The sequence below is a fragment of the Neoarius graeffei genome, chromosome 3 (genome assembly GCF_027579695.1).
Source record: "Neoarius graeffei isolate fNeoGra1 chromosome 3, fNeoGra1.pri, whole genome shotgun sequence".
Taxonomy (NCBI): Eukaryota; Metazoa; Chordata; class Actinopteri; order Siluriformes; family Ariidae; genus Neoarius; species Neoarius graeffei.
In genome coordinates, this window is record NC_083571.1 from 23,025,506 (window position 1) to 23,097,594 (window position 72,089).

Genomic DNA, 72,089 nt, shown 5'->3' on the forward strand with positions numbered 1-72,089 from the left:
TTATGCCACAGATTCTCAATTGGATTAGAGGTCTGGGTTTTGACTAGGCCATTCCAAAGCATTTAAATGTTTCCCTTTAAACCACTCCAGTGTAGCTTTAGCAGTATATTTAGGGTCATTATCCTGCTGAAACCTGAACCCTCGTCCCAGTCTCAAACCTCTGGCTGACTCAAACAGGTTTTCCTCCAGAATTGCCCAGTGTTTAGTGCCATCCATCTTTCCTTCAATCCTGACCAGCTTTCCTGTCCCTGCAGATGAAAAATATCCCCACAGCATGATGCTGCCACCACCATGCTTCACTGTAGGAATGGTGTTCTCAGGGTGATGGGTTTGCGCCACACATGGCATTTCCCATGATGGCCAAAAAGATTAATTTTAGTCTCATTTGACCAGAGAATCATCTTCCATGTGTTTGGGGAGTCTGCCACATGCTGTTGGGCAAACTCCAAACGTGTTTTCTTAAGCAATGACTTTTTCTGGCCACTCTTCCATAAAGCCCCGCTCTGTGGAGTGTACGGCTTAAAGTGGTCCTATGGACAGATACTTCCATCTCTGCTGTGGATCTTTGCAGCTCCTTCAGTGTTTTCTTTGATGTCTTTGCTGCATCTCTGACTAATCCCCTCTTTGCCCGGTCTGAGAGTTTTGGTGGGCGGCCTTCTCTTGTCAGGTTTGTAGTGGTGCCATATTCTTTCCATTTTGCTATAATGGATTTGATGGTGCTCTGTGGGATATTCAAAGTTTGGGATATTTTTATAACCCAACCCTGATCCATACTTCTCCACAACTTTGTCTCTGACCTGCTTGGCCAAGTCAACACTTTTAACCCTTTATCATGTTCCTAAATAATTTTTGCAGTGTGGCAGGGAGCATTATCCTGCTGAAAGAGGTCACTGCCTTTAGGGAATACCATTGCCATGAAGTGGTGTACTGGGTCTGCAACAATGTTGATGTAGGTGGTACGTGTTAAAGTAAGATACACATGAATGCCAAGACCCAAGGTTACCCAGCAGAACATTGCCCAGTGCATCACACTGCCTCTGCTGGCTCTCCTCCTTCCCATAGTGCATTCTGGTGCCACTTCTTCCCCAGGTAAGTGATGTACATGCATCCAGCTGTCCACAACATATAAAAGAAAGTTTGAAATTTGTCAGACCAGGCCACCTTCTTCCATTGCTACATGGTCCAGTTCTGATGCTCACATGGGCATTGGAGTCATCTTCTGCCATAGACAAGGGTCAGCATGGGCATTCTGATCGGTCTGTGGATATGCAGCCCATATGTGGCCAGCTGTGAGGCAATGTGTTCTGACGCCTTTCTATCATAGCCAACTTTAACGTGTTCAGCAATTTGTGCTACAGTAGCTCATGTGGGATTGGACCAGATGAACTTGCCTTCGTTCCCCACACGCATTGTTGAGTCTTGGGCACCTATGACCTTGTTGCCGGTTCACTGGTTGCCCTTCCTTGGACCACTCTTTGTAGGTACTAACCACTGCATACTGGGAATACTCCACAAGACCTGCTGTTTTGGGGATTTTCTGACCAAGTTGCCAAACCATCACAGTTTGGCCCTTGTCAGAGTCACTCGGATCCTTACGCTTGCCCATTTTTCCTGCTTCCAACACATCAACTTCAAGAACTGACTGTTCTCTTCTGCCTAATATGTCCCACCCCTTGACAGGTGCCATGGTAGCAATATAATCAATGTAATTCACTTTACCTGTCACGTGTCACTTTTAATTTAAATGTGGCTTATTTGACGACTTGAAGAGGCATTTCCAAATGGTAGCACACAAACTCCATTTTCATAGTATTTCTGATGTTGTTTATTAAATGAATAAAGAAATAAATAGGAGTTTCACTCATGACACCATTTGTAAATCAAGCGACCCCACATGGGCTTGACACTCTAGTTCAGGAACCTCTGGACTACAGACCGTAATTGGCAATGAAACAACTTTTAAAAAGTGTGTGAGAGAGAGTGGGTGGTGGAACCCTAACCACTGAGCTAAGTTAATTTGAAGACCCTTTTGGACTCGAGCAATATCTCAGTTATTTGATTGTGTGAATGCTGTAATTGGAGTTACACAGCTGCAATGCAATTTCAAAAAAGTTGGGATGCTGTGTAAAACATAAATAAAAAAGAAATGATTTGCAAATAATAGAAACTCTATATTTCATTGAAAATAGTACAAAGACAACATCAAAGGTTGAAACTGAGAAATTTTGTTTGAAAATTACTAGTGCATCTCAAACAATTAGAATATCGTGAAAAAGTTCAAAATTCTCTAATTTAAATTATTTAAGAAAGTGAAAATTTAACATTCTAGACTTGTTACATGTAAAATAAAATGTTTAAAGTATTTTTCTATTTTAATTTTGGTAAAGACTTTAAACATGAGCTAATTTTATCCCTAATCTATTCCCAATGAGCAAGCCTGTGGTGACGGTGGAAGGAAAAACTCCCTCAGAGGACATGAGGAAGAAACCTCGAGAGGAACCAGACTCAAAAGGGAACCCATCTTCATTTGGGTGACAACAGATAGCGTGATTATAAATAACTCTCTTCTATTACTGTGAAACCAGGAAAGTCATTATAGTTTTGACATGAAGTTTGTTTTGTTAAAGTTATAAACTGTTCATTGATGGAGACTTGAGTGCAAAACTGTCCACGACAACTGCAGTCCTAAAGTTAGCAAGTCAACTGTAGTCCTCAGACATAAATGTATTACTGTAAGTGTCCAGAGCGTCTTCCAAGTGCTACTTTTGACTGTCCATATGGGGCCGTCCTCTACAGGAGCGATGTGATGAGACTCCAGCCAGACGTAGGGCTTCAGGATGGATCAGGCTGGTCCGAGGAGCAGAAGAGGTCAGCACCACTGGTGTCTCAGGATTGACATGTCAACTGCTGGTGTTGGTCCACTGTGTTTTATCAAGTCCAAAGTCAATGCAGCTATCTACCAGGCGATTTTAGAGCACTTCATGCTTCCATCTGTTGACAAGCTTCAGGGAGATGCTGATTTCCTTTTCCAACAGGACTTAGTACCTACCCATAGTGCCAAAACTACTACCAAATGGCTTGCTGACCATGATATTACTATACTTGATTGGCTAGCCAACTCGCCTGACCTGAACCCCATAGAGAATCTGTGGGCTATTGTTAAGAGGAAGATGAGAAACACCCGACCCAAAAATACAGATGGGCTGAAGGTTGCTATCAAAGCAACCTGGGCTTCAGTAACACCTCGGCAGTGCCACAGGCTGATCACCTCCATGCCACGCTCCAGTGATGCAGTAATTCATGCTAAAAGAGCACCAACCAAGTACTGAGTGTATAAATGAACATACTTTTCAAAAGTTGGACATTTCTGTACTGTGAATCCTTTTTTGATTTTAATATTCTAATACAACCCTGATTCCAAAAAGTTGGGACAAAGTATAAATTGTAAATAAAAACGGAATGCAATAATTTATAAATCTCAAAAACTGTTATTGTATTCACAATAGAACATAGACAACATATCAAATGTCGAAAGTGAGACATTTTGAAATTTCATGCCAAATATTGGCTCATTTGAAATTTCATGACAGCAACACATTTTAAAAAAGTTGGGACAGGGGCAATAAGAGGCTGGAAAAGTTAAAGGTACAAAAAAGGAACAGCTGGAGGACCAAATTGCAACTCATTAGGTCAATTGGCAATAGGTCATTAACATGACTGGGTATAAAAAGAGCATCTTGGAGTGGCAGCGGCTCTCAGAAGTAAAGATGGGAAGAGGATCACCAATCCCCCTAATTCTGCGCCGACAAATAGTGGAGCAATATCAGAAAGGAGTTCGACAGTGTAAAGTTGCAAAGCATTTGAACATGTCATCATCTACAGTGCATAATATAACACAATTCACCGTGCCATCCGCCGTTGCCAGCTAAAACTCTATAGTTCAAAGAAGAAACCGTATCTAAACATGATTCAGAAGCGCAGGCGTCCTCTCTTGGCCAAGGCTCATTTAAAATGGACTGTGGCAAAGTGGAAAACTGTTCTATGGTCAGACGAATCAAAATTTGAAGTTCTTTCTGGAAATCAGGGACACCGTGTCATTCAGACTAAAGAGGAGAAGGACGACCCGAGTTGTTATCAGCACTCATTTCAGAAGCCTGCATCTCTGATGGTATGGGGGTGCATAAGTGTGTGTGGCATGGGCAGCTTACACATCTGGAAAGACACCATCAATGCTGAAAGGTATATCCAGGTTCTAGAGCAACATATGCTCCCATCCAGACGACGTCTCTTTCAGGGAAGACCTTGCATTTTCCAACATGACAATGCCAAACCACATACTGCATCAATTACAGCATCATGGCTGCGTAGAAGAAGGGTCCGGGTACTGAACTGGCCAGCCTGCAGTCCAGATCTTTCACCCATAGAAAACATTTGGCGCATCATAAAACGGAAGATACGACAAAAAAGACCTAAGACAGTTGAGCAACTAGAATCCTACATTAGACAAGAATGGGTTAACATTCCTATCCCTAAACTTGAGCAACTTGTCTCCTCAGTCCCCAGACGTTTACAGACTGTTGTAAAGAGAAAAGGGGATGTCTCACAGTGGTAAACATGGCCTTGTCCCAACTTTTTTGAGATGTGTTGTTGTCATGAAATTTAAAATCACCTAATTTTTCACTTTAAATGATACATTTTCTCAGTTTAAAACATTTGATACGTCATCTATGTTCTATTCTGAATAAAATATGGAATTTTGAAACTTCCACATCATTGCATTCCGTTTTTATTTAAAATTTGTACTTTGTCCCAACTTTTTTGGAATCGGGGTTGTAATTTGAGATATAGGATTTCTGATTTTCATGAGCTATAAGCCCTAATCGTCAAAATTAAAACAAAAGGCTTGAAATATTTCACTTTACATGAAATATACAAAAGTTTACCTTTTCTAAATTATGAAAAAATGAAGTTTTTCATGATGTTTTAATTGTTTAAGATGCACTAGTATATGCTCATTTTGATTTTGATGCCAGCAACACATTTCAAAAAAGTTGGGACAGGGGCATGTTTACCACCGTGTTGCATCACCTCTACTTTTAACAGCACTGTAAATGTTTGGGAACTGAGTAGACCAATTGCTGTAGTTTTGAAAGTCAAATGCTGCCCTATTCTTACCTGATGCACAATTTCAGCTGCCCAACAGTTTGTAGTATTTTTCATTTCATAATGTGCCAGATGTTTTCACTGGGAGATAGGTTTGGACTGCAGGCAGGCCAGTTTAGCACCTGGATTCTTTTTTTTATTATTATTTATTTATTACAGAGCCATACAGTTGTAATACGTTCAGAATGCGGTTTGGCATTGTCTTACTGAAATAAGCAGGGCCTTCCCTGAAAAAGATGATTTGTTGTTGTTGTTATTATTATTATTATTATTATTATTACCTTTTCACACCCAAGGTCGCTTTATAGTTGCAGTAACGAACACAAAAGCAAGGGAAAAAAAGCTGTCAGGATATAATTCCAGTAGCATATAGCTGCTCACTGTCCCACCAAAAAAGAAAGAAAAGAACAAGCTCCAGTGAGAAGCGGCAGCCAAAATACACACCGTGTACTCTCAACCGGAAACGGAAAGGGGGTGATCTGATTTGATTGCTTTTCTTTTGTTGTTCCTGTCCCAACTTTTTTTTTAAATATATTGCTGGTACTAAATTCAAAATGAACACACATACATACATACATACACGTTTTTATGCCACTGTAAGGTGCAGGAGGCATTATGTTTTCGGGTTGTCCGTCTGTCCCGAAACCTTGTGAACGCGATATCTCAAAGGCCAATGAAAGGAATTTCACCAAACTTTCACCATTTGTGCGCTTTGGGACAAACATGAACTGATTTAGATTTTGAGATCAAAAGGTCTAAGGTCAAGGTCACTGTGAGGTTGAATGTTTGTCCGAAAACCTTGTGAACACAATATCTCCAAGGCAGATGAAAGGAATTTCACCAAACTTTCACCATTTGTGCATTTGGGGACAAAGATAAACTGATTAGATTTTGAGATCAAAAGGTCTAAGGTCAAGGTCACCGTGAGGTCAAATGTCTGTCCAAAAACCTTGTGAACACAATATCTCCAAGGCTAATACATGTAATTTCACCAGGTCAAGATTACTGTGAGGTCAAATGTCCATCCCCAAATCACAACTTAATAAGGCGTGTAGTCTACCGGGCGGAGGCATCCCTATCAACGCCGTTGGCATCGAGTTCTATCTAGTTATATATATAAAATTTATTTTCTTGTGGAAGGCAAGTCAGTTTTTCTGTAGCACTTTTAATAACAGATATTGTCGCAAAGCAGCTTTACAGAAAAGACTTTTAAACATATGAACTAATTTTATCCCTAATAAATTTATCCCTGATGAGCAAGCCTGTGGCGACAGTGGCAAAGAAAAACCCTCAGACGACATGAGGAAGAAATCTTGAGACGACAATAAGATTCCTCAGTTTCAATATTTGATATGTTGTCTTTGTACAACTCCTCCAAATCAGAAAAAGTTGGGACGGTATGGCAAATAAAATAAAAAAGCAGTGATTTCTAAATTGCCTTTGACTTGTATTTCATTCCAGACAGTATGAACCCAAGATATTTCATGCTTCGTTGATCAACTTCATTTCGTTTGTTAATTTACATCCATTCCTGCATTTCAGGCCTGCAACACATTCCAAAATAAGTTGGGACGAGGGCAATTTAGGGCTAGTAATGAGGTAAAACAATTAAATAATGATGTGATTTGAAACAGGTGATGCCAACAGGTGATTGTAATCACAATTTGGTACAAAAGCAGTATCCTAGTCCTAGGCCTAGTCCTTGAGGAGCAAAGGTGGGCCAAGGATCTCCAGTTTGTCAACAAATGTGTGAGAAAATTATTGAAGTGTTTAAAAATGTTGTTCCTCAAAGAAAGATGTGAAAGAATTTGGATATTTCACCTTCTATGGTGCATAATATTTAAACGATTCAAGGAATCTGGAGGAATTTCAGTATGTAAAGAGCAAGGGCTCAAGCCTAATCTGAACACCCGTGATCTCTGATCCCTCAGACGGCACTGCATCAAGTACCGTCTTTCATCTATCGCTGATAGAACCACATGGGCTTGGGATTACTTTGGTAAATGTTTGTCAAGCTCTACAATACGGAGCTATATCTACAAACACCAGTTAAAACTCATCTCATCTCATTATCTCTAGCCGCTTTATCCTTCTACAGGGTCGCAGGCAAGCTGGAGCCTATCCCAGCTGACTACGGGCGAAAGGCGGGGTACACCCTGGACAAGTCGCCAGGTCATCACAGGGCTGACACATAGACACAGACAACCATTCACACTCACATTCGCACCTACGGTCAATTTAGAGTCACCAGTTAACCTAACCTGCATGTCTTTGGACTGTGGGGGAAACCGGAGGAAACCCACGCGGACACAGGGAGAACATGCAAACTCCACACAGAAAGGCCCTCGCCGGCCACAGGGCTCGAACCCGGACCTTCTTGCTGTGAGGCAACAGCGCTAACCACTACACCACCGTGCCGCCCCAGTTAAAACTTTACTGTGCAAAAAGGAAGCCTTACGTTAACTGTGTCCGAAAGCACCATTGCTCTGTGCTCCAGACTGTTACCAGGAACAAGTCCAAAAGCCAAGGTGTGTCACAGTATGGGGTTGTCAGTGCCCTTGGCAAAGGTAACTTACACTTCTGTGATGGGGCATTAATAAAGAAAAGTCCACTGAGATTTTTGGAGCAACATATGCTGCCTTCAAGCTGACATCTTTTCCAGGGAGATTTCAACAAGACAATGTTGTACGCATTACAAAGGCATGGCTGTGGAAGAAGAGGGTGTGTCCCCTCTGTCCCCAGTCGAGAATGTGTGGTGAATTATGAAATGAAAAATCTGACAGAGACGACCCTGTACTGCTTCACACCTTAAAACTTCTTTGCAGGAAGAATGGGACAAAATAACATCTGAAACACTTCATCACTTGGTGTCTTTAGTCCCTAGACATTGTTTAAGTGTTGTGAGAAAGAATGGAAACATTACAAAGTGGTAAATGCCTTATTGTCCCAACTTTTTTTTAAATGGGTTGCAAGGATGAAAATTGAAATAAGTCTTTGTTTTCTTTTTCAAAATCATAAATTTCATGAGGGGTGGCACGGTGGTGTAGTGGTTAGCGCTGTCGCCTCACAGCAAGAAGGTCCGGGTTCGAGCCCCGTGGCCGGCGAGGGCCTTTCTGTGTGGAGTTTGCATGTTCTCCCCGTGTCCGCGTGGGTTTCCTCCGGGTGCTCCGGTTTCCCCCACAGTCCAAAGACATGCAGGTTAGGTTAACTGGTGACTCTAAATTGACCGTAGGTGTGAATGTGAGTGTGAATGATTGTCTGTGTCTATGTGTCAGCCCTGTGATGACCTGGCAACTTGTCCAGGGTGTACCCCGCCTTTCGCCCGTAGTCAGCTGGGATAGGCTCCAGCTTGCCTGCGACCCTGTAGAACAGGATAAAGCGGCTAGAGATGATGAGATGAGATAAATTTCATGAGGTAAAACATCAAATAATGTGCTGTTGTATTGTTTTGAGTGCAATACAGATCAATGATTATTTACCAATCACTGTTTTCAGGTTTAATTTCAATTTCAACGTTCCATGTCAACTTTTTCTAATGCGTGGTTGTACTATTTTTAGTGAAATACAGGGTTTCCGACTCCAACTGATTTTCAGTTCCGTAATTCCGTGATCATTGCATTGTTGTTATTTATGTTTTACACAGCATTCCAACTTTTTTGGAATTGGGGTTGTAAGTGAGTGATGGTGAACATGATCAAATAAATAAATGTAGATCTAAATTCAATTATCAAGGACTGTAGACAGAAGCCTTGTAAGAATATATATGAATACATATTTTTATTGTAGCAAGTCATGACAAATATATAGATTTTTCAAAATAGCACGCAGTACTTAAACTGTTCATAATGTGGAAAAACCAAGAGTGCTTCTGAGTTCTAAGGACTTAAAATATTGTCAATTTATGCTATCATAGATATGGCAAATGACAAAGAATAATGCACAGTGTCAGTCCAGCTGAAGTATGAAGGTTTAGGTTAAATATAAAATATAATTTACAAAAATAAATAAGTGTTGCCAGGCAAAACAAACCTTGCCTGGTAGCACTTATGATGAATATGAAGGAAGATATCACGAAAAAAATAGGTGCCCTATGGGTACATGTGGCTACTGTTTTATAAATAAAATTGTCTGATACCATGTCCATACAGTAAAATAGCACATAATTTACTCTATGAGGCAGTAGCCACAAAAATGAAGTGTAATCCAAAAATTTAAAAATCACAGAAGTAAAATATACCAAGTGTCTGTACTTTATATTATTCTACTCTTACATTTTTCGAAACTGAAACCTCAGAACCGAGGCTGACATACACACGCTGTCACCATGACCGAAACTCTTATTTCCCGGAAATGGCCCAGCGCTAGAGCTCAGTGGAACACACTTTCCCTCTGTAATAAGCATAAACATGTCTGAAAGCGATTTCTTTAGTCGAGTCCATTTATTTCGAATGGTGAACTGAATTGTATACACTCGCTGGCCATTTTAATTGGAACACATGTATACGCAGTATGTATGAGAGTGTATGTTACATTCTTACAGCATGATGACGTAGTGGCTAGCGCCTCTACATGAGGCAGTAACCACAACAAAAATGATTTTGATCTTTTTGGTGACCTTGACCGGATGACCCTCAAAATGTTGGAGGTTCTATTTGAGACCAATGCCCATCTATCCTGAATGTTTCATGAAGGTTGGTCCAGTCTCATCTCATCTCATTATCTCTAGCCGCTTTATCCTTCTACAGGGTCGCAGGCAAGCTGGAGCCTATCCCAGCTGACTACGGGCGAAAGGCGGGGTACACCCTGGACAAGTCGCCAGGTCATCACAGGGCTGACACATAGACACAGACAACCATTCACATTCACATCTACGGTCAATTTAGAGTCACCAGTTAACCTAACCTGCATGTCTTTGGACTGTGGGGGAAACCGGAGCACCCGGAGGAAACCCACGCGGACACGGGGAGAACATGCAAACTCCACACAGAAAGGCCCTCGCCGGCCCCGGGGCTCGAACCCAGGACCTTCTTGCTGTGAGGCGACAGCGCTAACCACTACACCACCGTGCCGCCCGGTTGGTCCAGTCGTTTTCCCATAATATGATAAATAAAGAAACCCCACCGAAAACACCCCTGGTGAACTCTGTCCCAGGTGAGGTAATGAATTTCAATCCTACTGTTTCATCTGAACACCAATAACGTTCCCTTGATTCAATCTAAACATTGTCCATGAGGTGTTTCACATCTAAAAAAGGAATATAAATTCTCAAGCGTTTGCTTCAGTAATAATCCTGTTGAACAGTATTGAGTGTTGTTAGTTGGTAAAGGACATCACATTCTTTTCTGCCTCAGGTGAAGTGAAGCGTAGATGTAAAATATAATGACAGAGTCAAGTTTAATGATTTCAGAAGAGTGCTCGGCTTCAGCACCACCATTCCCGGGCCTCTTCCACTGAACAACACCGAATGGAGCTGTAACTAGTCTGGAAGAGTGATTGGCTGATTATTGCAGATGATCAACAGTTAAATACCGTATGTGTTTAGAGTATTTCTTATCATTTCCACTCACTAATTACTAACTATGATGTACTTTATATGCTGTGTACTTTATATGCTGTGTAAAAAAAAAAAAGACAAGTGCCATTTTACAGCTAATAGACTGCAATTTTCAAGTTGTACTGCAGATAACGTGTAAAACTGATACAGGATGATGTTCTGGTTTTAATATGCAATCTCTTGTCCTTTGAGATAATTTCTAATTGTATCCGTTTACAGTTCATGCCATATTTCAGACTTTATTTCTACGAAATCACAAGTTACAGAATTTTCACAGACAAGCTACACTACATAGATGCTGTGATACAGATTTCATTTCTTGATTATAGAAGACAGAGTAGAGTCCTGGAATCCTTTGTTGGCTGCAAAGAACACGTACCTTTAGTTATTCATCTTAAACATTTTATTTCGCAACTTCTGTGAAGCGCATAAGTAAATGCGTATATGTGCAGGAATATATAAAACTCTGGGGAATCCATAAAACTGGATTTTTAATACATGCTTTCACTTTTTTTTTTTAAATTGTCCACTGCACTAAAACTAAAATTGCATTCTATGAAGATTTAAAATATGACACACTCCAATTTTTTTTTTCCAAGACAGTAGTCAATGATGGTGTTTATCCTCCCATCCATGTACGGTGTGTGTGAGACCATATGGACAGTGTGATGTGTGTGTGATGTCACTGGGACGTCTCAAATCCTCCAGTGCTCCTGAGTGTGTGATGCTCCTGAAGGTCTGTTCACTCCCTGGCACCAACCTTTCACCGCACACAGGCTCCAGATTTCTTTCCAAAGCTGTACATGTCAGTGATGATTGTTGATTAGTCAGTCATATTCATTTCAAAATGATTTTGCTAACTATAGATGTGGACTGTAATATGCAAGATGCACTTACCGTACTAACAAGGAGCATGAGGAATTCACATCACCAACATGGAAGATTATCCTGAGAGAGAGTTATGAGGTAAAATTAGTGCTGTATGACCTACTATTAGGACTCCAAAACTACTAAAAGGCTTGGTGTAAAAAAAAAAGTCTTTTCAGTTTCTGATATCTCATCTCATTATCTCTAGCTGCTTTATCCTGTTCTACAGGGTCGCAGGCAAGCTGGAGCCTATCCCAGCTGACTACGGGCGAAAGGCGGGGTACACCCTGGACAAGTCGCCAGGTCATCACAGGGCTGACAAATAGACACATACAACCATTCATACTCACATTCACACCTACGGTCAATTTAGAGTCACCAGTTAACCTAACCTGCATGTCTTTGGACTGTGGGGGAAACCGGAGCACCCGGAGGAAACCCGCGCGGACACGGGGAGAACATGCAAACTCCGCACGGAAAGGCCCTCGTCGGCCACGGGGCTCGAACCCGGACCTTCTTGCTGTGAGGCGACAGCGCTAACCACTACACCACTGTGCCGCCCAGTTTCTGATATATTTGATATTTTAAAGTTGACATATTATACCCCTTTCCCCACAAGTTGAGACAGTTCTCTGAGTTCTTAATAAAATGTCTGTGACATGCTTTGGTCAAAATACCACAAGGATAAAACACCACTGCTCCCTTCTCACCCTGTTTAAACAGCCCTGTTCAAAAATGACACATTTGAGTTGGAGGTCTGCGCTGGTCGGATTTTTCAGTGCCGCCCGCGCCCGCATTGTGCAGTCCCGCTCCCGCCTGCGCCCGCAAAGAATTATGATTTTCAGTCCCGCACCTGCCCGCAAATCCCGCATGATGCAGACGTTTGCGTTATTTCTCAGGAAAGTTCTTGTCTTGACACAGCGTGATGGTGCCCCGCCCCCTACTTTGAGTGGATTTGAGCATAAATACCTACAGCTCACGTTCACGTTTGTTATTATTTACCTTGTTTCTGAATTCGGAATATTGAAATGGCAGCATGTAGACCTAATAATAATTATTTAAGTAGGCTAGTCTGATTTCAGGACTCTTGACTTTTTAACGGTAAATGTACCTCTTTTTAAAGCAGCACTTACTTTTGAAGCACTGTGAGCTTCAGTAAAGGAGCTCTGCTCTTCTGCCATGATCGGAGATCTCAAACACGGAAGAGGAAAGGAATCGGAAACATACAAGAGTTATTTATCCTCTCCTGGATCAGAATCAGAATTCTGATGACCAGAATCTAAGGTGTCATTGAGGCATCATGTTAGTGTGGGTCACTGGAGGCTGGGTGTGAACGGCGAGTCATTAGAGTGATCAAAGGATTGCCCGTTAGGGTGATCAATGGCAAATTTAAGATGCCATTCCTCACTCAATCTGGCAATCTGACTCTCTCTGCAAAGTTAGGCATCTTAAAATGTTTTTATTAATGCCAAATAAAATATCCAGCACAAATTATATATGATAGACATAAATTAATAATTTATAAATTTTATTTTAAACACGTTTTTAGTTAGCGGGACTGCAGCTTATCATCGCTCCTGCCCGCACCCGCATATGTGCACTCCTGCTCCCGCCCATGCCCACATATGTGCACTCCTGCTCCCGCCCACGCCCGCAATGAGCTTTCAAAATTTGTCCCGCGCCGCACTGCTTTGCGGCGGGTCCTGCGAGTCCCATGGGACTCCCGCGGGAGTGCAGGGCTCTAATTTGAGTGCCTGTTCCTTTAAATGTTCATGAGCCAGTGCTCGCCCCATCTCCCTCTTCCGTTAGCTAATCAGGAAGCACTTTCCTCATGAATATTCATTTGCACAGGCAGTTCTCAAGCCATGAGCGGACATATTCCGATGAGGGGGCGGGATCATTCTAATGAGCTCCTCTTGTGACATGGAAAGGGAGCTGAATCTGAACGGCTTGTTTAAGGCCATGTTTTCTGAAATAGGTGGAACAAAAGAAACTGACTGGGTCGTCAGAGCTGTTTCAGAGTTTGTGGGTTGACAGGTTCCAGATACCCAAATGTATCTGCATAAGCCCTGAAAAAATGGGTTTTTCATAATATGTCCTGTGATTTTTAAGTGATGATTTTAAATATAAACATAAATATCAGCGTTGTAGTCGAGTCACTAAACCTCGGGTCTGGCTCCCGTCTCGAGTCCCCAGTGTTCAAGTCCAAGTCATAAAAGAAAATTTCAAGTCGAGTCTGAATTGAGTCCAAGAACAAGACTCCAACTGCACCATTTGACGGTGGTGGTTTCAGCGCCATTAACATTAGTTTGTTCCTGAACGTGACGTATGAACAGGTGAATGTGCTTTTCTTTGTCAGGGAGTGCGAAGTATTCTGTCAGAGATGGTTGGGAGACGGATGTAAGTGCAGAAGGTGTGTTTATTAATACAAGTGAAGACATAAACAATCCAGAACGGCAGGCAAAATTGTAAAACAGTGAAACAGGCAACAGGTCGAGCGAGGCACAAACATGCTACCATAGGCTAGGCCGAATCAAAGACAAGAAACCAAACAAAGAAATAAGGCTCGGTATCACCAACGCAACTTAATACTTCACAAAGTAAGTGTGTTTTCACAGTTTTTATATAGGCGCACTGATTGTGCCTTAATCTTGTGCAGGTGCGAGTCGTTTACGGCGCGCGTGCCCGAGAGTCCGCTTGGCACGTGCTGTCCAGAGCGCACCCGAGAGTCTATCTGACGCACGCGCCAAGGCGCACAGGTGTGACACTCTTGCATGAAATTTGTACAAAAATGATCTTATGCCAAATTATTATGGCATGTTGCAAAAAAGTTTGGGGAAGCCACAGCCTAATGGTTAGAGAAACAGCTTTGGGACCAAAAGGTTGCTGGTTCGATTCCCTGGACCAGCAGGACTGGCTTAAGTGCCCTTGAGCAAGGTGCCTAATCCCCAACTGCTCCGGCAAGAGTGGTGGTGTACCTTGTGTCTGATTAGCCAAAGAAAAACTGATGATGCAGATTATCAGTTCGGGCACTGAACCCGACCGACAGGACAAAAAATAAAGAAAAAATCTGAGTCCTTGTCTCCAATTTACAAGTCCTAATGCAGTGAATGCACCAGTCTGAGTCATCAGTGCTCAAGTCCAAGTCAAGTCATGAGTCCTTAAAATTGGGGCATGAGTCAGACTCGAGTCTGAGTCCTGGACTCAAGTACGACAAGCCTGATAAATATAAATACCATATCCTAGATTTAGTATTGCTATGATGATATTTTAAAAAATGAATTATAAAATTATAGAATTATTTTATAGATATTTGGATACTTAATTTTTATTTAATATATTTCCAGTGGAGGCGGCACAGTGGTGTAGTGGTTAGCGCTGTCGCCTCACAGCAAGAAGGTCCTGGGTTCGAGCCCCGGGGCCGGCGAGGGCCTTTCTATGTGGAGTTTGCATGTTCTCCCCGTGTCCGCGTGGGTTTCCTCCGGGTGCTCCGGTTTTCCCCACAGTCCAAAGACATGCAGGTTAGGTTAACTGGTGACTCTAAATTGACCGTAGGTGTGAATGTGAGTGTGAATGGTTGTCTGTGTCTATGTGTCAGCCCTGTGATGACCTGGCGACTTGTCCAGGGTGTACCCCGCCTTTCGCCCGTAGTCAGCTGGGATAGGCTCCAGCTTGCCTGCGACCCTGTAGAAGGATAAAGCGGCTAGAGATAATGAGATGAGATGAGATATTTCCAGTGTATATGTATATCCACTTCAGATTTGCACATTTTGTATTATAAAGATGAACCTAAAAACATTTGTAAGTATAAAAACGTTTAAAAAAATCAAAACTGAAAAACAAACAAAAATATTCAGACATAAATCACAAATTAAAGTTAGTACTTTGTTGCAAAAATATTTTTCGTAATTACAGTTTTAAGATGTCTACGATAAGATGTAATTAGCTTTTTTGCAACATTGTGTTTAATTTTGGCCCATTCCTTTTCATAAATCATTCTCGATTCTCCCAGGCTATGAGGGTTCCTCTGGTGGACTCTCAGTTTCAAAATCCTCCATAAATTTTCAATGGGATTAAGGTCAGGAAACTTGCCATGCAAGGTCCATCCATCCATTACCTTTAGCCACTTATCCTATACAGGATCGCAGGCAAGCTGGACCCTATCCCAGCTGACTATGGGCGAGAGGCGGGGTACACCCTGGACAAGTCGCCAGATCATCGCAGGGCTGACACATAGAAACAATCAACCATTCACACTCACATTCACACCTACGGTCAATTTAGAACCACCAATTAGCCTAACCTGCATGTCTTTGGACTGTGGGGAAAATCAGAGCACCCGGAGGAAACCCACGCAGACACGGGGAGAACATGCAAACTCCACCCAGAAAGGACGCCATCAGCTACTGGGCTCGAACCCAGAACCTTCTTCCTGTGAGGTGACAGTGCTAACCACTACACCACTGTGCCACCCCACATATGGTATATCCATTCATCCATCCATTATCTGTAGCCGCTTATCCTGTTCTACAGGGTCGTAGGCGAGCTGGAGCCTATCCCAGCTGACTATGGGAGAGAGGCGGGGTACACCCTGGACAAGTTGCCAGATTATCACAGGGCTGACACATAGACACAGACAACCATTCACACTCACATTCACAGCTACGGTCAATTTAGAGCCACCAGTTAGCCTAACCAGCATGTCTTTGGACTGTGGGGGAAACTGGAGCCCCCAGAGGAAACCCACACAGAAAGGCCCTCGCCGGCTGCTGGGCTCAAACCCAGGACCATCTTGCTGTGAGGCAACAGTGCTAACCACTATACCACCATGCCGCCGCCCCCCCCATATAGTATACGTTACATAAAAAAAGTGAATACTTATTATCCCTCACTGTAGACACATTCTACCTTTTATTTGAAAAAGACAGTAACTCCAGGCATTAAAGCAACCATTGCTAGATATTATAGAAGTTATTAATGTCCATCATAAAGTGAAGCATTTTGAAATTACAGTATCACATTCCATTCTTTACCTGGCACTCATATGGATAAGGTGGAGTAGCTCTAAAACGTGCTACCTCCAGCACCACTGATCCACTGCAGTTCTGAAACCCACACACACATCAGTGATGTAGCCTTTGGATTATAAATGTAATAAAACAAATATTATTAAATATTTGTCTGTTGGTTATCCTGTACGAAAATGATTGTGTGTGAGTGTAACACCTGTAGTAGTGTGTGGGCATAGTCTTGAGTCACAGCTCTGATGTCGTCTCCGTTTATTGACAGAATCTGATCACCAAGTGAGAGTCTCCCATCTGACTCAACCACCCCTCCCTGACTTATCTCGGACACAAATATCCCTGTGTCATGCCTGCAACACACACACACACACACACACACACAAAAAAAGATCATAACCATAGACATAACCAAATTATATTGAAATGTTCCACTTTTTTCTAATTTGTTATGATTTAAATTGGTGAATTGTAGGACTACTACTATTACTATTTGCTAAAATAATGTCACTCTTTATCTATGTACCGTAAATGTGGTTCAGGAGCAGTGAGAATAAACTGGACACCTTTTTGTACACATTCGCACTCATTCAACACCTTTAACGATGTAACAAAGTGACCATATGATGTAATATTTGATGTAAATACGTTTGTTAAGTTTTAATGGAATCTTCTCCCTGATTTTCCATCTAGGACTTCCTGGAGCAGCAGACTTCTAAATAATACCCAGGAGGAGGAAATGCTCCTCTGTCATGATAATGACCTGGTGACATCGACCACCCACTGGGCCAGTCTCTGTTTAGACACTGGAGCTCCCTGTGTCTTTTCCCAACAAGTTCTCATTCATGGAACGCTGTGAAATTAAAAAAATTGGATAACAAAATGTGTGAATTTTTTTTAAAAACCCTTCAGCACAAGCCACAGCCATCTGGTCACCAGTGCATGCAAGGAATTCAGTGCTTCCAATGTTTTTGTTGAATTAATTGCCAGAGAAAAAAGTGAGGACACATTTCAGTTTGTCATTCTACATTGGCCCGTAAGCAGAGGATTTAAGGGATTGCAGTATTACATTACAATACAGGCATTAACCAGAGTGATGTACAACATAGTCAGAGCAGCCTGGGGAGCAGTTGGGGGTTAGGTGCCTTGCTCAAGTGCACTTCAGCCATTCATGCTGGTCCAGGAAATTGAACTGGTGACCTTTTGGTCCCAAAGCTGCTTCTCTGACCATCAGGCCATGGCTTCCTCAGTATAAGAATGAGATCCCACACTGGACTTTTGGGGGAATGTGGTGGACAAGTGCGCCTTGCTCACTTCAGAAGGGCTGTGATAAGTTTACAAGATACTGGTGTACATGGTGATACATGGTGCTGTTGCTGCTTGTTAAATTTAGTTGATTCAGTGTAAATGGGACTTTCCCCTGTAGGAAGGCTAGTGCACACCATTTGTGGAAGCGTTTCCATCACCTGCTCTTCAGTCTGCGTGGTCAAAACCATAAGCACAGGCGTCCATCCATTTGGGACAACAGGTCTGTTTGGGGATGAACCTGCCAAGAGGTCACATCCAGTAGTGACAGCAGGAGTGACAACAAAGGCCACAAGTATCTTAAAGGTCCCATGGCATGAAATTTTCACTTTCTGAGGTTTTTTAACATTAAAATGAGTTCCTCTGACCTTCTTAAGTCACCCCAGTGGCTAGAAATGTCATAATGTGTAAACCAAACTATGCCCACCCTTTGTCAACATTTGAGAATGGCGCGTCAAAATGGCGCGTTGATAGGCTCTTCCCTTTACTACGTCAGCAAGGGAGATGATCCTCACGCCCCCCCCCGGATTCCCACCCACTGTATGGATTGCCAGCCCAGCTCAAAAGTTGCCACCATAGATACGTCACTTCAATTTTGTAGTGAGGAGACCATAGACGACACAACAACATGGCACCACCTAAGCGAGCGAAACATGGAAGTTGCGCTGTACATGGATGTGACAACACAGAAAGGAGTCTGTTTTTACTGTCGACGGGAGAGCCCCTGAAGACGCAGTGGCTTAATTTTATTTACTCCAATAATACGCCGTCGAGTCTACCTAAGACGGTGTATGTTTGTCGGAAGCATTTTCCTGATGAATGTTTCCACAACTTGGGACAGTACAGGGCAGGTTTTGCACATCAACTGTCACTGAACCCTGGGTCCGTACCAAGCATCCCTGCCGCATCAGCCACAAACACCGAACAAGTAAGTGTATAACTGTTAAGTCGTTTTGCTGTGTTTTAAAATCGGTGCGTTAGCCTTGCAATGGCTACATTAGCTGTGCAGCTAACCGCTTCCTGCAGTTAGCCAGGTAATCTGTGCTACAAAACCAAAAAGCATGCAGCATGCTCTGTTAAACTGAGTTTAGTCTGGAAATTGACTGTAACTTATGAGCTTATGTTTGACTATTGCTCCGCAATGCATGTCTTCTGTTGGATAAGCGATATGTTGCTGTAGTTGCTGCTTCTATCCTCTTTGGTTATGGAGTGCGTGTTCAAGCCTAGGGTATTATATGTTCGTAAACTACCACTCTGAACACTCTCACTCTCTGTTCTCTGTGTCACGTTGAGTTTACGAAAGGAGTCCGAGGGAGAACGGGGTTTTGTCTTAGCAGCGTGGCTACAGGCGCTGATAGCAGCGAGTATGTGTGCGCGCAGCTTGGTCAAGCCCCTCCCCCCATGGCCCGCCCCCACCCTCTACCCTTCCCCGCCTCCATGCTTCTCATTACCAAAATGACGTACTGGGAAAAGGGCTGAAATGGGGCTTTCTCCCAGGAGGCTATATCTACGTGCCGAGGGTTCATTTCGAGAAAGGCTGCGGATATAACATCCGGAAACCTCCACGAGCCCGTTTAAAGCATCAACAAACCACCATGCGATGGGACCTTTAACAAAGGGGCACAAATGGACCTCTGTGGTCTGATAGCTTAGTTTTGTGCAGTGTTGACAGAAACAATGCAGAGAATCACAGTCAAAAGTGAGTTGATTTGGTAGAGTCGAAGAGATCCACTTGTGCTCTGCCAAACAATCTGGGTTACCACTTCTCAGTGTAGACAGATGGGCCACTTTCATGAGTGTCATGATTCCAGCAAATTAGCAGTTGTGTCCATCTCACTGAGGCGAGAATGTGTCTCTGTCTGTAGTATTTGGAGTTTAGTCCCAGGCTGATAACTCATTCTGAAATGTCGTCAATTCCAATCAGACCAAAGGGACTACTGTTACAGCTGTGGGTAACAATCCTACCATCTTCAACAGGAGCCGATATAGCAACCTGACAAAAATTTTGTGAGCAAGATAATGCCTACCGCATGTTCAGGTGACAGCATGGCTAGCATTCTCAATGAATCTAGTTTCACCCAGGGGAACTATGTGGCCTGTTTTGGTATTAGAGCATTTACAGTGAAATTGAGCAACATAATGTCTGCAATGAGGGTGGACGTGTTCCATATGGCCTTCTCCTTGGTGGGAACAGATAGGAGCCAGTTGTCCAAATAAGGCTATATCCTTATTGAGGCAACAGGACTGCTCGCTTGCATCTCGAGAACATTCATGGTGCTTCAGAGTGGTTGGAGATTAGTACTTTCAAATAGAACATCTGTCCTTGGAAAAGGCAAACCTCAAAATGCACCTCTATTCTGGAGCATTGAGAACATGAAAACATGCATTGTTCACTGAACCAGTCTTATGGCTGCATGGCATGAATAACATTTAATTGCCTTGACACAGAGAACAGGAGGCCTTTAGGAACCAGTTCAGCCCTCTCAAATCTACAATCAAATGGAATCCACCATTGTTCTTCTGAACAAGGATGTATGTTTAGTAGACACCACTTGGTATGAACCACCCTACGATTGTCTCAAGAGGGCGCAAACCTCTTGGGAGAGAATGTGGTATCTGTTCACAGACAAAGAAGGAAGGATTAGACAACTCTAGCAGTAGCTGTCTTGTAACAGAAATGGCCCCTTTTCACGTTCTGAAATGTTTCTATAAATGTCACATGGTGCAGCTGGGATTACATACCAAAAGGGCATTATACAGTACATAATCCAGGTATTGAACTATCTGATAAATCTAGATATGTGTGTTGTGTATACCTTTTACCCACAATGCTCAGGCCCAGCTCCTGGCCTGGTTGTAACTGCAGGTCCACAGTGAAAAGGTCCCACATGTCCTCATGAGTGTGTGTAACTTGATTGTGGAAGGTGTGTGTGGAAGTGTGTCTGTACACACAGAGGCGTAAATGTTGGGGACTCAAGCGCAGGACACTTAGAGCCTCCTCATGACTAGCCATTCTCAGGTCTATACCATTCACCTGTACAAATGGAGGTTTTAAAAAAAGGGGAAGGGTATTTATATAAGGCAAAAATACCACTAGCCAATATCAGAGGTACATTAAGAGTCAAGCAGGAAGACAGATTAAATGTAATAAACAGTGTCTTGAAGATGGAGGTGTAATCTTCAACTAAAGCCGGTAGTGTTTTGATGGAATAAGAAGTCAAGATAAGATAAATATAAATCAACTATTTGAAAATCACTTATTATTTTTAGGTATAAATGTGCTATTCTTTTATAACAATAACACATTTGGTGCTATATTGTTCCATTTGATGGCAGTTTACAGGTGTTTCTTATAGGTCAGTTGTGTCTTGTTGATGTGAATACAGTCGTGAAAAAATAAGTACATCCCATGGAAATTGTAGATTTTTCTCAACATCATTAAACAAGCAAACATTTCCCTGTCTTTGATACAATGCCTGGACATAAAGGTGATATATTCCAACAAATGTCACATAAAATCAGTCCAAAAAAAGTAAGTACCTTGACATTTATCACATTTTCAAGTCCATAAAATTGGAACCAGGTGTTCCAGATTAGGTTCCATTGATTTGAACTTTCTACAGTAGAGGTGGCAGTGCAGGTGGAACCTGGCAACTGAAGTCTGGTGTTCTCTTTGCTATTGAAGTGTGTGGTGTCATCATGCCAAGATCTAAAAAGCTCTCTAAGAACCTCAGAAAAAAGGTTGTGGATGCTTAAAAATCTGGCAAGGGATTGAAAAAGCTCTCTAAATTATTAGAAATAAATCATTCCACTGTCAGGAAAATCATCTACAAGTGGAGTAGATTTCAAGCAACTGCCAATTTATCTAGAACTGGCCACCCTGGCAAATTCAGCCCAAGAGCAGACCGACTGATGCTCGTGATGAAAAGAAGTCTCCAAGAGCATTAAAATTTCATCACCGGATCTGCAAGTAACTCTTGTAACTGGTGGTGTGAAAGTGCAAACATCTACAATCAGAAAGCGTTTGGACACATTTGACCTGCAAGGGAGGCGTGCCTTTGCTGTCCAAAAGGAACGTTAAAGCTTTTGGAATAATGTGCTCTGGACAGATGAATCAAATATGTGGTGCAGACCAAAGATGGTTTTTCAGGAGAAGAGCCTCATACCAACTGTGAATCATGTTGGTGGAAATGTTATGGTTTAGGGTTGTTTCGCTGCCTCAGGGACTGGGAAGCTTGCATTCATTGATTCAACGATGAATTCTGAATCATATCAAAGAGTGCTTGAAGATAATGTGAGAGCATCTGTTCAAAAGTTGAAGTTGAACCGGAGGTGGACCTTTCAACAAGATAATGATCCTAAGCACACTCGCAAATTCACCAAAGGACTGAGCTCAAAAAGAAGAAATGGAAGGTTATGGAATGGCGGAGTCAAAGCTCAGATTTGAACCCCACTGAAATGTTGTGGGAAGATTTGAAATGGGCAGTGCATGCAAGAAAACCCTCAGATATCTTGCAACTGAAGGAATTTTGCATGGAAGAGCGGTCAGAAATTTCAGCAAGTCGATGTCAGAGACCGGTGGGCAATTAATGCAAAACACCTACAAGAAGTTATTCCTGTTAAAGGGGGCAGTACTGTACTAGCTTCTGAAGCCAAGAGTGTACTTACTTTTTTGACTTTTTAAATTTTTTTTATTTTAATTATGATTGACCACAAAATGTCAATTTTATGTGTTTGTGGCAGCGGGGGCATGGTCAAGCGTCGATCTGTGACCGGAGGGCGGAGTCAGGGAAGATAAGTGGCAGAATCACTCCACCTGATGTCAATTAACCTGTGTTTGTGTGTCTTCCCAGTGACCACGCCCGATATAAGGAGAGAGGGAGCAGAGGAAGAGAGCTCTCCCCAACCAGACGGCTGATGTGTGTCTGAGTGTCTGGGAGAATGAAAACACTGAAAAGTATAAATAAAGAGTTTTTGGGAACTCAGTTCTGGCCTGCCGTACTTCTGTGCTCCACCCACCCGTGCAAAGTTCTACAGTGTCATTTGTTGGAATATATCTCCTTTATCTCTAGGCATTGTATTAAAGAGAGGGAAATGTTTGCTTGTTTAAATATATTGAGAAAAGTCTACAATTTTCATACTTACAGTGGTGCTTGAAAGTTTGTGAACCCTTTAGAATTTTCTATATTTCTGCATAAATATGACCTAAAACATCATCAGATTTTCACACAAGTCCTAAAAGTAGATAAAGAGAACCCAGTTAAACAAACGAGACAAAAATATTATACTTGGTCATTTATTTAATGAGGAAAATGATCCAATATTACATATCTGTGAGTGCCAAAAGTATGTGAACCTTTGCTTTCAATATCTGGTGTGACCCCCTTGTGCAGCAATAACTGCAACTAAATGTTTGTGGTAACTGTTGATCAGTCCTGCACACCGGCTTGGAGGAATTTTAGCCCATTCCTCCGTACAGAACAGCTTCAACTCTGGGATGTTGGTGGGTTTCCTCACATGAACTGCTCGCTTCAGGTCCTTCCACAACATTTCCATTGGATTAAGGTCAGGACTTTGACTTGGCCATTCCAAAACATTAACTTTATTCTTCTTTAACCATTCTTTGGTAGAACGACTTGTGTGCTTAGGGTCATTGTCTTGCTGCATGACCCACCTTCTCTTGAGATTCAGTTCATGGACAGATGTCCTGACATTTTCCTTTAGAATTCATTGGTATAATTCAGAATTCATTGTTCTATCAATGATGGCAAGCCGTCCTGGCCCAGATGCAGCAAAACAGGCCCAAACCATGATACTACCACCACCATGTTTCACAGATGGGATAAGGTTCTTATGCTGGAATGCAGTGTTTTCCTTTCTCCAAACATAATGCTTCTCATTTAAACCAAAAAGTTCTATTTTGGTCTCATCTGTCCACAAAACATTTTTCCAATAGCCTTCTGGCTTGTCCACGTGATCTTTAGCAAACTGCAGATGAGCAGCAATGTTCTTTTTGGAGAGCAGTGGCTTTCTCTTTACAACCCTGCCATGCACACCATTGTTGTTCAGTGTTCTCCTGATGGTGGACTCATGAACATTAACATTAGCCAATGCGAGAGAGGCCTTCAGTTGCTCAGAAGTTACCCTGGGGTCCTTTGTGACCTCACGGACGATTACATATCTTGCTCTTGGAGTGATCTTTGTTGGTCGACCACTCCTGGGGAGGGTAACAATGGTCTTGAATTTCCTCCATTTGTACACAATCTGTCTGTCTGTGGACTGGTGTAGTCCAAACTCTTTAGAGATGGTTTTGTAACCTTTTCCAGCCTGATGAGCATCAACAACGCTTTTTCTGAGGTCCTCAGAAATTTCCTTTGTTCATGCCATGATACACTTCCACAAACGTGTTGTGAAGATCAGACTTTGATAGATCCCTGTTCTTTAAATAAAACAGGGTGCCCACTCACACCTGATTGTCATCCCATTGATTGAAAACACCTGACTCTAATTTCACCTTCAAATTAACTGCTAATCCTAGAGGTTCACATACTTTTGCCACTCACAGATATGTAATATTGGCTCATTTTCCTCAATAAATAAATGACCAAGTATAATATTTTTGTCTCGTTTGTTTAACTGGGTTCTCTTTATCTCCTTTTAGGACTTGTGTGAAAATCTGACGATGTTTTAGGTCATGTTTACGCAGAAATATAGAAAATTCTAAAGGGTTCACAAACTTTCAAGCACCACTGTATTTTCTTTCACATGACTGTAACAGCATGTTTGTGTCTTGAAATCACCATAATCACTCAGAGAGATTTATAAACACCTCAAGGATGTAGTCTCCTGCCATTAATCTCCCGTCTCTATGAGCAGCACCTCCTTCATTCACCTCATGAATCAGAATCACTCCCTGAGAGAGATGAAGACTCAGAAGATACAGAATAGAGGTCAAGAGAGAAGATTTAGAAACCCAATTAGTTATATACGTAATATATCCTCTTAAAATGCTTTCGAGGTATCCATCACCTTCAAATCATTATACTGTCATAGCAGATAGTTTTGTATCACTCAGACCTCTATTACTTACCGTATTAGCCATATTTGCACTGCAACTCGAGTACAAAACCTTAAAAGCAAACACTGGATACCAAACATGTCTCAGTTAACCAAGGATTCAACGTTTCTCACCAGTAATGTGTTGCAGCCACCCACTATGGTAAGGCCGAGACTGGAATGTCCTTTACAGATCTCTATGGTGTTTATGCAGCCAGGGATAATGGGACGTGTCAGGGGGTCTGATCTCACACTGCACGCAGAACAGTAGGAGGAGCTCCGTACTCCAGAGGCAGAGGGATTGATCATGAAGCGACAGCAGGATTGTTTATGGTGAATACTGTGTATATGACTGGCTGCTGTGTTGTGAGATGTGGCTGGTGTGATGTGAGAGAAGAAAAAAGCAGGGTCATGTAGAGGGTTGTGGCTGGATGCGGCAATGAAGGAGATTGGAGGATTGTTACTGTGGCTCTTGGAAGGACAAGGCTTCTGTTTACCCAATCTCATCCTTTCTTCCTAGAATGAATGAATGAATGAATGTTTAATTTATCTGTATGTACAGTATGTCTGAACTTGTACTTGTTTGAATTTACCTGAATCCCAGTTGCATCATGCTTATGTTCTTTATTCATACTGATATCCACATCCAAGGCTGATGTGATGGTGCTGTTTTCTGCCTAATCACAACAGATCACAACTCAGACATTCATCGTGATAAGCTAAACTCATTGGTGTGTGTAACTGAGAATTGTTCACATCATTGATTCCATTTTAATTACTGTTATGTTTCTGTGTTATGCGTTATAAGTTAATGTGAGTGCTTGTGAATGTTACCTCCATTACTGATCCTGTTGCTGTGGGGTTTAGTGCAGTTTTATTCCTGATGAGTCAATCATAAACATATAAACTGTACATACAGTATACTAAAGGATTCCTGGCACAACTAAAATTAATATATAATAAAATGCATTCGTAATCTCATCTCATTATCTCTAGCCACTTTATCCTGTTCTACAGGGTCGCAGGCAAGCTGGAGCCTATCCCAGCTGACTACGGGCGAAAGGCGGGGTACACCCTGGACAAGTCGCCAGGTCATCACAAGGCTGACACATAGACACAGACAACCATTCCCACTCACATTCACACCTACGGTCAATTTAAAGTCACCAGTTAACCTAACCTGCATGCCTTTGGACTGTGGGGGAAACTAGAGCACCCGGAGGAAACCCACGCGGACACGGGGAGAACATGCAAACTCCACACAGAAAGGCCCTCGCCGGCCACGGGGCTCGAACCCGGACCTTCTTGCTGTGAGGCGACAGGGCTAACCACTACACCACCGTGCCGCCCGCATTCGTAATATTTTTTGAAAAAAAAAAAATCCCCCAACAATATTTCCCTGCAAAATGCCAGTTGCAAAATTATTGACACCCCTTCAAATAACATTTCGTCTTCTCCAGAGAAAGACACTTCTTGCAGCCCTTCCAAATGGCTTATTGTTATGGAGATGGCATCGAAACTGATATTTTTTTATTGTCTATTACAGCTCAAGAATCATCTGTCTTGTTTGCATTAAAACCTTATTTTTCCCATAGTGATGAATTTTTACACATATGCCACAAACATTGGTGAAACAAACATTCTTCGATGGGGAACCCAAAACAAAACCCAGAAGTAATTCTTACAAAACATTTTTGCCAGAAAAAAAGGAAGTATTTTCTCTATTTGTTTGAGTGGAAGGTTTGAAATTACTGTGTGTAATGTTTATTTTAATATTTAACACAACACTGTTTCTCGATTCAAATTCTCAATTTTGATCGGTCACAAAGAGTTGATTAAATTTAACATCCAGCAGTTGATTAATTTCCTATAAACAGCAGTAGTTCTGGCTATAAAGAAAATCACAGCTTTATATTAATGCACCCATTCTAATATGTTATAATTTCTGTCATCATCATCATTGGTCGAGCGAGCTCGGATAAACTTGACCCGTCCAACGCCATCCATCATCATTGCTGGGAGATTGGTTGGTTGGCACCCAGTGTCTGAACAGAGTTGATCAATATATGTTGTTGTGGGACGACCCACACGAAGATGGCCATGTTGGGGGGTCCAAAGGACCAATTCGCTAGCAAGTTCTTGTTTAGCTTTGAAGCAATGCCCAGCGAATCACAATCTGCTCTCTCTCAGAGTCTCTGATATAGGGGGTAAGTCTCCATATAACTGCACTTTGGTGGGGTGGTCACACCATGAGATGTTTAATATGGCTTGCAGCATGTGTGTGTATGTCCCATTGCGCTTTGACTCAAGTGATTTTGTTAGAGTCCAGGTTGTGGCGCCGTACATCAATACGGATTCAACGATTGCTCTGAAGAAGCTATGTTTTAGGTGGCTGGGAAGATTGGATTTCTACACAGTATTCATTTTGTTGAGGGCAATTCAGGCTTTAGCAATACCAAATCATTTCTATAGTAATAACTAACTCGCAGGGACTTGTATCATGGATGCTCCACCAATCATCCATCCATCCATCCATCCATCCATCCATCCATCCATCCATCCATCCATTATCTGTAGTTATTTATCCTGTGCAGGGTCATAGGCAAGCTGGAGCCTATCCCAGCTGACTATGGGCGAGAGGCGGGGTACACCCTGGACAAGTCGCCAGATCATCGCAAGACTGACACATACACACAAACAACCATTCACACTCACTCCACCAATAATAATAATATTAAAAAAACGTGAAGTTATTTAACTAACAAAAATATTCATATCAGAAAATGACATGAAAATGGGAAATAACTTGTTTTCACTTCACTTTGATTTTATTTATATAGTGCTTTTAACAATGGACACGGTCACTCAGCAGTTTTAGAGAATCCAGATATGGATTTAATATCGCTCTAATGAGGGACCTTGAGAGGAACCAGACTCAAAAGGGAACCCATCTTCTTCTTGGTGACACCAAATAGCAGGATTCTTCACTGTTTTTAGCTTTAAGTCTATAGTATCCAAGTGAAGTTATGCATTGAATAATGAATGACATTTGAGCGTGAACTGTTTAGCAGATATTCCTCAATTGTAACTAAAAATGGTTAAAAAGCATGACAAAAAATTGTTGGCAAATTGCTGTGGTAAAAGACATGTGGGATGTGCTGCTATAGAAAAATAATCAACTTCAGGGTTGAACAGATAATGCAAGATAATTATTTTTCTGTTCCCTTGAAGAGTGCCAATAATTCTAGAGTTGGCTATATGGAAACTTTCATATAGACTCAGTATACTGTATTTGGATTGACTAATAACTTATCTATTTGTGTTTGGTGAATGCAAGCAAAGTATTTTGCAAATTTTGAAGACAGAAATTTATGCATATAGTGCATGTATAGGGTGTGTGTGTGTGTGTTTCTGCATGTGTCTGTGTTGTGTTTCACCTGATCAGTACAATCTTAACTTTAGATGAAGCACTGTTGATAACAGCAATTGCATTCTGATAACTCTGGCCATATAAAACCTGCCCATTTATCTGCAACACACACAGCTGAGGTGAGCATGAAACCTTCATAACTAACAGTGTAAATGCTGCAGCTCAGAGGTTACGCTCTTACTTCCAACAGCTCATCTCCCACACTGATTTGCCCATCGGCAGCGGCGGCTCCATCAGGTTGTATTTCTGAGACGTACACAGTCATTCTTCCATTTCTGCTTCCTGACACACACACTCCCAGACCAGATCTGTGTGTGCTGCAGTCCAGCTCTACCAATCTGAGCTCGCCAGGCAAGCTACCATATTTCTGCAAGATATGACCTACATACACACATTGCAAATAACATGCAATAGTGAGAAGTAAGTATGCCCCATGAAAAGGTTATTTTATTTTGACATCCATGCACTATATGTGGACACATCAGTGATTGATCTTCAGTTACACAGTATGTAACTTTATTTACAAATAAATATTATGTAATAGAACAAAAACTGGAAATCTGACTTTGCATCCATCCATCCATTAGCTGCTTATCCTGTCCTACAGGATCGCAGGCAAGCTGGAGCCTATCCCAGCTGACTATGGGCGAGAGGCAGGGCACACCCTGGACAAGTCGCCAGGTCATTGCAGGGCTAACACATAGATACAGACAATCATTCACACCTATGGTCAATTTAGAGCCACCAATTAGCCTAACCTGCATGCCTTTGGGGGAAACCGGAGTACCCGGTGGAAACCCACGTGGACAGCATGCAAACTCCACACAGAAAGGTCCTCGCCGGCCGCTGGGCTCGAACCCAGGACCTTCTTGCTGTGAGGTGACCGTGCTAACCACTACACCACTGTGCCGCCCCGTCTGATTTTGCAATCATTTCAAATTATTAAAAAAATTAAATGATGTTAATTAATTGTTTTGGGTGGTGCAGTGGGTAGCACTGTCGCCTCACAGCAAGAAGGTTCTGGGTTCAAGCCCAGTGGCTGACAGGGGGCTTTCTGTGTGGAGTTTGTATGTTCTCCCTGTGCCTGTGTGGGTTTCCTCCGGGTGTTCTGGTTTCCCCCACAATCCAAAAACTTGCAGGTTAGGTTAATTGGTGGCTCTAAATTGACTGTAGGTGTGAATGTGAATGGTTGTTTGTGTGTTTATGTGTTAGCCCTGCGATGACCTGGCGACTTGTCACGGGTGTATCCTGCCTCTAGCCCATAGTCAGCTGGGATAGGCTCCAGCTTGCCTGCAACCCTGCACAGGATAAGCGGTTACAGATAATGGATGGATGGATGGAATTAATTTTTTTCTGTTGAAAAAGTAGCCACACCCCTAGCTTCAGTGACTGGTATTCACCCCTTTAGCAAAGACAATTTTATGTAATTGTTTCCTAAAACAATCTAAATGTCTTTGATGTCTACTGGAAGACGTTTTTTGCCCAGTTCTCCATGCAGAATTCTTTCAACTGTGCAATGTTTGAGGGTTTTTTTGCAGGTACAGTCTGTTTCAAACCCCCCACTGCATTTCAGTGGGATTCTGAAATAAGGGGCTTTAACTTGGCCATTCCATAGCCCTCTAGTTCTTCCTTTTGAGCCATTCCTTGTTGGATTTACTTGCATATTTGGGATTATTATCCTGTTGGAAGGTCCAGTTCTTCAGCTTCAACCTTTTGACAGGTGGCCTCACATTCTCCTCAAGCACTCTCTGGTATGAAAGAGAATTCCTAGTTGATTCTCTGATTGCAAGCTGGCCAGGCCCTGAGGCAGCAAAGCAGCTCCAAACCATAACACTTTCACCACCATAGTTATCCATCTATCCATCCATTACCTGTAGCAGCTTATCCTGTTCTACAGGGTCGCAGACAAGCTGGAGCCTATCCCAGCTGACTATGGGCGAGAGACGGGGTGCATCTTGGACAAGTCGCCAGGTCATTGTAGGGCTGACACAGAGACAAACAACCATTCACACTCACATTCACACCTACAGTCAATTTAAAGCCACCAATTAGCCTAACTTGCATGTCTTTGGACTGTGGGGGAAACCGGAGCACCCAGAGGAAACCCACGCAGACACGGGGAGAACATGAAAACTCCACACAGAAAGGCCCTCGCTGGCTGCTAGGCGCGAACCCAGGACCTTCTTGCTGTGAGGCAACAGTGCTAACCACTACACCACCGTGCCGCCCCACCATAGTTATATATTGTATAATATAGTTCATAGTTGTTCTGAGGTTCTTCTGATCAAATGTTGTTTTTGGTTTTGTGGTACCATGGCTTCTGGTACCTTCACCAAACAACTTTGACTTGTCTGTAAATACCACGTTATTCCAGAAGGCCTATGTAGAGAGCAAAGGCTTCCTCCTGGTACACCTCCCATGTATGCAATGTCTTTCTAATTGTAGAGGCTTGCACGTTGATATCAACAGTGGCAAGAGCTACCTGCAAATACTACAATAAAATTCTAGGGTTCTTGGAGACTTCCTTTAGCATCTTACAGTTTGCTCTCAGATTCAGTTTGCTGGGGTGGCCTGGCCTGGACATGCTGGCAGTGGTTTTAAATTTTCTCCATCCGTAGATGATAGTGGAGAAGTGGACAGTGGAATCATTCTTCTTCTTTCGGCTGCTCCTGTTAAGGGTTACCACAGCAGATCTCTTCGGCTTTGGTTTTACACCGAATACCTTTCCTGACACAACCCTCCACGATCTATCTGGGCTTGGGACCGGCACAGGACATGCAGACACAGGGAGAACATGCAAACTTCACACAGAAAGGCCCCCGTTGGCCATGAGGTTTGAACCTGGAACCTTCTTGCTGTGAGGTGACAGTGCTAAACTGTCACTACCATACCGGCTGGACAGTGGAATCCAATATTGATTTCCAATATTTTGAAAAGATTCTTAAACCTCTTGACAAACCCTACAATGCAAACTGTAATACATTGTCCTTTCTGAAGGCCTAAGAGAGCTCTTTTGATTGAGGTGGAGGTTTTTTTTGATGATCTCACACACTCCAATAGCAAAAAGACCGGATAGCAGTAGCAAACCAGACCAGATGTCAGAAGTTTAAATAAAACAGGTACATACGGGGGCGGCACGGTGGTGTAGTGGTTAGCGCTGTCGCCTCACAGCAAGAAGGTCCTGGGTTCGAGCCCCGGGGCCGGCGAGGGCCTTTCTGTGTGGAGTTTGCATGTTCTCCCCGTGTCCGCGTGGGTTTCCTCCGGGTGCTCCGGTTTCCCCCACAGTCCAAAGACATGCAGGTTAGGTTAACTGGTGACTCTAAATTGACCGTAGGTGTGAGTGTGAATGGTTGTCTGTGTCTATGTGTCAGCCCTGTGATGACCTGGCGACTTGTCCAGGGTGTACCCCGCCTTTCGCCCGTAGTCAGCTGGGATAGGCTCCAGCTTGCCTGCGACCCTGTAGAAGGATAAAGCGGCTAGAGATAATGAGATGAGATGAGATGAGGTACATACGGTCTATTCTCAAACATTACATTAGCAGACGCTCTTATCCAGAGCGATGTACAACATACCCAGAGCAGCCTGGGGAGCAGTTGGGGGTTAGGTGCCTTGCTCAAGGGCACTTCAGCCATTCCTGCTGGTCCAGGGAATCGAACAAACGATCTTTTGGTCCCAAATCTACTTCTAACCATTAGGCCATGGCTTCTCCCAAACAGTGTTATAATCACTAACGCCTGATCAGTGCATCTGATTTCAATTTGGAAGTAGTGATATTATGTATATGTAGGGCTGTGCTTACCTTTTCCCTCATAAGAAAACTGAATTTCTCTTTATTTCAAGTATATAATGGATGATGAGAATAATACATTTAAGTGTCCAATTTTAAACACTTGAAACTTAAAGACTTGGACTGAAAATGGAGTGTTCATACAAAAACACACACATACCCCAGTATGACACTTGTCCCTCTTGGTAGTGCTGTGTAGTCTCTGATGGCCTGCTCAGTCTTTCTGAAACACTTTTAGATGCGACTCCATCAGTTAACAAGCTGACATGCCCTGAGGGGAGCCTCAATGGAGGTGGAGCCGGTTGTGGTAGAGGTTTTTTCAACAAACTGTGTCCTGTAAGCTGGCAAAGATAGATACACCTGCATTTTTTTTTAAAATTCTAAAACAGAGGTATGTTTTCCTGTTTCTATTCAAAAACCACAGGTGATACAAATTCATGTCCTCAATCATAAATATATAGATATGTTGATAAACCTTATATGGGATGGGGCTGAAAGGATTGGATGGGGAGAGACGTAGATTGTTGCCATCCTCACACATCTACAGGACAAAAAGTGAAATGAATGCCAACTTTACTTAGTGTTACAGTATACACACGCGCAAAATTGCACACTAAAACGGCAAACAAGCACCTACCAAATTATTTTGGTGGGACGATTGTTCTTCATTGCTCATGACTAGGTCTGAAACCTGTTTTATAGAAAATGTAGTCCGGTAATATGTGCTTAAATTAAAGTCATTTTACAAAATGCAGCTTACCTTCAAATTAGAAGTGAATGAGGTTGAGAAACAGAAATATTCATATCATAAACCTGAAACCTATTATTACAAGTTTGTGTGCGTGTGTGTGTTACCTGTGGGTTCTGCACTAACAGTTCTACCTTGTCCCCTGCCTGTCGAATTGCTTCCACTGCTTCTTCATGAGTGAAATCACTCACATCCACACCTCCGACCTAACACACAGTTATCAAACCCCAAACACCACACTTACTACTGTCAAAGTGATACAGCTAGTGAATGTCAGGTTGTATAGATGTCCATTTATTTACTGAGCATCAGTAACTAGAGCTGACGGTCATAAGTAAGAAATCAGAGATGTGGACTAAGTGATTAGCAAAGCACATGACTCTTAAAAAAAGAAAAAGAAAAAAGGATTAAAAATTGAAAAAGTACTCAATGTACAAATGCTTGTTACTGAGGTGCTCGCTTCAAGGGTAGGGCTTTTTAATTAGACTGGCATGCGTATAGAGGAACATCGTTCAAGTTCATAATTAGACCTCAAGGACTGCTGTTGGAGCACCGAGAGGATGCTACTTTTTACTTTGGGAACAAAAAATGTACCTTTTAAAGCACCCTTCTCTAACAGTGATGAAGCATTCAGAAGCTTTACAGTATCCTTTCAAAACTGATCAGCCAAAATATAGGAAGAATTTAAAGGCTGTCTTTTTAAAAAGTTAATCGAAACACATTCTAGCAGTTTGCCTCACTAAACATTTTAATACCAGCAATGCCTCTGCAGCGTTATCATTTAATGCCATCCTTTTTTTTTTAAACTGTGAGGAATCAACCAAGTTACACAGTGATACTAATTTAAAAAAAATACATTTTAATTCTACTATTGAGTAGTTTTCCACATATAATGTCATATAGCAACAAACAAAATTCAGGTGAAAAACAAATAGAAACATTTCTATTCTGCTTGTTCCTGCTCTCTTTCTCTCCAGGATTTTTTTTTAAATCTCGAGAACAAAATAATAAATAGACAAAACATTATTGTAAAAAGCCCTGTGATGACCTGGCGACTTGTCTAGGGTGTACCCTGCCTTTCGCCCGTAGTCAGCTGGGATAGGCTCCAGCTTGCCTGCGACCCTGTAGAACAGGGTAAAGCGGCTAGAGATGATGAGATGAGATGAGATGAGATAAATCTGTACTACAGGGGATTTTTTAACAATATTTTACAACACCATTTCCAAAAACATTGTGTAAAATATGACTAAAAACAGAACACAATGATCTGCGAATCATGGAAACCCTATATTTCATTGAAAATAGTACAAAGACAACATATTAAATGTTGAAACTGAGAAATTGTATTGTTTTTTGAAAAATACATGCTCATTTTGAATTTGATGTCAGCAACACATTTCAGAATAGTTGAGACAGGGGCATGTTTACCACTGTGTTGCATCACCTCTACTTTAACAACACTCTGTAAACGTTTGGGAACTGAGGAGACCAGTTGCTGTGGTTTTGAAAGATAAATGTTGTCCCATTCTTGCCTGATATAAAATTTCAGTTGCTCAACAGTTCAGTCTCCTTTGTTGTATTTTCCGCTTCGTAATGTGCCAAATGTGTTCAGTGGGAGAGAGGTCTAGACTGCAGGCAGGCCAGTTTAGCATCTGGACTCTCTTACTATGGAGCCATGCAGTTTTAATATGTGCAGAAAGCGGTTTGGCATTGTCTTGCTGAAAGAAGGAAGGCCTTCCCTGAAAAAGATTTTGTCTGGATGGCAGCATGTTGTTCGGAAATGTGTATATCCTTCTGGGAACCAAGAAAAAAATGTGTCTCTCAATTTCTCTTTTGTTGTTATTTCCTTACTAGGAATTTCCCAGCAACCTTCCTAGTCACATGATATATCATTGGAAAGCCCAGGATGTACTCTTTACAACACACCAGGATTCAAGTGAATAGCTTGAAAGAGTAAGAGGGTGCGCACATAAAACTAATGTCAACTACAGAGGACACAAGTCTATGGGTTGGTTCCCAGGAGGATACATCATTCAGCATTAATGATGCCTTCCCAGGTGTACAAGCTACCCATGTCATGTGCACTAATGCCCCCCCATACCATCACAGATGCTGGCTTTTGAACCGTGCACTGATGGTAAGCCGGATGGTCCGTCTCCTCTTTAGCCTGGAGGGCATGGTGTCCATGATTTCTAAAAAGAATTTCAAATTTTGATTCGTCAGATGACATGACAGTTTTCCACGTCGCCTCAGTCCATTGTAAATGAGCGAATGTTTTCTGAATCTTTTAATGATATGATGGACCATAAATGATGTGATCCCCAAATTCTTTGCAATTTTATATTGAGGAATGTTATTCTTAAATTGTTGCAGTCTTTCACAGAGCGGTGAACCCCTCCCCATCTTTACTTCTGAGAGACTCCACTTCTCTGGGATGCTCTTTTTATACCCAATCATGTTACTGACCTGAGGCCAATTAACCTAATTAGTTTTTTTTAATTATACAACTTTTCCAGTCTTTTGTGACATGCGTTGCTGGCACTAAATTCAAAATGAACACATATTTTTCAAAGAAACAATACAATTTCTGGCGGCACGGTGGTGTAGTGGTTAGCACTGTCGCCTCACAGCAAGAAGGTCCGGGTTCGAGCCCTGTAGCCAGCGAAGGCCTTTCTGTGTGGAGTTTGCATGTTCTCCCCGTGTCCACGTGGGTTTCCTCCGGGTGCTCCAGTTTCCCCCACAGTCCAAAGACATGCAGGTTAGGTTAACTGGTGACTCTAAATTGACCGTAGGTGTGAATGTGAGTGTGAATGGTTGTCTGTGTCTATGTGTCAGCCCTGTGATGACCTGGCGACTTGTCCAGGGTGTACCCCGCCTTTCGCCCGTAGTCAGCTGGGATAGGCTCCAGCTTGCCTGCGACCCTGTGGAACAGGATAAAGCGACTAGAGATAATGAGATGAATACAGTTTCAACATTTGATATGTTGTCTTTGTACTATTTTCAATGAAATCATGAAAACCAATATAGGGTTTTCATGATTTGAAAATCATCACTGTTTTTTTTTCTTTTCATTTTTCACAGCATCTTAACGGTTTTGGAAACGGGGTTGTACTCCAAAAAAGAGGCTACAAAAAGGATTCAAACAACCACTAATATACAGTTTACATAAAAGGTACTGAATATTTTCACTGCTTCAAAAGACCATCAGATGGTGCCAGTGTACCTGATTCACTTCTGTACACACCTGTAATATTCGATCTCCAGGCGTCAGTGTGTTGTCTCTGGCTGCTGAACTGTGCTCAGAGATGTGTTTTATAAAGATGCCCCGCCTCATTTCTCCATTGCTGAGGCGACAACCCATGCCCCGTCCCCCAATCACACTGATACCAAGGCTTTCTCCATTTGTCCTGATCAGTGTCACCCTGAGAAACATGTAAATACACCCACAGCTATCATTACATTTCTGAACCCACTAGAATTACGAGAAATATAAATGAGTATCTGTATTTATTTTACCTCCTGGGATGACTCCATGAATCTTGATCAGTTCTTTGCCTTTTGTCCACTGTCTTGCTTTCTGTCTCTTCTTTTCTCCATCCCTTTGCTTGCAGTGAAAGTATTCTACCTCTTTCCTCCCTTTCCTGTTCATCTTTTCTCTCTCCATCATGTCTACATCTTAGATGTGTTGTTTTTTCTGCTTGTTCTTTCTCTCTTTCTCTAAAGGATTTTTCAATCATTCTTTGTCCTTCTACTTTGGTTTGTTCAGGAATACATTCCCTAAAAATGCACTCATTATTAATATGTAAATAAAAATATACATAAAAGTGTATACATATTTAAAAATATTTAGTTGAAAATATTAGGGCTGTTGTAAAAACAAGTCCTATTTTAGAACCTAAGTGTATGTAAGTGTATTTCCTTTTACTTTTTACTTACCACTTTGTAAAGGTTGTGTCAAGAGTTTTATGTCCCTGAAAGGATTGGACAGTAGTGGTTTGAGCCATTTTCTTTTCCTGTTTTAATTGGATGACGGTGGCTTGGTCCAGTTTCAGCTCTTGTTTGGACTGGATGACAGTAGCTTGGTTTCCCTTGACAGCTTGTTTTGATTGGATGGCCCGGTGCATGTCAAGGAATGCAGCAGTTACATATGTCACACTGCCAATATAAGAAGATAAATTAATGAAGTGACAGGGAAGCAAAAGCAAGTTGCTAAGTCTATTGGTTTTCTCACGGAATTGGATTGATGTGGGCTGAGTTTTTGTCTGTGGGTTTGGGATTTGATGAGTTGTATGAGTTTCCCATACCTGGTCCTGTGTTTCTCCATATTTGAGACTTGGCCAGTTTTCACCCACCAGCCAGATCTCAACAGCTAACAATTTGGAAGGTGAATGCCATCACATGCTTCCTCTGAGACATGTAAAACCAACCAAGTGCACCAAACCACTTTGCAAATTGCTGCTCATGGGGCAGCATAACACACTCAGAGGAAAATGCTATCTACCCCCTTCCACATACATGAACTCATAGATGCTCATGATTAGCATCATTGTGATTGAGGGGAGAGAGAGTTTACCATCTCTCCTATTCAGTGAGCATAGCCAACTTTGCTGCCTTGGACTCCCATAGATGGCTGTGGTGTTCCACCACTCGGGAGCTCCATTCCACACATTTGAGTTTTTTAGTGTTTCCCCACACCTGATTCAAATAATCAGCTTGTTAACAGTTCTTCCTGAATTCAAATGGGTGTGTTAGAGTAGGATTCCAGGACCAGAGTTGGGAACCTCTGCAGTAGATCAGAGTCCCTGGAGCATGGGTGCGGGGGATTACAGTGGGAGGTCAGCTAGGGGTTTATGTTTAGCTATATTTAATGACAACTATGACATTGACCCGCCACTGAGATTAAATGCAGTGGCATAAATTATGTAGGTATGTAGACATAAATTATGAAAGGTAGAAGATGAGAGTAAATTATCACATGGTGTGTTTGTCCTTTTTTAAATATAGTGGCAGCTTTCTGAAATATTAAATTTCTATTTAATAAACTCCATAACCAATGGGTCTCATAAAAAGCAACAATCACATAGCTTGTGTTAGGTGAACTCTGCTCTGAACCTTTTTGACAGCATTTTATGTAAGACAACAGAGAAAACTTTTTTCCCTGAAATATTTTTTTTGTTCTTTGCAGATGTAAGAACTACAGACAGCTTCCTCTGTCTTTTGGCTATTTATTTCTCATTACATCTGTAATGGCTATGAATAAACACAGGATGCACAAGTTTCTAGCAGCTTTCACACATGGCAGTACAATCACATTACTGGGGCATGAATAGTTGTCATTAGGCTGTAATAGCCAATTTAATCGGAATTGTGGATCATGTTTTCTTTGGACTTTATTCTCTTTTTCATTCTAATGAGCTCCTAGTAAATACAGTATATCGACAAAGTGATCCATCAAAACAAAATGTTGAGACTTTAAAAACTTCCATAATTTTGTGATAACGAAAATTAATTAAACATTCTCTGTACATTCTCAAACACAGCTTAACGACCAGTCGAAATTATGAAAATCAGGTGTAGTACAAGTTTCAGTAAATTAAGACCACCACTTTTATTTGTATCGTAGTGTGTGCATGTATGCATACCTGAGCTCAGGTCCAATAAGTGAATGTTTGCGTAGCATAGCTCTAGCCTGTGTATTGCTGAGATTGGTGGTGGGTTCTCCATTCAAGGCCAGGATTCCATCTCCCACTTTCAGTCTACCATCTTTACTTACAGCACCTCCATTAACCACTGAGCGGATGGCTATACCTGAGCCATCTCTTAGAGCACTCACTGTCATACCTACACACACACACACACACACACACACACACACACACACACACACACACACACACACACACACACACACACACACACACACACCCCTCTGCACAGTTATGCAGTTATCCAATCAGCCAATCATGTGGCAGCAGCACAATGCATAAACTCATCAGGTTCAGTTATTGTTCACATCAAACATCAGAATAAAGAAAAAGTGTGATATCTGTGACTATAATTGTGGCATTGTTGGTGCCAGGTGGGCTGGTCTGAGTATTTCAGAAACAGCTGATCTCTTGGGATTTTCACATACAATGCTGTGATGTAAAGTATGGTGCCTCCTAACACTTGGGACTAGACACAGACTCAGGAAACAGGAATAAGGTACAAGGAAAAGTGCTCTTTATTTACAAGTGATGCAAGAGAGAGAGAGAGAGTGCAGGTCTTTGTGCAGGGTCTTTGTGCCAAAGTGAAAGGATGAAGGGAGGAGGTCACTGGATGGCTGCCGCTCATAGGAGGCATCCAAGAGGTGAGCCACTTCTATCATTGTGGTGAAGAGTACTATCAGAGTTGGAATCCTACTACTCACTTGACTGGAGAAGCAGCATCCTTTTATATCCTCCCAGCACCTCATGGAGGGTCAGTGGGAGCACTGATTAGTGAGCTCCAGCCATGCAGAATTTGGCTTCCCTGCCCCTTTGCCATGTGCTCAATGTTCATCAACAGTGGTGCTGGAGCAGAGCTCTCCTTACAGTACCACCACTGTGGAGAGATCGGGGAGCTGTACCTTCAGCACCACTGCATCATCACAGTACCTCCCTCAGCTCCAAGCCAGCTGTCATTGGAGACTAGGCCCTAAGCCCATATCACTTGGAGAGGCCATTGGTGTTTCCATGGAGGACTCTTGCCTGATGTTGGACCTGGAACAAGAAGGGGAGCCCATCCCATCCCATCAACTGTAGGGGAGCATGATCTGAAAGGAGAATTAATTAATGTCAAGTAAGATATTACTGCAGTTCCTTCATGGCCCATTTAATGACAAGGGCGTCTCATTCCACAGTGGCATAGCACCACTTAGTAGGGGTCAGCTTTCTACTCATGTAGATGAGGGGATATTCCTCTCTGTTGAATTCCTGTGAGAGGACTGCACCCAGGACAGTCTTAGAGGCATCACTGTGTACCAGGAAGGGTTGGAACAAGTCAGGGTTCCTTAATACTGACAAGCTGATGAGGGCTGTCTTCAGAGCTTGGAATGCTTGTTTGGTTTCCAGGGTCCAGTAAACCTTCTCTTGCTCTATTCAGGTCTGAAAGAGGGGAGACTATACAGGAGAAATTAGGCATGAATTGTCATTAATATCTGGCCAAGCCCAAGAAGCAGACACCTGCTTTTTTGATGTAGGTTGGGAGTAGTTCTTGACACCTTTAGCAGTCCCCAACCAATGCAATAGCCCAGGTACTGTGCCTGTGTGAGCCCCAGGTGGCGGTTGTGGGGGTTTGCTGTTAGCCCAGCCTGCAGAGCTCATTCAATAGCTCATTGAGATGGTGCAGATGCTCTTGCCAGGTGTACGAGTGGATGACCACATCACTGTGGCACATGACAGCACAGAGTTGATAGACCCACAGGATGATATCCATCAGACACTGAAAGGTTGCTGAGACCCCATGGAGGCCAAAAGGAAGAAAACGGTATTGCCAATGGGCCGCAGTGATACTGAAGGCTGTTTTGGGACTGGTGCTGGGGGTGAGAGCAACCTGCTGGTAGCCCTTAGTGAGGCCCAGCGTGGAGATGAATCAGGCTCTCCCCAGGCACTCGATGAGATAATCCACTTGGGGCATGGTCTTGCTGCCAAACTCCAACACCTGGCTCAGTTTCCTGAAGTCATTGCATAGCTGTAGGCTCCCACTGGGCTTGGAGACTGTGATGATGGGGCTGGACCAGGGATTGGAGCGTCGGGGTGTTGCCAGTGGAAGTCAGAGATGAGGGTTGGGTCCAAGATTAACCTGGTGGGGACCCAACTTCTCTCCTCAGGACCGTAACCTTCCCAGTCCACCAGGTACTGGAGTCCTCTGCCTCACCACCGCACCTTCAGCAGTTTCTTGACTGTGTAGGCCTCGCCGCCATTGATGAGCCTGGGAGGAGGAGGGGGTTTGGAGGGTGTGAACAAAGAACTAGAGACCAGAGGTTTAAGCTGTGACACGTGAAAGTGGGGTGAATACGTTGCATGGTGAGTGGTAATGCCAGTCTGACGGAACATGGATTGATTACCTTGCTGATGAGGAAGGGTCCGAGGTATCTGGGGGCCAGCTTGCGGGAGACAGTTCTGAGTGACAGATGGTGTGTGGAGGGCATGACTCGCTGCCCCACCCAGTAGGTGGGTGCCTTAGAGCGGCGTTTGTCGGCCTGCCTCTTGGATGCTAGGGCGGAGTGAATGAGTCTTCTCCAGGCCAATGCCCACATCCTCCTGCAGTGGCGTATGAAGGTCTGGGCTGAAGGTACGGTGACCTCCTCCCCTTGGTTGGGGAAGAGTGGTGGTTGGTAACCTAGGGAGCACTGGAAGGGCGAGAGACCTGTGGCAGATGAAGGGAGAGTGTTGTGAGTGTACTCAACCCAAGGTAAGTACTTACTCCAAGAACTGGCATCCCTGGACATCATGCACCTGAGTGCCACCTCCAAATCTTGATTCGCCCATTCCGCCTGGCCATTGGTTTGAGGATGGAACCCTGAGGAGAGACTACAGGAGGCCCCAATGAGTTTGCCTCCAGAACTGCACAGTGAACTGAGGACCCCAGTCAGAGACAATATCAGTGGGGAGTCTGTGTAGGCGGAAAATGTGAAAGATGAGTAATTCAGTGGTTTCTTTAGCTGTGGGAAGCTTGGGCAGAGGGATGAAATGGACTGTCTTGGAGAAATGGTCAATAACTGTGAGGATGCATGTGTTGCCACCTGAGTTGGGGAATCCTGTGACGAAGTCCAGGGCAATGTGAGACCAGAGTCGATGAGGAGTCGGGAGGGGTCTTAGCAGGCCGGCAGGGGGTCAATTGGCTGTCTTGTTCTGGACACATGTGTCACAGGCTGCCACAAACTCCTGGACGTCTTCCTTGATGGCCACCAGAAGCGCTGTTGGATGAGTGCCAGGGTTCGAGCAGCTCCCGGGTGACAAGCCAACTTGGAGCCATGACCCCACTGGAGTATCTGGGTTCACACAGAACAGGGAACAAACAGATGGTTAGATGGTATGGTGCTTGAATTACCTTCTCTGGGGTCCTGCTCCAGGGCCTTCTGCACCAACGTTTCTACCTCAAGTAGGGCGGCCCCTACCAGACAGCATGGAGGGAGGATGGTTTCAGGCATACTAGACTCCTCCTGGCAGGCAGAGAATATCCTGTACAGGGCGTCGAGAGCGTGAATCGGAACTGGGAGAAGAAGAGAGACCACCGGGCATGTCGTGAGTTAAGCCGTTTGGCAGACTTGAGGTATTCTAGGTTTTTGTGGTTGGTCCAGACAAGGAAGGGGAGATCCGACCCCTCGAGCCAGTGCCTCCACTCCTCCAGGGCTAGCTTGATGGCCAACAGCTCTCTGTCGCCGATGTTGTAATTTCATTCAGCAGGGGACAGCCGGTGAGAGAAGAAGGAGCAGGGGTGGACCTTGTTATCATTGGCCCTCTGGGAGAGAATGGCTCCAACCCTGGACTCGGAAGCGTCGACCTCCATGATGAACTGTTTGGTCGGATCAGGTATGGTGAGAATGGGTGCTGTGGTGAACTTGCACTTGAGCGTGGAGAAGGTTTTCTTTGCTTCCTCCCCCACTTGAACGAGGTCTTAATCGAGGTCAAGGCAGTGAGAGGTCCGGCCACCATGTTGAAGTCGCGGATGAAGCGCCTGTAGAAATTGGCAAATCCCAGGAAATGCTGGAGCTCTCATTGCAAGGATGGGGTGGGCCAGTGAGCGACTGCCTCAAGCTTGAGGGGGTCCATCTAGATCCTAGCTGGGGAGATGATGAACCCCAGAAACGAGACAGAGCTCTGGTGGAATTCGCTCTTTTCTGCCTTGACAAACAGCTTATTTTCTAGCAGGCGCTGGAGGACCTGTTGGACGTGGCCCCGATGTTCATCCAGGGAGCGAGAGAAGATCAGGATGTCATCCAGGTACACAAAAAAGAAGATGTTAAGAAAGTCCCTTAGGACATTGTTGACGAGTGCCTGGAAGACTGCGAGTGTGTTGGTCAGGCCAAAAGGGACCACGAGGTATTCGTAGTGGCCAATGGTGGTGTTAAAGGCCGTCTTCCACTCGTCCCTCTCCCTGATCCTGATGAGATGGTATGCATTGCATAAGTCCAACTTGGTAAATATCTTGGCTCCCTGGAGTAGTTCAAAGGCCGCGGTCATGAGCGGTAGTGGGTAGCAGTTCTTGACCGTGATGGCGTTGAGACCTCGACAGTCAATGCAGGGGTGGAGCAACTTGTTCTTCTTCTCCATGAAGAAGAATCCCACCCCTGCTGGGGAGGAGGAAGGGTGGATGATCCCAGTTGCCAGAGACTCAGAGATGTACTTCTCCATAGTTTGCCTTTCGATGGGAGAGAGAGAGTAGAGTCGCCCTTTGGGTGGTGCCGTCCTGGGCAGGAGGTCCATTCTGCAGTCATAAGGTTTGTGAGGAGGGAGGGACACTGCTTGGGTCTTGCTGAAGATGAGCCTTAAGTCCAGGTATTCTGGAGGCATGGGAGATAGGTCAGGAAACTCACTGGCTGAAGGCTGTGGTGGTTTGGCAGGAGGCAGAGCGGAGTTCAGGCAGGAAGCTAGGCAGGAATGGCTCCAGCCTAGGATGGTGTTATTGGCCCAGTTTAGGTGGTGGTTGTGCTGCGTTAACCAGGGTAATCCTAGGATGATGGGTACGTGGGGGTTGTTCATGATGTGGAGTTGGATGGTTTCAGAGTGGTTGCTGGAAATCCTCAGGGTGAGCAGGACGGTAAGGTGGGTGATGGTGGCCAGTGCCATTGAGTGTCAGGACTGTGAGAGGGACGTCAAGGGCAAGTAGCGGGATTCCCAGATGTTTGATGGTAGCAGAGCAGATCAGGTTCCTGTCCGCCCCTGAGTTGATGAGGGCCTGGAGATGGTGATGCTGGTTGTCGTGGATGACAATGACAGGGAGTAATGGTCGATCAGTGGGGGGCTGGTTCCGAGTGTTGCCCACCAGGGCACCTCGATTCACTGGTGGTCTCGTTCCCTTTAGCGGGCAGGCTCGGCAGATGTGTCCTCACTGACCGCAGTAGAAACAGACCCCTGTGCTCCGCCGGCGCTGTCATTCCTCTGCTGACACCCGTACCCAGTCTACCTGCATGGGTTTGACAGACGAGGCTGGAGGTGGAGAGGAGGTGAAGCTGGGGCGGGTCTTCTCTCTCCTCCATTGCTGGAACCGGGCGTTCATACAGTTGGCAAGGTCCATAAGACTGGAGAGGTCTGACGGCAGTTCCTGTGATACCAGTTCTTCCTTAATGGTGTTGGACAAGCCATGCAGGAATGCGTCGACCTGGGCGCTCTCGTTCCAACCGCACTATGCTGCCAAGGTCCGGAACTTGATGGCGTAGTCCGAGGTAGACCGGGACCCCTGTCGCAGCTCCATGAGTTCCCTAGCCGTCTCCCGGCCGGACAGAGAGCAGTCGAAAGTTTGCCCCATCTCCTCGGAGAAATCTTTGAAACTGGAGCAACAGGGAGCATCGGCATCCCAGACCGCTGTTCCCCACTCCCTGGCCTTGCCGGTGAGGAGCGTGATGATATATGCCACCCAGGAATGTTCTGTGGGGAAGGTCAGAGGTTGCAGCTCCATGATCAATGAGCATTGAGATAGGAATGATCTGCAAGTACCTGGCTCTCCATCGTAGGGCTGAGGCGCTGGGAGTCTCGGCTCATGGAGAAAAGCAGTGGCAGGAGCTGAAATAAGAGACGGCTGGGCAGGGGTAGGCACAGCTTGATAGCGCTGCATCTGTTTGGTGAGGAGGTTAAGTGAGTTCGACAGGGTGGCGAGGTTCTGGTGATCTGCTGGAAGTCTTGTTGATGGGTCCCGAGGAGAGTCCCTTGCTGCTGGATGGCCATTCTCAGACAGGTGAGTTCCGCTGGATCCATGTTGGCCAGAACATACTGTTAGGGGTGGTGGAGGTGTGGTGAGATAGGATCCAAAAGCAGAACACAGACAGTTATCCAATAAATAAGGTGATTTAATCCAGGGAAAAAGGGCATGGCAAAAAGGTAAACAAATAGGACAAAAAACAAATGGCAAAACTAGTCTGGGAAAAAAGAGACAAAAAACTAGACAAACACATGAGACAGGCAAGGGCAAAAATGCTAGTGCAAAAAACCAAACTCCCCCCCCCCCCCCCCCCCAAAAAAAAAAAAAAAAAAAAAAAAATCCCCATAATACATAACGATCGATAATAACATTTGGTCCAGTATAATCTCATGTAAAGATAAGACTATCTGCAAGTCCATTGTTATTTTTGATGATAAATTAAAATGCTGTGTGCCCAGATTGATGAATTAAACTATTCTCAGATGTCAACTTTAATCTCAAGCCCAATTAATATTCACTTCCATAAAATAGTTCAACAAAGGAATGCTGAGATGAGATGAAATACTGAATACTAAAAAAAGATTCCCCTTTACAGGTCTAATGTATGGAGAGTCTTGTTTTTCTTATTTTCAAAAATGTTGTCATCTTATGTATCATCTATTGTCTTGCATAGAGGTAGGAAGAAATATAGGGTTAGTCAAATTTATGTTAACACAATTGTTTTATTTTTCTCCTGCAGATAGACGTATGCCATGGGTGACAGATCAAATGGTACTGTTGCTTTCTGGTTTTTGTGTGTTGAACACGATGGCGAACAGGTTGGGTCTCAACCTGTTCGCCATCGTGTTCAACACACAAAAACCAGTGAGCAACAGTACCATTTAACCTGTCCTGGAAATCATCTTGCACATATGATGTATGTTTTGTGAATAAATGGTTTCTAGCATTTAAGGAAAGGTCTTATAATTCAGCCAGAGACATCACATGAAATGAAGATCCATAATTCAAATATATTTCTCTCCAAGCACTTGGGTATATGAACATGAAGACAAATGCCAAATTAGATACTGTCAAAGAATGATGAAATTAACAGATTTGTAGTTATCATTAAGTTGTATTATGGTATGTAATTTACAAATTAGCCTTTCGGCAACATATTGAGTTTTTCAGAATTAAAATGAAGTAACTTAACATTCTAACCTCAATTAATGACCACTAGTTTAATTAAACACGGTGTTTGAGATTGTGAAACTGCTTATATTTTCTTTCAGATAAATTTTCCATCATGCAGCAAACAATGCATGATGTTCATATAGTATTTTGTGAACCAGGACTCTCATACAAATCACCCCATTGAGCCATATGCACACCATAACCAGTGTAAACATACCCAGACTGGCATTGCCCCTGAACACAGTGATGGTCTTCTCAAGGCCTGTAGATTGATGAGTGCTGACTTTACAAATCGCCTCCATGCTGCTGCTCTGCAGTTCTTCTGCAAAATACATCACGGCACAAGTCAAGCCAAGTCCATCCAAGGGGAAAGTGATACTGCACAAAATCAAAAAGTCTGAAAAAAATCATGAAAGTGACAAATAATTAAAAAAAGGATTAAAACCAACACGAAGCATGCTTCATTTCTATTTAACTTCTACTTTTTTAATTGTTTTACTGAGAAAGAAATTCATCCACTCAGTGACTACTGAGTCATACTAGCATGTTTGTCTAACCTAAATCTAGGCTAAATTCTTCCCAAATAGTCATCATAATGAGAAATCAAAAATTAATTAATGTCTTTTCAGAGGGGATTCCTTTCGTCTTTGAAAGACTGCGGGTTAACTTTAAATAGCAAAATTGCGCTTCTAGAAATTCAATAGTCCCAAAGTCTGTCAATGATACCTCCTGTTACAAGATGATTAATAAGTGTTTAAAAGACTTTGCATGGTAGATAATATCCTTTATTTTTCATCATACATTTAGTTTACTTAAAAGCGGGATGTTAGCTAGCAAATGCTATAATCATTTAGCTATGTAAATCTCTCAATAAAACCCAAGAAAGCTATAACAGCAGGTTAACATTTTGTAATATAGTCATATTTTAGAAACAAAGCATACAACATAATTAATAGACTGTTTATGAGCTATCAATTTGTCTACTCTATGAAATATTCATTGATTCATCCATTATCTGTAGCCGCTTATCCTGTACAGGGTCGCAGGCAAGCTGGAGCCTATCCCAGCTGACTATGGGCAAGAGGCAGGGTACACCAGGTCATCACAAAGCTGATACATAGAGACAAACAACCATTCACACTCACGGTCAATTTAGAGCCACCAATTAGCCTAAGCTACACGTCTTTGGACTGTGGGGGAAACCCACACAGACACGGGGAGAACATGCAAACTCCACACAGAAAGGCCTTCGTCAGCCACTGGGCTTGAACCCAGAATTTTCTTGCTGTGAGGTGACAGTGCTAACCACTACACCACCGTGCCGCCCCTCTGTGAAATATTTACATCTATATGTGTTAAACATCTTCGAAAATGGCATCTTTGGTGGCAGACTATCCAATGTTTAGGTAAGTAAAATAATAGATAGTCTTAAAGTAAATAACAATTAATATTTGGTTGCATGTCCCTTGCTTGTAATTAACCCATCAAGCCAGCCAACCCAAATGACCTCACCAAACTGTTGCATTCTTCTTTTGTGATGCTTTTCAAGGCTTGTACCACAGCTTCTTTCAGGTGATGGTTGCTTTGGAGAGTTTCTCCGTTCAGTCTCCTCTTCAGGAGGTGAAATACATGTTCAGTTGGGTTAAGGTCTGGTGATTGACTTGTCCAGTCTCAAACCTTCCACTTTCATCCAACGATGAAGTTCTTTGTTGTGTTGGCAGTGTGTTTCAGGTCATTGTCTTGCTGTATAATGAAGTTCGTTCCAATTAGATTGTATGCATTTCTCTGTAATTTAAGAGACAGAATGCTTCTGTAAACTTCTAAATTAATTCTGCTGCAACCATCATGAGAAGGTTAGTGAGCCCGGTCCAGAAGCAGCCATGCAAGCCCAAGCTATGGCATTACTTCCACCATGCTTGATCAATGAGCTCAGATGCTTTGAATCATGAGCAGATCCTTTCTATCTCCACACGTTGGCCTTTCCATCACTTTGGTCAAGGTGATATCTTGGTTTTAGAAATTTTATGGCTCAGCTCTTTATATCTTTGTGAATTCCAATCTGGCCTTTTGATTCTTACTGCTAATGAGTGGTTTGCATCTTGTTGTATGGCCTCTCTAAGTCTTCAAATGGTGGATTGTGATATCTTCACCCCTGTTTTGTGGAGGTTGTTGGTGATGTCAGTGACTATTGTTTTAGGGTTTTTCTTCACAGCTCTCACAATGTTTCTGTCATTAACTGCTGTTGCTTTTCTTGGCTGAGCTGTTTGATGTCTGGATGTTACTACATCAGTTGTTTTTTTTTTTCAGGACATTCTAATTTGTTGTACTGACTATACCCAATGCTTGTCTAGTGGCTCTGATCAATGTTCCCTCTTTTTCAGCTTCAAAATGGCTTGATTTTTCTCCTACAGACAGCTCTCTGGTCTTCATGTTGGTTTATCCTTTATAACACCAGATGCCGTCTTCACAGGTGAAACCCAGAGCTCAAACCAAGAGTAGACATTCAGTGCTATTAATTTAAACAATCAATCTAACATTTGGACAACAAGAAACACCTGTCAATCACATATTCCATTATTTTTGATCACTTGAAAAGAGGGTGGTTTTAAACAATAGGTGCTATGATTTTTATGTTTCACACATCTTGATGTAAATATGAGGACATGAAAGCTAAAATTCTGAAAATTATGGTTGTGTCATATTCATCTTTTGATCTGTCAAATGCCTTCAGTGTATAGCAAAAACAATAGAATTGGCCTTGTCGTTCCAATACTTTTGGAGGGGACTGCACATGCATATGGATAGAATGACAGGAAAAATTGAGTGATAGTGGAAGGCTTCATGTTTATTGGAGCAGGCATGCATAGCCTTTGCTCTTCCAGATTGGTGTTGACATAAGAACAAGCACAAGATCTCCTGCTGGGGAATATAGCTCTGAATAAACCAAAGAAAACTGAAAAAGAATTTAAAACAGTTACTAAACAAATTTACATATACTGACAGAGGGTTTTTTCCCACTGCAATGAACAAATTCTGTTCATCACACTATATCTACAGTATTAAAAATAGCAGAACAGAATATTCCTGTTCTGGCCTGTCCTTGTGAATGTCAATTTCAATTTTCTGCCCTGATATGTCCTGTGGAGAGACTGTTATCAGCCTTGTCCCATCCTGTTTTTCAAATCTGAATTTTTTATCTTGTATATCTTGTAACGGTACTCCTGAAACCATATCATGCAGAAAGTTAGGGAAAGGCACAGTTTGCCTATGGCATAATTTTACATTGATAATAATGAATATGTTTAAGACATTACACATATTACAAAATCCTGTTTGTTTTGGCGGGAACTTGCTAGTTCTTGCAAGTCAAATTCTGTCATTGCTGCAGTAACTTAAACTCGCATGTGTGTAAATAAGAAATGAAGTCACACGTCTCCTGTGAACAAATATTCCTCCAATTTAACCCTTGGGTCTAGAGTGACAATGCTGAATTAGGTCAGTGGAAAAAAAGGAAACACTTTCTCTTGTTGTAAACAACCAGCTGAATATATGTCATGCAAAGTGAACTATTCAGTTAGTAAGGAATTTAATACTGCCCTTGCAATGTACATTAATTCTACATGCAAATACATTATACGTTAATTCTCAAACTGAAAGATAATAAAAGATGCCGTTGTATGTCATACATGTGTATTTATACAATGGGGAAAATTATAACAAGCATTAAAGCATATATTTTATTTATTTATATTGAATTTTAAACTATAAACTTTATCACATTGTATCAATGGCCACGTACAGTATATTAGACTTGACCTAAACATTTTATTCTATTAAGTGCATACTCAGAGATGCTTATCATTTTTGCTTAATAATAATAATAATAATAATAATAATAATAATAATAATAATAATAATAAATACCTCACACAGCTCCATGATATTACCATAACTAATTCCTTGGTAATCAAGCCTCATTAGTGTAAAGTCCTTACAATGTCCTTACATAGGAATAAATACTTGCAACTTAAGGGTTCTTGTCTTTTTTTTTTAGACTTACATTTTATTTTATTCTTATAAAAATGCTTAGAAATTTATTACAGTTTTATAAACACATTCTTCACAGAAAATGAATAGAAAGAGAGAAACAGATTATGTACCTGTTCTGTGCAGAGATGATCGCATCACTTTGCCTAGAATGACAGTTACTTGTGTGTCCAGGGCATCATATTCCCGTAGACAATTAACTGAAGTTACATAATAAATCCGCGCACACTATCTACACTACCAGAGATACAAACAAATTCTGTTCAGACTAGGTGTGTTTGTGGAATTAGACTCATTAGTTCTGATTAGTGTATTTCAGTCTGCAGGGGGTTGGACTTTGAATTCAGGCAGCATTAATTATTGAAATGTGTCAAGTAACCAGAGACTATATGTGCCTGGGTTACTGGATTGCAACAAAACCCAATGAACAATACCTATACAAATGCATGCTATTGAGGTCCTGAGAGCCATGAGCACTTATATAAAATAAAACTAGCCCATCCCTAAACACTAGCACTTGTTTCAACCTAATTATTTGGCTCTGAGTTTCCATAGAAACTACTGTATCTTGTATTTGTTCTTTTTCACTTGGTAGAAACTTTAACAGCTCCGTGCTTAGATAGGATTCTGCATAAAGCTGGTTAAAGCTGTCTGCCAAGAAAATACAGTAAATGTAAATTTATTTCAGTTGGAAAAACATACAACAAACACTACCCTTGTAGTTTACACTTTTATATTATATTTAAATAATATTGGCTGGCATTGAGTGGTATATCAGATATATTTCTTTCAGCTAGCATGATATCGAATGAGTCAAAGACAAGTTCAATATCATATTAGCTGAATGGAATATATCTGATATACCATGAAAAAAGCCAGCCAATATTATTATTATACATACACACTCTCTTTTCCAGTTTTTTGATGTCCGTTGGTATGTTTTTCTCTTGTAAACAGAGGGGAGCCATCAGGGCCTTCTAATGTTTCAGAGAAGGCCCAAACATATCAGCATTTCAAATGTTATATTTAATTTATTTCATTCTTTAACTGCTTTCATTCTTTCATAATTTCATTATAATTATTCTCTTCTAGGGGCGGCGCGGTGGTGTAGTGGTTAGCGCTGTCGCCTCACAGCAAGAAGGTCCGGGTTCGAGCCTCGTGGCTGACGGGGGCCTTTCTGTGCGGAGTTTGCATGTTCTCCCCGTGTCCGCGTGGGTTTCCTCCGGGTGCTCCGGTTTCCCCCACAGTCCAAAGACATGCAGGTTAGGTTAACTGGTGACTCTAAATTGACCGTAGGTGTGAATGTGAGTGTGAATGGTTGTCTGTGTCTATGTGTCAGCCCTGTGATGACCTGGCGACTTGTCCAGGGTGTATCCCGCCTTTTGCCCGTAGTCAGCTGGGATAGGCTCCAGCTTGCCTGCGACCCTGTAGAACAGGATAAAGCGGCTAGAGATAATGAGATGAGATATTCTTTTCTAATTCTAACCTGGCCTCATTTTCTATCAAATTTACTTCAGAAATGAAAGGGTTACTGTCCTGAAAACATTAAAATCGAGTTATCCAATGAGATTTTTTTGTTTGTTGTCTCTAGGCTGAGAAGAGTTTAGAGTTGGCTCACTCATTGGTTAGGACTTCATTGCCGGGACAGAAGGCCATGGCAGTGTATGTTTATGTAGGAAGTGACAGATGAATTAACCAATCAGATTTTGATTTATAGTGGGAGGTACCAAAAAATTATCGCCCTAGGCCTTCTTGAAGGCCAATGCGAGCTTAAAGGATATACGCAGAACCTTTATTTTAAAATAAATTTCTGAGTGGATAGTATCTCCATCCTTGACTCTTGTATGCTGCATAAATGGGAATTTAAAAAAATATATTTTTGAGAGTTAAAATCGACCCCAAAGTTGGCATTCGAGCTGCCCCGCTGAGCCAGCCAGCCCTGAGTGTGTGACGTCACTGCGGTAACCAGTTTTAAGGCCGAGGCCTTTGACAGCTATGGACCAAAGTCATATAAATAAAAATTTATGGTGAAAGTAAGAAATACCGTTACCGACTTGCTCAACTAAGACTGATTTGACTTCACTGATTGTGGGTTGACTCTCATTAAAACAGGATAGGTGTTATAACTTATGCAACATACATGTACAGTGCTCAGCGTAAATGAGTACACCCCTTTTGAAAAGTAACATTTTAAACAATATCTCAATGAACACAAACAATTTCAAAAATGTTGACAAGACAAAGTTTAATATAACATCTGTTTAACTTATAATGTGAAAGTAAGGTTAATAATATAACTTTGATTACACATTTTTTTCAGTTTTACTCAAATTAGGGTGGTGCAAAAATGAGTACACCCCACAACAAAAACTACTACATGTAGTACTTTGTCTGGCCTCCATGATTTTTAATGACAGCACCAAGTCTTCTAGGCATGGAATGAACAAGTTGGCGGCATTTTGCAACATCAATCTTTTTCCATTCTTCAACAATGACCTCTTTTAGTGACTGGATGCTGGATGGAGAGTGATGCTCAACTTGTCTCTTCAGAATTGCCCATAGGTGTTCGATTGGATTCAGATCAGGAGACATACTTGGCCACTGAATCACTTTCACCCTGTTCTTCTTCAGAAATCCTACAGTGGCCTTAGATGTGTGTTTAGTCATGTTGGAAAAGTGCACAACGACCAAGGGCACGGAGTGATGGTAGCATCTTCTCTTTCAGTATAGAGCAATACATCTGTGAATTCATGATGCCATCAATGAAATGCAGCTCCCCAACACCAGCAGCACTCATGCAGCCCCACATAAGGACACTGCCACCACCATGTTTCACTGTAGGCACCATGCATTTTTCTTTGGATTCCTCACCTTTGTGATGCCATACAGTTTTGAAGCCATCAGTTCCAAAAACATTTATCTTGGTCTCATCACTCCAGAGCATAGAGTCCCAGTAGTCTTCATCTTTGTCAGCATGGGCCCTGGCAAACTCTAGGTGGGCTTTTTTGTGCCTGGGCTTTAGGAGAGGCTTCTTTCGTGGACGGCATCCATGCATGCCATTCCTCTGCAGTGTACGCCGTATTGTGTCACGGGAAATAGTCACCCCAGTTTGGCTTTCTACTTCTTTAGATAACTGCAGTGAACTTGCATGCCGATTTTCTTCAACCCTTCTCATCAGAAGACACTCCTGTCGAGGTGTTAACTTCTGTGGATGACCTGGACATCTCTGTGAGATGGTTGCAGTTCCATCTTTCTTAAATTTTTGTATCACTTTTGCTACAGTATTCTGACTGGTAAGTAAAGCTTTGCTGATCTTCTTGTAGCCTTCACCTTTGTGGTGTAAAGAAATTATTTTCTTTGGGGAATTCTGAAGAGACAAGTTGAGCATCACTCTCCATCCAGCATCCAGTCACTAAAAGAGGTCATTGTTGAAAAATGGAAAAAGATTGATGTTGCAAAATGTCGCCAACTTGTTCATTCCATGGCTAGAAGACTTGGTGCTGTCATTAAAAATCATGGAGGCCATACAGAGTACGAGATGTAGTAGTTTTTGTTGTGGGGTGTACTCATTTTTGCACCACCCTAATTTGAGTAAAACTGAAAAAATGTGTAATCTAAGTTATATTATTAACCTTACTTTCACGTTATAAGTTAAAAAGATGTTACATTAAACTTTGTTTTGTCAACATTTTTGAAATTGTTTGTGTTCATTGAGATATTGTTTAAAATGTTACTTTTCAAAGGGGGTGTACTCATTTATGCTGAGCACTGTACATGCATGCATTTTCACTGATAAAACGTAAAAGGCTAATTAAATAATCAGATGAACTGAGACAATCACATTCTGAAGCAACTTAAATTATCTTATACCAGTAACTTAAACACACAATACAAGTTACATGTATTAATCTAAATGCAGGTAAACAATGTGTTGTTTTTGTTGTTTTTTTAATCCAAATGAGAGTCGGAGCTTACCTGTCTGTGTTCTCGCTTCTTGAAGGCCGATCTTGTGGCCGATTGTTTTGAAACAATCTGACTTTCAGTTGTTCGTTCAGTTCTCCATTCATTCGCTTCTTCCACATAAGGGCGAGATGGCAGCAATATCCAGTTTAGAAATAAGAAGTCTGCTCCACTCTTTCTCCATTTTCTCCATTACTGAGTACTCCGCCATTACTGCTGGGCTCAGGCAATTACTAAAACCCAGGACGGAACAGGATGTCACCAGTTTTAGCAACAACCATGGGGAGGTCACTGCCTGAGCGGTATATCCCGTCCCGTTCCGTCCCGGGTTTTACCAACAACCCAGGAAATTATATTATTGCTCACTCCAGGAAAACTGGTGCAACTAAACTCACTTTCCTTTAAAAAAATCTCATCTCATCTCATCATCTCTAGCCGCTTTATCCTGTTCTACAGGGTCGCAGGCAAGCTGGAGCCTATCCCAGCTGACTACGGGCGAAAGGCAGGGTACACCCTGGACAAGTCACCAGGTCATCACCGGGCTAACACATAGACACAGACAACCATTCACACTCACATTCACACCTACGGTCAATTTAGAGTCACCAGTTAACCTAACCTGCATGTCTTTGGACTGTGGGGGAAACCGGAGCACCCGGAGGAAACCCACGCGGACACGGGGAGAACATGCAAACTCTGCACAGAAAGGCCCTCGTCGGCCACGGGGCTCGAACCCGGACCTTCTTGCTGTGAGGCGACAGCGCTAACCACTACATGACTGTGCCGCCCCTTTAAAAATAAATAAATAAATAAATAAATAAAATACTTTCCTTCTCTTGTAGTTTTATTTAATTGTTGGTACTGCACCCTCTTTCAATACGGGCTTATAGCCAACGCTCCTCAACAGATCAGAGGTCTCGTATGAGTCTTCAGTAAAATGTGCAGAGCAGAGGAGAGACCACTTCATAGCCGCCCAATGTGCCCGTGAAATTCTCGCAAAACGTGTCCAAATCTTTGCAGTTTGAACATTCTTGAGCCATGAATGCAACGTAAATCCACCTTCTGTCATGTTGCTGCACCCACCAGCAACACATCTACATGGTATGGCGATAAATTAGCTCAAAATGGAGGCTCGGAGTTGCAGTCAGCTCTGTGTTTTAGTACAGCGGAAATGGCGATGAGACCGATAGACTTCCTGCTGTGACGTTACGGACGTCAAGGTCATTGACTCAGACTTCTACCTACATAAATCACTTTAATCATAAAAATTACTATATTAGATTTATTTTTAATGCTTAAAACTATTCCTATGCCATTCTTGAGGTCTCAAGGCATTTATAAATGAAAGTGAGGCCTTAGCTCTGCATTTATGCTTTAACTGCGAATCGGCGCCATTAGCGCAGCAGTGAAGTAACCTTCCAGCCAGTGTAGCATTCATCAGTAGTGCTAGTGAATGCTAATAAAGTGCCAGTGCTATTGGGAGCAAGTAGCACAGGCTAAAGACCGAGAAACTAAGATTTCTTTCTCCAGACTTTTCTTCCACGCTGCACGCTCGCCACAGCATTTTTCATTCATACTTAAGTATTCATTTCCTTGTGTAATTTACTTAGCTACTTTTAAAATCACCATCAACAACTTCACACAGCAGAGCAAACTGGCAGCCTGCTGCTAATCCCTTGCAAAATCCTTTGCTCTGTTGCTAATTTGGTGTGACTGGCTAAGTTCTGGCTGAGCTGAAGTCCCAGCTCTAACAGTAACAGGTTGCCACTGCTTGTAAATATACATTAAGAATATCTAATGAAGTTTTGTTAGCCTTTTGGGTGTTCAACGTGTCTTTCTCTTTCTCGGCGAACAAAGAAATGCTTCTGCGCATGCACAGCAGTAAAGTTATGTCATTGGATATTCGCATGAACTCCGATGTGTAATGTCATGTTGTCTTGACAACGTGCAATATTGTAACAATATTGCACGCTCATTGTCCATTAGGTAGAGTGACATAATACACATAGGATAAGTGATATGCTAACAATATTGCATGCTATCAAACCAAATGAATGAAACCTGCTAGAAGGGGATAGAATACATGTTTTTATTCCATGGAAAAAGTGTCCTGTATGTGTAATAATTCCCGATATTTGACTCCGATGACGTCACTCCCAGTGTTTTCCCAGCGGCTGGATGCACATTATCAAAATGGCAAACTGGTTCAAAATTAAATTCTTTTGATTAACTTGCATAATTTTTTGTGGACATGTCCATATGATACAAAGAATATTACATGGTGGCGTGAAGATATGAAGTTTATCTTCTTGTGTTGAAAATATTTTCACTCGTTTGCATTGCTCACTGATGAATATGTTCACCACTCAAAGACAAACTTCATATCGTCATGCCACAGTGTAATATTCTCTATAAATTATATTACTGCCAAAATATGTGGTTGTTCAAACAAACAAACAAACAAACAAACAAACAAACAAACTAACTAACTAACTAACTAAACAGTCAGATGTCTGTGGCTGAATTCTGGCCACATTTTTTTCTACTTATAACATTCTTTGATATTTAAAATTTAAGAAACTTCTGTATAAATATATTTCATCAGAACATTTCACAGAAAATGTGGAAACATTTTACAACCCCGATTCCAAAAAAGTTGGGACAAAGTGCAAATTGTAAATAAAAACATAATGCGGAATGTGGAAGTTTCAAAATTCCATATTTTATTCAGAATAGAACATAGATGACATATCAAATGTTTAAACTGAGAAAACATATCATTTGGGGCGTCGTGGCTCAGGTGGATAAGGCACCATACCATAAATCTGAGGACCTGGGTTCAATTCTGACCTGAGGTCATTTCCTGATCCCTCCCTATCTCTCTCTCTCCCCACTCACTTCCTGTCTCTACACTGTCCTATCCAATAAAGGTGAAAAAAGTCCCCCCAAAAAATCTTAAAAGAAAATATACCATTTAAAGAGAAAAATTAGGTGATTTTAAATTTCATGACAACAACACATCTCAAAAAAGTTGGGACAAGGCCATGTTTACCACTGTGAGACATCCCCTTTTCTCTTTACAACAGTCTGTAAACGTCTGGGGACTGAGGAGACAAGTTGCTCAAGTTTAGGGATAGGAATGTTAACCCATTCTTGTCTAATGTAAGATTCTAATTGCTCAACTGTCTTAGGTATTTTTTGTCATATCTTCCATTTTATGATGCGCTAAATGTTTTCTATGGGTGAAAGATCTGGACTGCAGGCTAGCCAGTTCAGTACCCGGACCCTTCTTCTACGCAGCCATGATGCTGTAATTGATGCAGTATGTGGTTTGGCATTGTCATGTTGGAAAATGCAAGGTCTTCCTTGAAAGAAACGGCGTCTGGATGGGAGCATATGTTGCTCTAGAACCTGGATATACCTTTCAGCATTGATGGTGTCTTTCCAGATGTGTAAGCTGCCCATGCCACACGCACTAATGCAACCCCATACCATCAGAGATGCAGGCTTCTGAACTGAGCGCTGATAACAACTTGGGTCGTCCTTCTCCTCTTTAGTCCGAATGACACGGTGTCCCTGATTTCCATAAAGAACTTCAAATTTTGATTCGTCTGACCACAGAACAGTTTTCCACTTTGCCACAGTCCATTTTAAATGAGCCTTGGCCCAGAGAAGACATCTGCGCTTCTGGATCATATTTATATACGGCTTCTTCTTTGAACTATAGAGTTTTAGCTGGCAACGACGGATGTCACAGTGAATTGTGTTCACAGATAATGTTCTCTGGAAATATTCCTGAGCCCATTTTGTGATTTCCAATACAGAAGCATGCCTGTATATGATGCAGTGCCGTCTAAGGGCCCGAAGATCACGGGCACCCAGTATGGTTTTCCGGCCTTGACCCTTACGCACAGAGATTCTTCCAGATTCTCTGAATCTTTTGATGATATTATGCACTGTAGATGATGATATGTTCAAACTCTTTGCAATTTTACACTGTCAAACTCCTTTCTGATATTGCTCCACTATTTGTCCGCACAGAATTAGGGGGATTGGTGATCCTCTTCCCATCTTTACTTCTGAGAGCCGCTGCCACTCCAAGATGCTCTTTTTATACCCAGTCATGTTAATGACCTATTGCCAATTGACCTAATGAGTTGCAATTTGGTCCTCCAGCTGTTCCTTTTTTGTACCTTTAACTTTTCCAGCCTCTTATTGCCCCTGTCCCAACTTTTTTGAGATGTGTTGCTATCATGAAATTTCAAATGAGCCAACATTTGGCATGAAATTTCAAAATGTCTCACTTTCGACATTTGATATGTTGTCTATGTTCTATTGTGAATACAATATCAGTTTTTGAGATTTGTAAGTTATTGCATTCCGTTTTTATTTACAATTTGTACTTTGTCCCAACTATTTTGGAATCAGGGTTGTAATTGATTTTTTACATAATCTTATCCTTGGATAACTAAACACTTTGAATAACAAGCAAGTTAAAAATACACAGTTGATAAAAGGAGCCAGTCTGCCTAAAGATATCTAAAACCTTGCTAGCTCACTGTGATATCCTCACATAGTGAATATCAGACTTTCATCAAGTTTTGGAATAGACATAAGCCTAATCAATTCAGTTTGGAATCAATTACTGACTGTCAAAATATCTGTGATACTCCTACGCCACTCTTTGAAAGGAATCTTTAAACGTAATATTCACCTTTTTTGAGGTAACTGACTTTATTTGTTTGTGTGCTTGAGATATATGCAAAAGAAAACCATATTCCAGACCAGGAAATCCTCTAGATTCCATGATAATATATACAGTAAAAAATATAAAATTTTCACTGTGTGATGGCTTTCCCAGGATGACACATGTTTATGTATTATATAGCTCCTTTTAGAATACAGAAAATACAAGACACCTAAACAGAAATGCATCAGATGTCTCCAGTGCATCATTTCACCAAGGTCACTTGAACTCAAACTCTGAGTTACAATGATATTGATGTTGTGATGAAACTCCCCAAAAACTTGTCAATAGTGTTTATTGAGACAGCACAGCATGATGAAACAAATTGGACACAAATGCATGATGTGCAAATACGACAGTATGGGGTGTAAAAAGACAGATTTATTACATTACATAGAAACAAAACATACAATGTATTGGAAAATTTGTAAAAATTCACATAGCTTGTTTATCGTTGCAATTATGACTATGTCTTTCAGCTTCTGAAAGATCCTTTATAGGAGTTGAAAGTGTCCACCATTTGGGACACACTATAGCATTCTGAAAAGCCAAAGCTTTCATTGTTAACTGTTGTGCAATCAATTAAACTGATGGAAACAAGAACTAGTATCAAAACTGATTAATGAACAAGTTTCATTTAATTTTTTCCCAGTTTAGTTACAAAATGTAGTGCTACCATATTTTATACTATGACTGTGGTATTTAGGGTTTTGACACAGGCTGATGACCCACTTTTGAAAGCTCCAACAGGCTATTCCAACAAGAAACTACTGCAGCCATTACCATTTATCAAAACTTGCTTGAATTACATTGGCAAGCACCGTCATGTCTGCTGTACTTTGGGATGACAGGATAGCCAGCATGCTCAATTTATCTAGCTTCCCGCAAATGACCTGTGCGACTTGTTCTTTGGAGGGGCACATAGGAGCCAATCATATGGATGCCTGTGTACCTTTAATGAACGCCTGTGGAACTAGAGAGAGGCTAAAAGATTTTGAATCTGAATGCTCTGCTTGGAAGGCAAACCTAAAAAGTCAAGTCAAGTTTATTTGTATTGCGCTTGTAACAATAGACATTGTCACAAAGCAACTTTACAGAAAATTAAAGCCCTTAAACAGAGCTAATTTTATCCCTAATTTTTCTCTAATTTATCCCCAGTGAGCAAGCCTGTGGTGATGGTGGCAAGGACCAACTCCCTCAGATGACATGAGGAAGAAACCTCAAGAGGAACCAGACTCAAAAGGGAACCCATCCTTATTTGGGTGATAACAGATAGCGTGATTATAAATAACTCACTTCTATAACTGTGTCCTATATGGTCGCAAAGTATAACTGTGAAACCAGGAAATTCATTATAGTTTTAACATAAAGTCTGTTTTGCTGAAGTTATAAACTGTTCATTGATGGAAACTTGAGTGCAAAACTGTTCATGACAACTGCAGTCCTAAAGTTAGCAAGTTGACTGTAGTCCTCAGCAGGGCCGTGCAAAGACCTTTGGAGGGGCAGGGGCTCAACATTCAAAAAAAGGGCACTTGGAACAAATTTTTCACACAAGTTAACTTTATTCATTCAAACTAAAGTTTCCGAATCTGCCACATTAATGAAATGGATGGAGCAAACGGTTTAAATATAGCCTAGGTGGCTTCATTAAATGATAAACAACCCTACGCATTTACTGTTGTGTTCTAAGCTGCACAATATTGCAGCATGTTCAGATAAGAAATGAAAGGAGACTTTCAGTGTGACCTTACCATGCCGTTCCTCGCACTGTCTCCCACTGTCAACCGCCTGCATGCGCTTTCTGCACAGAGGTTCACTGAATGCATGACGTCACAGATTGATGCCCGCATTTACATAGAAAAACGTTATTTTATAAATCTGTAATTTCATATATTATTGTCAAATTGTAGAGAATATTGATGTTGGAGCTAACTTATCTTTTACAAATATTAAAACAACAACAACAAAACAGTCCCTATGAAAAGGGCACTTTGGACAGCAAACAGAAAAGGGGCAGGGGCTAGAGCACCTGTAGCACCAGTTCATTGCACGTGGGTGGTCCTCAGATATAAATGTATTACTGTAAGTGTCCAGAGCGTCTTCCAAGTGTGACTTTTGACTGTCCATATGGGGCCATCCTCCACAGGAGCAATGTGATGAGACTCCAGCCAGACGTAGGGCTTCAGGATGGATCAGGCTGGTCCGAGGAGGAGAAGAGGTCAGCATCTCGGTCTCAGGACCAACATGTAACTCAGTGGGACAGACAGAGTGAAGGAGAGAGAGAGAGAGAACACACAGATTGTTCGGTATGTCCAACGTCACCTAATGAGTAAGAACAAGATACATTTTGCACTGAGTGCAAGCAGGGACTCATGCAAAACTAACTATGACAGCATAACTAAAAGAGGAGAGCCAGAAGGTAACACAGACATGAGGGCGCCCTGGGACATAAAGCAGTCAGCCACTACACCATCAACAAAACGCGAGTGCGCGAGTGAGTGGGGGGCCGACAGCATCCATACATCCCAGTTTACCAAAACACTCTATGCCTGAGGACCCTCCAGATCTACTCCTTTACCTAATAAAATTATTAACAAAAGACTTGACTAAACAGATATGTTTTCAGCCTAGACTTAAACACTGAGACTGTGTCTGAGTCCCAAACACCATTTGGAAGGCTGTTCCAAAACTGTGGGGCTTTGTAAGAAAAGGCTCTGCCCCCTGATGTAGCCTTCACTATATAAGGTACCAGCAGATAGCCTGCATCTTTTGATCTAAGTAGGCGAGGTGGGTCATAAAGGACCAGAAGTTCGCTCAGGTACTGTGGTGCGAGACCATTCAGTACTTTAAAGGTCAATGGTAGTATTTTGTAATCAATACAAAATTTGACTGGGAGCTAATGCAGTGTGGATAAGACAGGGGTGATGTGGTCATATCTTCTTGTTCTAGTGAGGACTCTTGCTGTTGCATTTTGAACAACTGGAGCTTGTTTATGGACTTATTGGAACATCCAGACAGTAAGGCATTATAATAATCCAACCTAGAAGTAACAAAAGCATGAACTAGTTTTTCTGTATCATGTAGTGGCATTGTATTTCTTATCTTAGCAATATTTCTGAGATGAAAGAAAGCTATCTGGGTAATGTTATCGATATGAGTTTCAAATGAAAGACTGGAGTCAATGATCACACTGAGGTCTTTTACTGCCGCATGTGAAGAAACAGAAAGGCCATCTAGAGTTACTGTGTAATCAGAAAACCTACATCTAGCTGCATGTGGTCCTAGGACAAGTACTTCAGTCTTGTCAGAGTTAAGCAGAAAGAAGTTAATTAGTGTGGCAGTGGGGGCGTGGTCAAGCGTCGGTCTGTGACCGGAGGGTGGAGTCAGGGAAGGTAAGTGGCAGAATCACTACACCTGAGGTGAATTAACCTGTTTGTGTGTCTTCCCAGCAACCACGCCCTATATAAGGAGAGAGAGAGCAGAGGAAGTGAGCTCTCCCGAACCAGATGACTGATGTGTGTGTATATGCATGTGGCTGGGAGAGTGTATGTTTGTGACTTAAAGTGCAAATAAATAGAGTTTTTGGAACTCAGTTCTGGCCTGCCGTACTTCTGTGCTCCACCCACCCGCTCTGACCTCTACAGTGGTGCTGAAACCCGGGAAGCCGAGCACAGAGGAGAACAGCCCCATGGAGACCTCCCCCTTCGCAGACCTGATCCACGCCCTCACCATGGCCCAACAGAGTCAGCACCAGGCGCTGCTCGCCCTCCGAAAGGAGCAAGAACAATGGTTCGAGGCCCTGGTGCTGGTGCAACAGGAAGATCGACAGGCGTTCTGACACCTCCTCGCGTCGGCGGGGTCCACCATCTCCACCGCTGTGGGCCCACTCCACCTCACCCCAAAGAAGATGGGCCCGCACGATGACCCCGAGGCCTCTGCTGCTTGTTCAAATAGCATGAGGAAGGCCTCAGGGTCATCATGCGGCCCCATCTTCTTTGGGGTGAGGTGGAGTGGGCCCACAGCGGTGGAGATGGTGGACCGGTGGAACAGCGCGCGGCGCGCCTCCTCCCCCTGCTAATGGGTGAGGCGCAGCTTGCCGCGCTACAGCTCCCCACCGACAGCCGGCTGGTCTACGCAGACCTGCGCCGGGCCATCCTCCAGCGTGTGGGGCGCACCCCCAAACAATAATGCCAGTGCTTTTGCGCTCTACGCCTAGAGGTGGTCGGCCGCCCGTTCACGTTTGGCCAGCAACTCCGGGACGCCTGCAGGCGGTGGCTGAGGGCTGACAACCACGATGCCAAGGGAGTCGTCGACCTGGTGGCACTGGAGCAGTTCATCACGCAACTTCCCAAAGAAACGGCAGAGTGGGTCCAGTGCCATCGCCCGGCGTTGCTGGATCAGGCCATCGAGTTGGCGGAGGATCATTTGGCGGCTGTTCCCACGGCAGGATCACAGATCCTCTCTTTGCTTCTCTCCTCTCTCTCTCTCTCTCTCTCTCTCCCCTTCTGTGTCTTGTCCTCGCCCCGTTCCCTCACCGCAGAGGCGGGGGCCAGCTCCCTCACAGCCGGTCCGCTGCACCCGCGGTGTCCTCCCGTTTCCCGCTTCCATGTCTGTCTCTCTCCCCCCTCAGGTGAGTGAGCCCCAGAGTACCGGTGCAGAGAGAAAGCCCGGGCCAGTTTGCTGGCACTGCAGGGAGCCGGGGCACCTCCAGCATCAATGCTCGGCAAAGGAGGTGGGTGCGGTGGTCCGGATCCCCGACGCGCCAGGAGCTGCCCTCGATCGGGCTGGAGCGTATCGCATACTGGAGAGTATCCAAGGGGATACATATCAGGCGTTGGTGGACTCTGGCTGTAATCAGACCTCAATTCACCAAAGCCTGGTGCAAGACGAGGCATTGGGGGGAGCACAGGGGGTGAAGGTGTTGTGTGTGCACGGGGATGTTCACAGCTACCCTTTAGTGTCGGTCCACATTTTTTTCAGAGGGGAAACATTTAGAGTAAAGGCAGCGGTTAATCCTCGCCTCACCCACTCGATAATTTTGGGGACTGATTGGCCGGGATTCAGGGAGTTAATGAGTCATTTAGTGAAGAGTGGGTCCTGCCATAGTTTAGCAAGGGGAGGTCCCGGTGTCGCTTTGGCGGGAGCAGCTGTCACAGAGCCGTCTACGTCATCTCCGCATCAGAGTGAGGAGCCGCTGGCTCCTCCTCCCTCTCTCAGGGAATCCCTCGCAGATTTCCCGTTAGAGCAGTTGCGAGACGAGACTCTGCGGCATGCATTTGACCAAGTGAGAGTAATCGATGGTCAAACGCTCCAGCCAAACGCCACCCCGTCCTTCCCCTATTTTTCTATTATGAAGGATAGATTATACTGAGTGACGCAGGACACTCAGACTAAAGAACAAATCACGCAGCTCTTGATTCCAAAAAGCCACCAGGAATTGATATTCCAGGCGGCTCACTTTAATCCCATGGCTGGACACTTAGGGCAGGATAAAACACTAGCCCGAACAATGGCCCGGTTCTATTGGCCAGGGATTCGCGGCGATGTCCATAGGTGGTGTATGGCATGCCGCGAATGCCAGTTAGTAAATCCAGCGGCCATTCCAAAAGCACCTTTGCGCCCTCTACCATTAATCAAGACCCCATTCGAAAGGATTGGGATGGATCTCGTCGGGCCATTAGATCGGTCAACACGAGGGTACCACTTTATATTAGTTCTAGTGGACTATGCAACAAGATACCCGGAAGCAGTGCCTCTTCGCAATATCTCAGCACGCAGTATTGCGGAAGCGCTCTTCCGCGTCATCTCCCGAGTTGGAATCCCAAAAGAGATTCTGACTGATCAAGGCACCTCGTTTATGTCACGAACACTGAACGAACTTTATGGGTTATTGGGAATTAAGCCGATCCGCACCAGCATGTATCACCCACAAACAGACGGTTTAGTTGAACGGTTCAATCACACCCTCAAAAATATAATTAGGAAATTCGTAAGCAAGGACGCACATAATTGGGATAAATGCCTCGAACCCTTGTTGTTTTCAGTGTGAGAGGTCCCACAAGCCTCCACAGGGTTCTCCCCGTTCTAATTGTTATATGGGCTTAAGCCACGTGGCATTTTAGATGTGCTGCGAGAAAATTGGGAGGAGGGACCTTCACCAAGTAAAAATGAAATTCAATACGTTATGGACCTGCGCGCAAAACTCCACACACTCACACACCTAACCCAGGAGAATTTGCGGCAGGCCCAAGAACAGCAAACCCGCCTGTATGACAAGGGTACGCACCTTAGGGAGTTCGCACCGGGAGATAAAGTACTCGTACTGTTGCCCACATCGAGCTCCAAATTGGTCGCCAAGTGGCAAGGACCCTTTGAGGTCACACGGCGAGTCGGGGACGTCGACTACGCGGTGAGGCGAACGGACAGGGGTGGGGCGCTACAGATTTACCACCTCAATCTGCTCAAACTCTGGAATGAGGAGGTCCCCGTGGCATTGGTGTTGGTGGTTCCGGAGAAGGCGGAGCTGGGGCCGGAGGTTCAAAAGGGAGTATTGGCATCGCGTACCTCTCTGGTCCCCTGTGGAGACCACCTCTCCCCGACCCAACTCGCGGAGGTTGCCCAGTTGCAGACCAAATTTTCAGACGTGTTCTCGCCCCTGCCCGGCCGCACCAACCTCATAGAGCACCACATTGAGACGCCCCCAGGGGTGGTAGTGCATAGCCGCCCTTACAGGCTACCCGAACACAAGAAAAAAGTGGTTCGGGAAGAACTCGAGGCCATGCTCGAAATGGGCATCGTCAAAGAGTCCCACAGCGACTGGAGCAGCCTGGTGGTCTTGGTACCCAAGGCCGACAGGTCGGTCCGGTTCTGTGTAGACTATAGAAAAGTCAACGCGGTGTCTAAATTCAACGCGTATCCAATGCCTCATATTGATGAGTTGCTCGATCGACTAGGCATGGCTTGCTTTTACTCGACACTGGATTTGACGAAGGGTTATTGGCAGATCCCCTTGGCTCCATTATCCCGAGAAAAAATGGCCTTTTCCACACCGTTTGGCTTACACCAGTTTGTCACACTTCCTTTTGGGCTGTTTGGGGCGCCCGCTACGTTTCAGCGGCTGATGGATAGGGTCCTCCGCCCCCACGCCACCTATGTGGCCGCGTACCTTGACGACATCATTATTTATAGTAATGACTGGCCGCAGCACCTACAACATCTGAGGGCCGTCCTTAGGTCGCTGAGGCAGGCGGGTCTCACAGCCAACTCGAAGAAGTGTGCGATTGGGCGGGTGGAAGTACGGTATCTGGGCTTCCACTTGGGCAATGGGCAGGTGTGTCCCCAAATTAACAAGACGGCAGCGATTGTGGCCTGCCCGAGGCCCATGACCAAAAAGGGGGTGAGACAGCTCCTGGGGCTGGCTGGCTATTATCGTAGGTTTACACCTAATTATTCGGACGTCACCAGCCCGCTGACTGATCTCACTAAAAAGGGGGCACCAGATCCGGTCCAGTGGACGGAGCAATGCCAGCGGGCTTTTTCTGAGGTAAAGGCTGCAATGTGTGGGGGGCCACTGTTACACTCCCCTGATTTTCTCTCCCTTTTATATTGCAGATGGACGCGTCGGACAGAGGGCTGGGGGCTGTTTTGTCCCAGGAGGTGGAGGGTGAGGATCGCCCAGTGCTGTACATAAGTCGTAAGCTGTCAGTGCGTGAGGGGCGCTACAGCACCATAGAAAAGGAGTGCCTGGCCATCAAGTGGGCGGTCCTCGCCCTCCGTTACTACCTGCTGGGATGCCCTTTCACCCTCTGTTCGGACCACGCGCCCCTCCAGTGGCTCCACCGCATGAAGGATGCCAACGTGCGGATCACTCATTGGTATCTGGCACTCCAACCCTTTAACTTCAAGGTGGTCCACAGGCCGGGGGCACAGATGGTCGTGGCGGACTTCCTCTCCCGTCGGGGGGGGGGGAGTCGGCTGCATGCCGGACAGCTGCCCGGCCTGAGTCGGGCGGTGGGGGTATGTGGCAGTGGGGGCGTGGTCAAGCGTCGGTCTGTGACCGGAGGGCGGAGTCAGGGAAGGTAAGTGGCAGAATCACTACACCTGAGGTGAATTAACCTGTTTGTGTGTCTTCCCAGCAACCACGCCCTATATAAGGAGAGACAGAGCAGAGGAAATTAGCTCTCCCGAACCAGATGACTGATGTGTGTGTATATGCGTGTGGCTGGGAGAGTGTATGTTTGCGACTGTAAAGTGTAAATAAATAGAGTTTTTGGAACTCAGTTCTGGCCTGCCGTACTTCTGTGCTCCACCCACCCGCTCTGACCTCTACAATTAGCATCCAGTGTCTAATGTCCTTTAGATATTCCTCAATTCTATTAAGCTGGTGTCTCTCATCTGGTTTTGTGGAAACATACAAGTGTGTCATCTTCATAACGGTGGAAGCTAATACCAATCTTACAAATAATATCATCCAGAGGTAACATATATAAAGAAAAAAGCAGTGGGCTTAAGACAGAGCCTTGTGGAACACCAAACTTTACCTCGGTATGTCTAGAAAAATCATCATTTATATCAACAAACACAACAAATCATGATCAGTTAAATAAGACCTGAGCCAGGAGAGGGCCGTTCCCTTAACTCCCACAACATTTTGTAGTCTATCCAAAAGAATGGAATTATCAATGGTGTCAAAAGCTGCACTAAGGTCAAGCAATACAAGCAAGGAGACACAGCCCTGATCAGACGCCAACAGTAGGTCGTTTACTACTTTAACCAACGTTGTCTCTGTGCTATGATGAGATCTAAATCCTGATTGTTACATTTCAAAGATGTTATTCCTATGTAGATATGAGCATAACTGCTGTGCCACAGCTTTTTCTAGGATCTTGGAGATAAAGGGGAGGTTTGATATTGGCCGATGTTTGGATAGCTGACAAGGGTCGAGGCCAGGTTTTTTAATCAGGGGTTTGATAACTGCTAGTTTAAAGGATTTGGGTACATAGCCAATTCTAAGGGAAGAAGTTATTTTTAGAAGCGGTTCAATGGCTTCTGGTATTATCTGTTTGAAGAATCATGTAGGTAAGGGATCTAATACACAAGTTGAAGATTTTGATGTGGAGATGAATGAAATTAGTTTGATTTCTCTAAGGGGAGTAAAACATTCTAATTGCTGAGCTGATACAGTTATAATTTTAACTACAGGGTTATTTAAATTGTCTGGCCTTAAATTAGTATTTAGAATTTTTTTGTTGTTGGATATTTTCAATTTTGTCATTGAAAAAAATTCATGAAGTCATTGCTACTACATATTGCAGGTGTGCATGTGTCCATAGTGGTCTTTTCCCTAGTTAATTTTGCTACAGTATTAAATAGGAATCTAGGATTATTTTTGTTATCTTCTATTAGGGAGGAGAGATATGTTGATCTAGCAGCAGTAAGAGCTTTTCTATACTTCAGGAAGCTCTCCTTCCATGCTAATTTGAATACTACCAATTTTGTTTGACACCATTTACGTTCTAATTTTCAAGTGGTCTCTTTTAAAATGTGAGTGTAATCGTTATACCAGGATGCTAATTTTTTGTCTCTGACCATTTTCCATTTAAGAGGAGCTACATTATCTAAAGTATAGCGGAACGTTGACTCTAAGCATTCAGTTGCCTGATCAAGTTCTGCAGGGGCTGACAGTGATCCAATTAAAGTTGATAACTCTGGGAGGTTATTTATAAACCTCTGTGCAGTGGTTGACGTGAATGTATGTTTAATACAGTAGTGTGGTGAGGTGCATATATTATTGCTCAAACATATTTTAAATAAGATGAGATAATGATCTGAGGTAACTTCAGTCTGTGGAAGTGTGACTATATTTTCTATATTTAACCTGAATGTTAGTATTAGATCGAGAGTGTGACCACCATTGTGGGTAGGTCCTATGATGTTCTGATTAACCCCTACTGAATCTAAAATGGACACGAACACTATTTTCAGAGGGTCTACAGGGTTATCGAAGTGAATTTTAAAATCTCTAACAACTAAAGCTTTGTCTAAGGAAATAACCAGGTCTGAGATGAAATCTGCAAATTCAGAAAGAAACTCAGAATATGGCCCCGGGGGCCTGTAAATAATAAGTAATGGAAATGACTGAGTAGACTTATTTTTTGAGGCTACATACATTATATTAGTATGAAGAACTTCAAACGTATTAAATTTATAACCAGGTTTTTGTGTTCCACCTAGATAATCATTATAAATAACCGCGACACCTCTTCCTCTGCCAGTTAGATGAGGCTGGTGTATATAACTGTATCCAAGAAGACTCGCTTCATTTAATGTTATATATTCATTTAGTTTAATCCATGTTTCTGTTAAACACAGTACATTAAACTCCTGATCAGTAATAAGTTCATTAACAATTAGCATTTTAGATGTAAGAGATCTAATATTTAATAGCCCTACCTTTAGATCAAAGATGCTGGCAGTGGCTGTACAATCAGGATGATCCAATTTTATATTAATTAGGTTACTAGAAGAAACTCTCAGAGTATTTCTTTTTTTTTGTTTACTTTTTTATTTAGCTCGGGGAACAGACACAGTCTCAATGTAGTGGACCCTGAGTGACGACTCTGTGCAGCTAGCAGACAGTCAGTTTAGCCTGTGGCCTTGGCTCTGGATTGCCAGATGTTAACTAGACCTGTTCTGAGACTAAGAGCTATGCTGCAAGAAATGAGAGCAGCACCTTCCTGAGTGGGATGGATAGATTAGATTAGATTAGATTAGATTAGATTAGATTAGATTAGATTAGATTAGATTAGATTAGATTAGATTAGATTAGATTAGATTAGATTAGATTAGATAAAACTTTATTGATCCCTTTGGGAGGGTTCCCTCAGGGAAATTAAGATTCCAGCAGCATCATTACAGATAAACAGAGAAAAGAAATAGAGAAAACTTCTAGATGAATTAAAATAAATTAAGTATTTACATATACAAATACAACCCCGATTCCAAAAAAGTTGGGACAAAGTACAAATTGTAAATAAAAACGGAACGCAATAACTTACAAATCTCAAAAACTGATATTGTATTCACAATAGAACATAGACAATATATCAAATGTCGAAAGTGAGACATTTTGAAATTTCATGCCAAATATTGGCTCATTTGAAATTTCATGAGTTTTCAGAGCACCACCTGGACAACCAGCAGTTCAGTGACCATAACCTACTGTAAGCTACATCACCATGCCACATTGGGATCTGTTCTGATGGCATACAGTCTTGTGGCTGCACAGCATGAATAACCTTATAGCCTTATTCATCGGAAATGAAAGGGATTTTAGAAACCAGTCTAAAAATCTAGAATCAGATAGAAACCACCATCCTTCTACTTAACTAGTAAATATGTTGAATAGAATGAATGAGTCTTCTTCTTTTTTTTATTTCCCTTCTGTTCATGGGGGGACAACCTTGTCCAGTGTGGCACACATGTTAGAGGGTCTGATATTGACAAGGCCCTTAATCCCTGAAATGGAATTGCAGTTTGTCTTCAGGAAATTGTAATCAGGACTGACTGATCTGATTGATGCAGTCATTGCCTAAAGAGCAACTGTAGCTGCCATATGTCCTGGCCTAGGAGTTGCATTGCCAGGGCCAAAGTTCCAATCAGGTAACAAATTGCCTGCACAAGAAACCATGTCATACCTCATCAGAATGCCATTTTGACCTTGGGTGGCATACATCTGGATGTAATGTTTCATCTGGTGGACCCATTAGTGACATAAAGCATGTGTCAAAGGGAGGAATGCAGCCTACATCATGGTGATTAAAATCCATTGTTTCAGCTAAATCATGCACCATGAAGCCCCAGCTTGATATAGTAGATGGGCCAACCCTTTAACACTCTTAGTATACAACCCCAATTCCAAAAAAGTTGGGACAAAGTACAAATTGTAAATAAAAATGGAATGCAATGATGTGGAAGTTTCAAAATTCCATATTTTATTCAGAATAGAACATAGATGACATATCAAATGTTTAAACTGAGAAAATGTATCATTTAAAGAGAAAAATTAGGTGATTTTAAATTTCATGACAACAACACATCTCAAAAAAGTTGGGACAAGGCCATGTTTACCACTGTGAGACATCCCCTTTTCTCTTTACAACAGTCTGTAAACGTCTGGGGACTGAGGAGACAAGTTGCTCAAGTTTAGGGATAGGAATGTTAACCCATTCTTGTCTAATGTAGGATTCTAGTTGCTCAACTGTCTTAGGTCAGGTTCTCTTCAGAGAACCTGGAAGAGATCCTTCCAGGTTCTCTGAATCTTTTGATGATATTATGGACTGTAGATGATGATCTGTTCAAACTCTTTGCAATTTTACACTGTCGAACTCCTTTCTGATATTGCTCCACTATTTGTCGGCGCAGAATTAGGGGGATTGGTGATCCTCTTCCCATCTTTACTTCTGAGAGCCGCTGCCACTCCAAGATGCTCTTTTTATACCCAGTCATGTTAATGACCTATTGCCAATTGACCTAATGAGTTGCAATTTGGTCCTCCAGCTGTTCCTTTTATGTACCTTTAACTTTTCCATCCTCTTATTGCCCCTGTCCCAACTTTTTTGAGATGTGTTGCTGTCATGAAATTTCAAATGAGCCAATATTTGGCATGAAATTTCAAAATGTCTCACTTTCGACATTTGATATGTTGTCTATGTTCTATTGTGAATACAATATCAGTTTTTGAGATTTGTAAATTATTGCATTCCGTTTTTATTTACAATTTGTTCTTTCCCCCAACTTTTTTGGAATCGGGGTTGTAGTTTTCACACTGTGGCACAGTGAAATCCTTTGTTGACTGGTACCATGTGGTATTCAGTGATATGGGCTGTTTGTTAGTCTCCAATCTAATTTGGTCCACTAGCATTTTAAGGGTAGCTGTTATGGCCTGATATGGGCCTGCCAGTGGTACATGCAGGCTGGTACAGGCTGGTTTAGTTAAAATTCTGGACTTTAATCTTAATGCTGATTTAGATTCAATTCTTTAAAAGTATTAAAATGTTGCTTCACTGTCAGAATGGAAATGTGTCTCAGATATTTCATGTTATGTGTTATATGAATATATATGATACATCAGTATAAGGAATATTATGAATCTCGTATTAATAATGTGTTATAAACTATAGTTATAAGTATAGTTATAGTTACTAACACTATTATACCAGACAGAGCCTGTGCTATAGTGCATTAGATTGCTCTTTTGAATAGATAAGTATGTATGCATACTAAACACTTATTCGGATTTACCCAGATTTAAGTCAGACATCCTAAGGTATTAGACATTTTTTCTACACTG

At 42.7% G+C, this 72,089-nt stretch overlaps 1 protein-coding gene across 1 annotated transcript; it reads right to left on the reverse strand.

The window, feature by feature from the left end:
• Positions 1 to 15,410: 15,410 nt before the first annotated feature.
• On the reverse strand, positions 15,411 to 50,206 carry si:dkey-92j12.5 (multiple PDZ domain protein). The gene is made up of 17 exons (XM_060915624.1): positions 50,145 to 50,206; positions 46,202 to 46,306; positions 38,574 to 38,772; positions 36,176 to 36,353; positions 33,039 to 33,137; positions 32,821 to 32,874; positions 32,659 to 32,724; positions 32,344 to 32,524; positions 28,578 to 28,777; positions 28,415 to 28,495; positions 25,560 to 25,643; positions 25,102 to 25,482; positions 24,740 to 24,823; positions 20,727 to 20,944; positions 16,811 to 16,958; positions 16,618 to 16,689; positions 15,411 to 15,416 (listed from the first exon to the last, which is right to left on the reverse strand). The coding sequence occupies exons 1-17, from the start codon at positions 50,167 to 50,169 to the stop codon at positions 15,411 to 15,413; spliced, it is 2,181 nt and encodes a 726-aa protein (XP_060771607.1). The 5' UTR covers positions 50,170 to 50,206.
• Between the last annotated feature and the right edge of the window lie 21,883 nt (positions 50,207 to 72,089).

What these genes read in the sequence shown, in the direction of transcription:
- si:dkey-92j12.5 (XM_060915624.1), bottom strand. Translation starts at nt 50,169, where the DNA reads ATGCGATCATCTCTGCACAGAACAG. An exon ending in CTGGAGATCGAATATTACAG is followed by an intron (nt 33,138 to 36,175) that starts GTGTGTACAGAA and finishes ACTGTGTGTTAG; the next exon opens with GTCGGAGGTGTGGATGTGAG. An exon ending in TGTTAGTGCAGAACCCACAG is followed by an intron (nt 32,875 to 33,038) that starts GTAACACACACA and finishes TCTATAAAACAG; the next exon opens with GTTTCAGACCTAGTCATGAG.